The sequence below is a fragment of the Puccinia triticina genome, chromosome 12A (genome assembly GCF_026914185.1).
Source record: "Puccinia triticina chromosome 12A, complete sequence".
NCBI classification, from domain to species: Eukaryota; Fungi; Basidiomycota; class Pucciniomycetes; order Pucciniales; family Pucciniaceae; genus Puccinia; species Puccinia triticina.
This window is the reverse complement of record NC_070569.1, coordinates 204664-275586: the sequence shown is the minus strand read 5'-3', so window position 1 is coordinate 275586 and position 70923 is coordinate 204664. Positions and strand designations below refer to the sequence as shown.

The following is a 70923-nucleotide window of genomic DNA, read 5'->3' as shown; positions in this document are numbered from 1 at the left end:
GGTCTGTTCCGGTTCACCTAACGACCGGAGCAACCAGGTCACCAAGAGGAGTACGTACTCCTCTGAGAATGCCCGGCACGTTCCGGTCATCGAGAGGAGTACACCCTTGATGACCCAATTGCTCCGGTTGTCGAGAGGAGTGAACATTCCCCTCGATGACTGGAACGGGCTCGGTCATTGAGAGGATTACATACTCCCCTCAATGACCCAATTGCTCCGGTCATTGAGAGGAGTGAACACTTCCCTCAATGACCGGAACGGACCTGGTCATCAAGGGAAGTATGTACTCCTCTCGATGACCGGCACGGACCCGGTCATTGAGAGGAGTGAACACCCCCCTCGATGACCAGAACGGACTCGGTCATCAAGGGAAGGATTTATTCCTCTCGATGACCGGAATTTTCCGGTCATCGAGAGAGATGTACGTACTCCCCTTGACAGCCCAGTTGCTCCGGTTGTTGAGAGGAGTGAACACTCCCCTTGTGACCGGAACATCATCGAGGGAAGTTTGTACTCCTGTTGATGACCAAAACAGAGTGACCATCGAGAGGAGTACATGATCCCCTCAATGACCGGTAGTCTGTGCTGGCCGGTCATTGGGGAGCTTGTAACTCCGCTCAATGGCCTGTGCCGGCCATCGGCACGGCACGGCGGCTGGGAGTTAGCCAAAGCTGCTACCCCTCAAACTTTCTTTTTGAGGGGCTGCATACCCAACCGCTGAGTTTTGGTAGGTCAAAATTCCCCGGGGTGGGTTATCGGGGCAGGGGGAGCTTATTTTTTGGATTAATATTATAAAAAAAATTCCATGTTGGAGGAAACCTCCAAAAAATCCAAGATTTTTTGGAGGGGGCAAGCAAGACCCCCTCTTTTGATCCATCAAAAAAAATCCAGAAAAACTCCCTCCTTCTTTTGGGGGAAGTCGCTGTGCGCAAAGTATTTTTTGGCTTGCGCGCACAGCGGGGTTGATGTCGGGGGACGGTCCATTCTGTGCGCAAAGAATTTTTCGCTGCTGCGCAAAGTAGGTCTGTTTTAATAAGCAGCCAAAATTGGTACTCACATTCAAAACCGCCTTGTAGTTCTGCTGTATAGCCAAGTATAGCATTTGTATTTCCTTTGAGACTATCCACCTTGAAGGCAAAAGCTTATTGACCATTGGAGGAAGGATTGCCTTATGGCTGGACTCAACCAGGGCTGAAAACAGCACACCAGACAGCACAAAGTTGATTAACCTAGATGTGTAGCCAAAGGTTAGAAGGCTCTGTGCAGAATGTTAATTCAGTCAAAAACAATTCTTACCTCTTGGGTGCTGATTAGAGATGGCCAGTGGGTACCCGTTTGGCAGTACCCGGCACCCGTTGGCAGGTACCCGCCACTGCCCTTTGAGTACCCGTCTGCAGGTGCCATGTATGGGTCCAGGTATGCAATTTGGGCCGGAAAATCACCGGGTACCCGGGTACCAAACAGGTACCTGCCATTTTCAGCCGCAGTTGTGCACTCCAGTGGATGGCCGGCCATCTAGTGGGGTACACACCCCACTTGATGACTGGACATCAAGCGGAGTACACACCCTGCTTGATGACCGGACATCAAGCGGGATACACATCTCACTTGATGGCCGGTGCACTCCATGACCAGCCATCAAGTGGGATGCGCACTCAATGACAATTGACCGGTCACCAAGTACACACCCCGCTTGATGAACAGTCATTGAGTGGGGTACACACCCTCGATGACCGGCCATCGTTGAGCGGAGTACACACCCCCACATCCCACGTGATGACCGGACATTGAGTGGGGTGATCACAATACCCGGCCACTGAGCGGGGTGTGTACTCCGCTCAATGACCGGCCTACACCCCCACTCAATGGCCGGTCATCGGGTTGAGTGTGCATCCCACTTGATGGCCGTTCATTGAGTGGGATGTGTACCCCGCTCAATGTGCGGTCATTGAGAGGGGTGTGTACTGCGCTTAATGAACGGCCATTGAGAGGGGTGTGTACATACCCCACTCAATCAGTCACTTGCAAAACAGTGCAGTACCCGCCTCAAGTACCGCCCTTACACGTCGGCGGGTGCCCTTTCCGGGTGTCCAAAATTGGAGAAATTCATAGCAAGTACCCGCACCCGTCGCGGGTACCTGGATGTGAGCCCCCCTCCTAGGGTGTCACACAAATGTCACAAAGTACAGAGCGGGACCCATATAGTCCCGGCTCCCCCACCTCCTACCTAGCCTGGCAGAGATCATTTTCTCCACGCTAGGTAAGTCCCTTTCCTTTTCTCCTTCTCGCTCTTCTCTCTCTCTTCATCAACAGGTTGTAGATACTAAAGAGAGATCATTCTCTCCACGCTAGATTCTTCTTCCCCATCTGAAATACATGCAACTTGGGCCCTGAACCTCACGAGATGAGCTCTCCGCGCCCCATTTGAGTCCTTCAGTGAAGAGTCCCAGTTGGACTCTTACACTTTTTTTTTCTGGCCCACGAACAACACTCGAACACCCTTATCATTACCCTTAACCTTGCGAACAACCTCAAACACCCTTATCCTTACCCTTAACCTTCCAAACAACCTCAAACAACTTGACTTACTGTTCCGACCACTCCAATCACGCCCTCCCTGCAATCAGACTGTCATCAAACGCTCACTACCAAGATGGATGAATTTGCGATGTCGTATATTGATCAATATAGCGTATATTGATCAATTTATATTGATCAACTAGAGGCCAAGGCGGCTACGCAGCTGCAGGGCACCAATCCAGCCTCCTGTTCTGCCAAATAGCTATCCAAGCCACCTCATTAGCCCTCCAATAGGTATCACTAATATCCCCCCCCCCCACTTGCCTGTGACAGCAAAATCTCAACAGCAAGTTTTCCTGCAGCAGGGCAAGCATGGACTGGGTGTGTCACAATTCAGGAGAATTGAATGCAATCATGTAAATTGTGGTTCTTGAGATTTTCAAATTTGGCCCCACAGCAATAGAGAAAAAAATTTAATGCTTCACCTCTCAAATTTGGGATGTTTGACCTCCCTGGCTATCCAAGCCTTGTTGATCTCAATCATCTCATGTAATAGGAATCACATCAAAACACTTGTCATATGGTATTTAGATTTTACAAAGTAGCAAAATATAAAGTTATCCACAGATTCAATTTCACACAACAATGTAGCTCATCCTTAAGATTCAAATCAGCTTGTGGGTACACCCAACATTTACCTTGCGCAGAATTTTTTTTACCTTGCGCAGAATTTTTTTCCATTCTCCAAATGATTGGAATGTTGCCAATAAATGCACTGCCTAATCTATAATGGTACAATCTTTGAAGTTTTTCAAGTTTAAAATGGTAAATATTTCCACACAATACACAGGGCAACATTGTAAAAATACGGGAAGAAATTCATCTACTTATCATCAGATGTATCATGTATCAATAAAACATTTATGTCATGTTTTTTTGAGCTTCTGTTTTTTATTTCCTCAGAAATATAGTCAACGGGACATTAGTCTGCATTGGTGCAGAGTGATTTCCTGTGTGGTGTCTAGCCCAGCATATAGGAACGCGGCTATTAAATCAACCCCTATTCAAGAAACAAAAATAAGGAGCAAAACAAGTTAGATGTTGGGTAAATGAGAAGAGGATGTGGGGATGTACCATGTTAGGCCCAGCCCAGTGTAACTTATCTTTAAAAAAAGATTAAACATCATGCATCCTTATTGAGAGCTGTAACTTCTCAAAATGTAAGAGAGTCTTGTACATGCAATTACTAATGACAAAGGTAGCAGAGCCAGAGACGCCGCACTGGCAATGTACAAGGGTCTTGAGTCTGCATTTGCGGGCGCGTTCAACAAGTGTGAAGACCTCGGAGTCATCAAAGATCTCCGCCAGTCTGTCCTGGTTGTGCGACCAGGCAAGCTTGATTTAGTCCAGGGAGGGGCAGGAGGTCTTGCAGTGGGAGTTGAGCTGTTTCATCTGGAACAGACAGGCTGGTAGTGGTGGTGGTGGATTGAGAATTTTTGGGGAGACTGACACGGATCTTTCCCTTAAAAGAGTGCTTCAGATTTGGCGTCAAGGCCGTCGCCCGGACCATCAGGCCGCAGTTCCTGGGCTGCTGCTGCTGTTAGAGGGGCGTGGGCCAGAGGTGCTCAATGGGCACGGGGCAAGAGCTTGGCTCCCAGGGACACTCGACCTCCTTGGCCACATTGATGGTCAGTGCCCATGGACGAGAGCAGGTTCCTGTCCCTTGCGCTCTGTTTGGAGCCCAGCAGGGCGGCACCTCATTGGGCCCGTATTTAGAACGTCTCCATTAAATCGCTGGGAACTTCAATGTGTCCCTTCCCCCCTACTCCTGCCTGCAAGCTCATCAGTTTGTGGCGGATTTTGCCCGCAGCCACCGGGTGGAGGTACAGCTGGATCGGGGTGTTCATGATGCTCTCTTTGTTCTGGTTGATCAGGCAGACAGGGTTGTACATCCTTGAGGTGTCCGTTGAGCTGATCCCGTTCAGCAAGAGCCAAGGGATCAAGGTGTGTTGCTTCATGTACAGCCAGCCAGTGACGTTGGCCTTGATGCCCACGAACTGGGCCCGGGCTGGGCCAAGGTCTCTGCGCTGAGGCGAGGGGGGCAGGGAAACAAGAAGGGGAGGGGCTTGATACCGTTGGTCGGGCAACACTGGTGACACTGGCCAAGGAGGAGGAGGCGGCTGTTGTCAGATGAGGAGAAGGGGCAGAAGGACAGGTTGAGTGGGGTCCATTGGGAGGTTGGCAGGGAAACTCATGAGGTGCAAGGGGGGTTGACGGATGGCCAGGAAGCGTCGGGTATTGACTTCTGTTGGCTGGCCATCCAATCCGGCAAGGGCATAGAGTGTCAACGGTTTTTTTAGGGTGTACTGGGTGGCGTGGTGTTGGCGAGGATATGGGAGCCGTGGCGCAGGATGCGGCTAGAGTCTTTGGGAGAGTCACAACTCGCTGGCTATGGATGGGCTGAGCATGAGTATTTAAGGAGGGGGCTGCTGTCAATTGTCCCCCCAGGGGTTCCAGTTTTGTCCTGGCCCCTCCCTGCAGGCCCCCTACTTCGCTTGGATAGGCCCCTGCTTGAGAATAAAAAATGCTGGCCCTTTTTTGCTTGTTGCACTGTCACAAGCTGGAGGGTCTATCCATGGCACATGGTGCTTGGGGGTAATCTATTCAACAGTGGCCACCATGTGGCTGCACACCAAAACTTAGATCTTTTCTGCCATGTTTTTGTGAATTTAATAAACTTGGATTTTTTTTTGTTTTTTATTATTCCTGTTGATACCTTTGTCTGTGTTCCATGTCTCCTTAATACTCTTCTATAATCTCTCTCCTTCCCCCTGTGTTGGCTTCAAGCCACAGGAATTTTTTTTTTTTTTTTGCCTGATAAAATTCATGAATTTCTACATGCACCATTCAATTCTTCCTGAAAATGCAAGTTTTAGGATTAATCCAGGGTAGCTGAGGGGTCTCAATATTTTTTTCTTTTTTTTACATCAACAATTGATGTTATCAGAAGTCTCCAAATCTACTTTTTTTCAAAAAAGGAAAAACATTGACCCCTGACCTCTCTCATGATACCATCTTGCACTCATTCTTAACTTGGTTGGTTGAACTTCCTGAAGATATTGCATATCATACTTGGAGTACTACATGCATAGAAGGCTTTTTTGAAATTAGTTTACCATGGTTTAGCATATTTTTGTCAGGTTCTTTTTTTTGTCTACTTTTGTTATCAACCACGGATTGATGAGGAATATTTCCTCAGAAAATTTCATTGGGAAATTTTTCTGCATATAAAACCCAGAAATATTATATTTGGGGTCACATCCCTTATGCAGCAGCTATAATCTGATCAGTTGCCAAATGGCACTACTTTGGTTGTTTCTTGGTGTTTCTGCGACTATATCTCATCCCAGCCTGGTAAATCTTCCAAAATATTGGTACCAAAATGTTGACAAGCACACAAAGTTTCATAATTTACCTTTGCTGACCACAAAACCGCCAAATGTAGCACCTACAGTCTGATCAGTTTCCAAATATCACTACTTTGGTAGCTTCTTGGTTTTTCTGCCACTATATCGCATCCCAGCGTGGGAATTCTTCTGTCATATTGTAACAAAAATATTTACAAGCCTCCAAAGTTTCATTATGTACCTTTACTGACCACAAAACCCCCAAATTTGGCAGCTCAGTCTGATCAGTTTCCAAATATCACTACTTTGGTAGTTTCTGGGTGTTTCTGTTGCTATATCTCATCCCAGTGTGGGAAGTCTTCTGCCATATGGTTACCAAAATGTTTAAAAGCGGCCAAAGTTTCATTATGTACCTTTGCTCACCACAAAACCCCCAAATGTAGCAGCTAAAGTCTGATCAGTTTCCGAATATCACTACTTTGGTAGCTTCTTGGTTTTTCTGCCACTATGTCTCATGCCAGCGTGGGAATTCCTCTGCCATATGGTTACCAAAATGTTTAAAAGCCCCCAAAGTTTCATTATGTACCTTTTCTGACCACATAACCCCCAAATTTAGCAGCTAAAGTCTGATCAGTTTCCAAATATCACTACTTTGGTAGTTTCTGGGTGTTTCTGCCACTATATCTCATCCCAGCTTGAGAATTCTTCTGCCATATGGTTAACAAGATGTTTAAAAGCAGCCAAAATTTCATTATGTACCTTTTTTCACCACAAAACCCCCAAATGTAGCAGCGACAGTCTGATCAGTTTCCAAATATCACTACTTTGGCAGTTTCTGGGTGTTTCTGCCACTATATCTCATCCCAGCGTGGTAATTCTTCTGCCATATGGTTACCAAAAATTTTACAAGCCCCCAAAGTTCCATTATGTTCCTTTACTGAGCACAAAGCCCCCACATGTAGCAGGTACAGTCTGATCAGTTTCAAAATATCACTACTTTGGTAGTTTCTGGGTGTTTCTGCCACTATATCTCATCCCAGCGTGGGAATTCTTCTGCCATATGGTTACCAAAACTTTTACAAGCCCCCAAAGTTCCATTGTGTTCCTTTACTGACCACAAAACCCCCACATGTAGCAGGTACAGTCTAATCCGTTTCCAAATATCACTACTTTGGTAGTTTCTGGGTGTTTCTGCCACTATATATTATCCCAGAGTGAGAATTCTTCTGCCATATGTTTACCAAAATTTTAACAAGCCTCCAAAGTTCCATTATGTTCCTTTACTGACCACAAAACCCCCACATGTTGCAGGTACAGTCTGATCAGTTTCGAAATATCACTACTTTGGCAGTTTCTGGGTGTTTCTGCCACTATATCTCATCCCAGCGTGGGAATTCTTCTTCCAGAGTGTTACCAAAATTTGTAAAAGCCCCCAAAGTTTCATTATGTACCTTTGCTGACCACAAAAACGCCAAATGTAGCAGCTACAGTCTGATCAGCTTCCAAATATCACTACTTTGGTAGTTTCTGGGTGTTTCTGCCACTATATCTCATCCCAGTGTTGGAATTTGTCTGCCATATGGTCACCAAAATGTTCACAAGCCTCCAAAGTTCCATTATGTTCCTTTACTGACCACAAAACCCCCACATGTAGCAGGTACAGTCTGATCAGTGTCCAATTATCACTACTTTGGTAGTTTCTGAGTATTTCTGCCACTATATCTCATTCCAGCGTGGGTTGGAACACTCTTGCAGAGGAATTCCCACGCTGGGATGAGATATAGTGGCAGAAACACCCAGAAACTACCAAAGTAGTGATATTTGGAAACTGATCAGACTGTAGCTGCTACATTTGGGGGTTTTGTGGTGAACAAAGGTACGTAATAAAATTTTGGACGCTTGTTACCATTTTGGTAACCATATGGCCAAAGAATTCTCACGCTGGGATGAGATACAGTGGCAGAAACACCCAGAAACTACCAAAGTAGTGATATTTGGAAACTGATCAGACTGTACCTGCTACATGTGGGGGTTTTGTGGTCAGTAAAGGAACATAATGGAAATTTGAGGGCTTGTTGACATTTTGATAAACATATGGCAGAAGAATTCCCACGCTGGCATGAGATATAGTAGCAGAAACACCCAGAAACTACCAAAGTAGTGATATTTGGAAACTGATCAGACTGTAGCTGCTACATTTGGGGATTTTGTGGTCAGTAAAGGTACTAAATGAATCTTTGGGGGCTTGTCAACATTTTGCTAACCATATGGCAGAAGAATACCCACGCTGGGGTGAGATATAGTGGCAGAAACACCCAGAAACTGCCAAAGTAGTGATTTTTCGGAAACTGATCAGACTGTAGCTGCTACATTTGGGGGTTTTGTGGTGAGCAAAGGTACATAATGAAACTTTGGGGGCTTGTAAACATTTTGGTAACCATATGGCAGAAGAATTCCCAAGCTGGGATGAGATATAGTGGCAGAAACACCCAGAAACTGCCAAAGTAGTGATTTTTCGGAAACTGATCAGACTGTGGCTGCTACATTTGGGGGTTTTGTGGTCAGTAAAGGTGCATAATGAAAAATTGGCCGCCTGTAAACATTTTGGTAACCATATGGCGGAAGAATTCCCACGGTGGGATGAGATATAGTAGCAGAAACACCCAGAAACTACCAAAGTAGTGATATTTGGAAACTGATCAGACTGTAGCTGCTACATTTGGGGGTTTTGTGGTGAGCAAAGGTACATAATGAAACTTTGGCCGCTTTTAAACATTTTGGTAACCATATGGCAGAAGACTTCCCACACTGGGATGAGATATAGCAACAGAAACACCCAGAAACTACCAAAGTAGTGATATTTGGAAACTGATCAGACTGAGCTGCCAAATTTGGGGGTTTTGTGGTCAGCAAAGGTACATAATGAACCTTTGGCCGCTTTTTAACATTTTGGTAACACTCTGGCAGAAGAAATCCCACGCTGGGATGAGATATAGTGGCAGAAACACCCAGAAACTACCAAAGTAGTGATAATTGGACACTGATCAGACTGTACCTGCTACATGTGGGGGTTTTGTGGTCAGTAAAGGAACAAAATGGAACTTTGGGGGCTTGTAAACATTTTGGTAACCATATGGCAGACAAATTCCCACGCTGGGATGAGATATAGTTGCAGAAACACCAAGAAACGACCAAAGTAGTGCTATTTGGCAACTGATCAGATTATAGCTGCTGCATAATGGATGTGACCCCAAATATAATATTTCTGGGTTTTATATGCAGAAAAATTTCCCAATGAAATTTTCTGAGGAAATATTCCTCATCAATCCGTGGTTGATAACAAAAGTAGATAAAAAAAAGAACCTGACAAAAATATGCTAAACCATGCTAAACTAATTTCAAAAAGGCCTTCCATGCATGTAGTACTTCAAGTATGATATGCAATATCTTCAGGAAGTTCAACCAACCAAGTTAAGAATGATTGCAGGATGTTATCATGAGAGAGGTCAGGGGTCAATGTTTTTCCTTTTTTGAAAAAAAGTAGATTTGGAGACTTCTGATAACATCAATTTTTGATGTAAAAAAAAGAAAAAAATTGGAGACCCCTCAGCTACCCTGGATTAATCCTAAAACTTGCATTTTCAGGAAGAATTGAATGGTGCATGTAGAAATTCATGAATTTTATCAGGCAAAAAAAAAAATTCCTGTGGCTTGAAGCTAACACAGGGGGAAGTAGAGAGATTATAGAAGAGTATTAATGAGACATGGAACACAGACAAAGGTATCAACAGGAATAAAAAAAAAATTGATCAATATAAATTGATCAATATACGCTATATTGATCAATATACGACATCGCAAATTCATCCATCTTGGTAGTGGCTGCCGGTTGCATGTCCACTAGACGAACAACCAATACTAATCATCTTATCCTGCTCGGGGATCAGGAGGCAATTATCAGAGCCGCAAACGCAGCGCGCAGACAGCTTGAGACCGAGTCAAAGATCTCACAGCAGGAACAAATATCCCCATCAATCAAAACCCTTTCCAACACGTTCTCCCCCCCCCCCCCCCCCCTTAAACATCAACTCAATGGCTGATCCAATGGTTTTGGCTTCCGGCACCGGTTCTTCCAAGAAGGAAGAGTTGTCTAAGTCATGATCTTTGTCTTCGGACGACCTTTTTAAGAGAATGATTCAATTTTAAACAGACAGCGCAAAGCTGTACAACAACCAGCACCAAGCAGCAGCCGTACGGTTGGATCGGATGGAAAACTTGTTCCTCGTAAAAGCTGAGCAAGATGCGGCGCGAGCTCCGGCCCCAACACCAACTCTAGAACCCGGTTGGATCAATCTACAGAAGACAAGCACTTCAGACGCTCCGCGGTTCCAAGGACCACCGTAGGAGATCAAACCTTTCCTCAAGTGGATACACGGCATGCGGGTATGGTTCTCCACAAAGGCGGTCACCCACACGGATGACAAGATTCGCCTCATTGGCCGTGTCATCAACGACACAAACCTCTTATCAGTGTATGCAAACGAAGCGGACTCTTTCATTGGAAAGCCGTGGAAAGCTTTTCAAGACCGACTCTTTGAGGTAGCCCTGCCCCGCTTGTGGAAAGACTCCCTCCTACACTCACTCCATCACATGAAAATGAAACCCTTGGAAACTTTCATTACGTTCAGCACCCGAGGCCGAACGCTTCAACGACTTTATAATTTCGACTCAGAACTGCTGTCCAACCGCGAACTAGCAAGGTGCCTGACTTATGGTATGCCGGCTGAACTGCTTGGCATGGTAAACAATTTTCAGCTCATGGAAAGCCTGGAATTCAAATACGCCGAGTTCAAAAGCCGAGTTTCAACATTCTTTCAGAGCATTCGCCCGGCCACTTCGCTCCGACAACACTCCACAACATCTGCATCTTCTGCCATCAATTACAGAGGGGATTGTCCCTGGCGCCTCAAGGCGTACTTGGATTTGGTTGGTCTCTGCCACTTCTGCAACCAAAACTGCGGCAGCGATAACGGAGCCTGGCGAGGCCAACAAAACCAGTCGCGCGTTGAGATCCCTCCATCCTTCACCCCCCCTTCTAAACCTGCAGATTACACCCCACCCAAAGCGTGGGCTTCTTCTTCGAACAAATCTGCAGCCCCTCAACCAGGCCGTCCGACTGGCCGACCGGCGAGAGTCGCCTTGTTGGATGCAGACAATCAGTTCCCCGACTTACAGGTGTCCTCTATCAAGATGTACAAGGACATCAACGCCCACTTAGCATCCCAACCTCTTTCTATCGAAGCCGCCCACGCAGTGGCGGTGGGAGTATCAGTGGCGATCAAGGCGGAGCGTATTGAAGCCGACTTGATAAGCAAGCAATGTTCCCCTGATTCAATTGCTTTCGCCGAACCGACTTACTCCGAAGATACACTGCAGCACCTACTTGACAAGGTCATAGACAGAGAGGGGTATGTCCCCTATGCTCCCCCCAACAACCGCCCCTTCCACCAGTTCCACAGGGGCAGACGCTTACACGGAAACCCATTCGCAGCCTTCAGACAGAATCCAACTAGGCGCGTGTTGAGGCGCAGCGGCAGCCCCCCCTTTCCTTCTTGCACATCCCCTCCTTCCCCTTCTTCCCCTTCCACAACCTGGCCAATTCTAATTCCGTTTCACTCCTCAGTATCAACCAACCTCATCTGTTATGTCCCTGACCCCCCTCCCTTGACAATCCTGGCTCCCCAATCATCACCGTATATTGTCCCAGCTCGACAAAACCAACAGCGCCCTGCCAAACATCATTTCTGTCCTTCCTTGTTGGCTATCTTCCAATCTCCCACCTTCTCCTCTTACCCTTCTCTCACTTCCTTCTCCTCTCAAATTTCACATAGTAACAGTAAACCTCAAAAACATATCTCTTATCCTTCTCTCACTTCCTTCTCCTCTCACATTCCACTTCTTAACACTAAACCCCAAAAACATATGTCTCATTCTTCCTCCTTTTTTTCTCTTCTCTCTTTTATAGGAGGGGAGACTGTGAGTCCCCCTCTGTCAGCCACAGAGTACATGTCACAGTACCTTACACGTACCAAGTACCTGCAATTGTTCAAATTACATATAGTACATTCCTTTTTACACCTTTATTACATATGTATATCATTTGATACAAGCTTAAGAATGTACTCCTGTTATACATTACATTACAGATAACCATAGTTAAATACAGTTACCATAATGTGCTGTTGTTATGAGAGTTAAGTTACGTGCAACAGTAAGATTACAATACATTGTAATATTACTGTACACGTGAAATACCCCAAGACAGGTATCACTCATTTATCCCCTGTTACGCCTCAGTCCCCATTTACATAATATATTGGTTATGATATAATTACATGAACAATACATGATGTAATCCAATTCAAAGAGCACTGAATGGAATCAATGATTGGTTATGATCAGCTAGTGTGCACAGCTACTGATCCAGGATCAGTACTGATCATTACACTGCCCTGATCATTTCCAATGTTGATCCTCATGAGGATCTGCTTCCCTTGAGCGCTTCCAGTTCCCCCCTGGTCCTGAAGCGCCTCCAAGCGCCTCATATTCCCTCCTGCTCTTTCCCCTCTATATAAACACGCCCCTCAGGACTGTTTATCCCTCAGAATATTATTATAGCAAGGTTTAACACATACATAGTTAAACAGTGCCTTCATTCTCACCCATCTTTCAATTCAGGAATAACATCAACTCTTGATTACCCTTACCTTTCTGTAGGTAAACCCACGAACCCAAGTTGAGTTATTCCTTGGATGCCTATTAACACCCTGTGTTGATCTGGATGCGCCTTAATTGAGCAAGCCTCTCAGTCAAGATTACTGATAGAGTGAAACCTTTTACAGGTCTTACCACGAACCCATTGGCCCATCCTTGGCATCTTACACCATCATCTTGATAGTAACAACCCTCTCAGACATGGTTAGTTACATACAGGCTGACACCCTCCTAGGGTGTCACACAAATTTCACAAAGTACAGAGTGGGACCCATACAGTCCCGGCTCCCCCACCTTCTACTTAGCCTGGCAGAGATCATTCTCTCCACGCTAGGTAAGTCCCTTTCCTTTTCTCCTTCTTGCTCTTCTCTCTCTCTTCATCAACAGGTTGTAGATACTAAAGAGAGATCATTCTCTCCACGCTAGATTCTTCTTTCCCATCTGAAATACATGCAACTTGGGCCCTGAACCTCACGAGATGAGCTCTCCGCGCCCCATTTGAGTCCTTCAGTGAAGAGTCCCAGTTGGACTCTTACACTGGACCCGTTTGGCCATATCTAGTGCTAATGTCACCATTCCTCTTGACCCCCAATTCAGCCAGAGATTGATTCAATTTGGTTTCATTTAGTTTGCAGAAGCAAGTTGATGCGTCTTTATTGAGTTTGCTGCATGAGCTGTCTGATATCAGACGGTTTATACTAGTCCCACATCTGAATAAATTGTTGTAGTGGAAGAAAGTGGCACCATCACAAAAGTGCCTGCGCCACTCCTCTGCAAAATTATTATAGAGAAATTTGGGTGATTTGGATAACTCCGCTCCAAAGCTCCACCAACATTGTAGGGCTTCCAGCGGGGTGAATAAAGTAAAGCAGGTATAATAATAAAGCTCTGCAAAATTAAACCATAAAATAAAGCTCCACTGTATAAAGAAGATAACTCTGCAAAAAAAAAAATCCAAGAAAACAGCCACACAGCAAGCACAACCGTAACACATAAAGCAATTCTGCAATGTGAAATCTGCTTTGAAACCTACACCAAGTAAAAGAAGCACACACAACAGTCCACAAAAGAGAGTCTGTGGGGAGTATGAAGAAGAATCCTCCCTCCCCCACTGTGGTTTTATAGAGAAAAGAAAGAGAGCTAAAATATATTCTCCGCCTGCCTCTCACGCAAACCTTCCGGCAACTCCATTCACATGCGCACACTTGTCATCTGCCAAGTGCTATACACACACACGCACGTCATCCGCCAAGCTCCGCTCTCACGCTCACTCCTGTTGCCTCTGTTGCTTGCCTTTACCCACTGTCAAACTCCTCTCCCTAGCTTCCACACCCCTGTCTAGCCTATGATGTCAGGATCCCACACGCCGCCTCAGCCCCAGCTAAGCCTGCTGACGTAGCCCACTTTGGATGCCACTGCTTCCCCCAATTGCCGCCTCCGCTAGCCAGTCTGTGCTGGCCTGTTCAGTTTGAGCAATGCTGCAACAAATACAATACATGGAGTGTATTGGGTAAATGTTTTTCATTGAAGATGAATACCTACATGTCCAGTTTTTTGTTTTTAGGCGCTATCTGTATGATCACGGCTAAAAACAAAAAATTGGAAATTTAGGTATGCATCTTCAATGAAAAATGTTTACCCAATACGCTCAATGTATTTTATTTGTTGCAGCGTTGGTTTGAGTCCAGTTCTGCCGTTGAGTTCCGTGTGCCGCCGCCTTCAGTTTTGCAATCAGTGTGAAGTGCGGAGGGTGCGGAACGCAGACAAAGCAGAATGGAGTGGAGCGGAGTGCAAGACTGAAGGTGGCAGCGCTCCTGAAAAAAAACACGCAACACCTCTAATGTAACCTCTGGGGGGTGTGCATGTACATGCAGTACTACACATATTGTGAATTGTTGAGTTCTTTTCTAAAGTGATATGGCACGTGGAACAGTAAGATTTGTGACTTCTGACATTTTCAAATTGACTGGTAATCCCTATTGTGTCTAGCGGACTTGGAAAATTTAAATACATCAAATGGAATGGGTTGTTCATGCCTGCATCAAGTCATGTTTGAAGGGGGAGGTTCATTGAACTCAATGTAACCAACCCTGTCTTGGGTGCCACAGTTGACTGTTGCTCCCTGGACGTTAAGTGAATCAGCAATAGTCCTCTCAATTTATTCCAAAGCACAGCAACCCACACCAATGGTTGGGTGGGATCAGAGGGGGGGTTCTGGGTGGGTAGTGGGCTTTTGCCCTGCAGCGGTGTAGCGGTGTGGAACTACTCAAAGGGGAGAATAGAGCTTGGAAGGGAAATGGATAGCAACACTAGTACTAATGTAAGCTATGCAAGGGTGCTGATGAGGCTGCCTTCCTGACTAATGCTGAGGGGATGAGAGTAACACTAAGAAAAAGAAGAAAAGGTGTGGCTGATTTCTGCTTGATCTTAGGAGCTAGTACTATGAGCTTAACTACTGACTACTGAGGGTAAGAGAGTTGGAGCAATGGTTGAAAGGGGGGGGGGAAGCAATGGGCAATGGTTCAATGGCAATGGGTTGATGAGAATGGGCACTTATAATTTCTGTATCTAAAATTATCTATATATTCTGCATAAGGTACAAGTGAGGGGGGAAGGACAGTTCTTATATGAAGGAAGGATGAGCACAGACAATGAGGAGTTCTCTGGCTATGGGAATAAAGGAATGTACAAATGGGGAAAAGTGATGTGAACATAGTAACAGTATGTAATGATCAGCAATGCTGAAAGGGGAATGCTGGTTATGGGAATAAAAGAATGTACTAATGGGGAAGAGTGATGAGAACATAGTAACAACTTGTAATGATGAGCACTACTGAAAGAGGTAAGCACAGATCCAATGATGTAATGTGTACAATAGGTATAGTACATAATGAGAAATGTATGTAAAGGGTTTAGTATGTGAGAATAAATATGTGAAAGGAATGTACTGTAATGATTCAAGTAGGTTACTAATGAAATGAGTATTGTAACTAATGAAGACTGTAGGTTGTCTGTAAGTCTTATATCCTCTATAACTACTGAACCATTGAAGATAAGGGGGTACTATGTATGAGTGACCATAGGTGAAATTTGATGTAGAATCTGAATATGTAATAATAATGAGGTATTTGTGAAGGGTTATGGGGAAATGTTCAATGTAATGATGAATATATGTAAAAGAAAGCAATAAAGTACTACTTATGGTTTGGAATGGAGCACCACATCCTCCCCCAACTTATTGTCTGTCCCCAGGCAATGCACCAAAGAGAAGGTTGATCCAGAAAGAGTTGAAGAATGTTGAGTCCAAGAGTGCAAGGTCCAAAGTCCAGTGTTCTTCCTCCAAAAGTTGAAATCCAAAGTCCTGAGTAGTAGTCCAAATCCAGAGTCCAGTGTCCAAAGCCAAGGAGAAAGAGTCCAGTGTCCAAAGCCAAATAGAATCCAAGTATAATCCAAGTCCAGTATATCTGAGTCCAAGGTATCCAAGTCCAATCCAAAGTCCAATAGTCCTATGTATCCAGAATATCCATAGTCCAGTATCCAATCCAAAGAGTCCAGTTTCCAAAAGAAGGTCCAATTATCAATGAGGGGTGAATGTTTAAGAAGATCTAACTCTGCTGAAGGCAATATCCTTGAGACAGACACATATTAGACTAAATTCCACTTCTGAAGAATACAATAATTTTCCTGCCTGACAATGAGACCAAGGAGGAATGCAATGCAATGATGATTAATGATGGGGTTGATAATTGTAATTTCTGAAGGTTGTGAATGATTTGGGGTTGAATGACTGAATTTCTGAGTATCTGAATATATAATGTAAAGTTCTGTGAAGAGAATTTGAAGTCCAAGGAAGTTGATAAGCTGTCCAAAGAGTGTTATTGTTCCAATTGGGTGGTTTCTGAAAGTGTCCCAGCAGCTACTAGAAGTTCAACTAAGCTTTTCACAGACCCTTTATGTTTATCATAAGTAACTAGATGGCACCTGGTGATGGTGTGACCCTTCATGATGGTGGAGAAGAATGATTTAGGAGAATGAATGAATGATGATGATAATTGATGATGGAGAAGAATGATTTAGGAGAATGAATGATTGATCATGATAATTGATGATGGAGAAGAATGATTTAGGAGAATGAATGATTGATCATGATAATTGATGATGGAGAAGAATGATTTAGGAGAATGAATAAATGATGATGATAATTGATGATGGAGAAGAATTATTTAGGAGAATGAATGATTGATCATGATAATTGATGATGGAGAAGAATGATTTAGGAGAATGAATGATTCATGCTCCTCCTTCGTGATGGAGAAGAATGATTGATGTTTTAGAATGAATGGATCATGTGGCAGGAATCCAGAATTCATGATGGCAGGGAATGATTGATTCTTCATGTTCAGTGCTGGCCACCTTGGAGTTCACCATTTCGTCAAAAAAGCTTTGATTTTTGTCCAGATGGGGAATGGAACCTAGGTCCATACGCATGTGCTGTTGAAAGAGGGGTCCTGTTGTCTGAGCGGGGGCTCCATGCGGGAGGCGCGCATGCAGAACGTCGGAAAAAAGAAGGAAACGGCCGGCCTGTATCTTCGGAACGGCTTGATGAAAATCTTCGAGACCGAGTTCATTCGAAAGAGCCGATTCTGCAGATTAAAATCGTATATACTGGTTATTTTTAAGGGTTGAGTATCGATTGTGTAGGGCCAGTTAAAGATCCAAGCGAAATCCGCGGGCGCGCGTAGTAGGAATGCCGTGCAATTTAAGAGACCATCTTCCTTCGCCTATAACTCCAAAACCCGTCAATGAAATTCTCTAATTACGATCTTATTTGAAAGGCAGGGACGAGGAGATGAAAGTAGAATAGATTAATATTGAGATTCCTTTTGGCCGATAGGTCGCCGTAAACGTTTAATGAATGGCACCCGCGGGGCCGCGTAAATCCTTGGGAAACTTTGAGGGGTTATATCTTCTAAACAGCTCGATAGAATCGTCTAGAACCGAGTTCAGATGAAAGGCAAGATCGGAAAGATCAAACCTGAAACCGGGAATGTTAATTTTGTGGCCGGCCGAATGGTTGTTGGAGCCGTTCAAAGCATCATTATAATTTTCCGCGGTTTTCATTGTATAAGAGTTGAAAGAAGATGAATACATAATGAAATAACTTTAAGGTAGCGCCAAGGAGCTGTCCAATTAGACTCCTGACGCTGGCCAATCGATTGAAAAAGTTTGCAGGCGGAAAGAATGACGTGAAAGCGTTCCAAGAATTAATTAAACTGGGTCAAACACCAGAGTCAATATTAAGAAAATGAAAGAGAATCCGCGCAACAAGATTCTGAGCGGTGAAGGCGTCCCTAGTGACGTCATAATATGAGTAGGAAGTGGTATCTATAAGGTCCAGGTTGTCGGCCGAAGGGACATTCCCGTTATCTTCCTACATCATCCACAATGATTTCGTCCAGCGCTATGTCCACACCATCGTCGCCAAAAGATAACACCGAAAACTCAATTGATTATTCTTCCAACACGTCCATTTCCTCTTCGCAGCTCGACAAAGAAGCCGTAATTAGACCAGCGCACGAATTCCCGTTTTCTGTCCGACGAGCGCATTCGTTTGTCAACAACGTTCCCGCATACAATGCTTTCTCAAGAGATAGCTTTAAACCAAAAGAAGTGGATGCTTAGCCATTTTATCCAGCAGGGACTCCTCGCCTTTGCTCGTGAGGACTTCGACGACCCAGTAGCGGCTCGAAACACCCGTCTCAGGTTATACAGCCGGTTTCACGACGCCTTTGCACATGTATGTCGAGTGGATTCTGTATGTATATAACGGAAAAAAAAACTAGAAGAAAAAGATTGACTATAATACTAATACTTTAATCCCTGCTTCTATTTCAATTTGCTAGATGGATACTCATTCTATAATAGATGCCATGGTAGCGGAAACTGAAGAAAGGAATGCCCTGGAGTTGTTAAGGGTGAGGGACCAAGTGGAAGAGGAGGAAGATGGTTGGAGGGTAGAAGCAGAAATGGAGAGGATAAGAGCTGAGGGTAAGTTCTATTTTTTATTCTACTAAGGTTATGCTTAAATTTTCTTTGTTTGTCTTTTGATTTTTATTTTTAGATAAGGAGAAGGGAAAAGAGAAGGAGAAGGAGAAGGAGGAAAGTGAAATGGAAGAAGGTGATGTAGTGATAAAAGAAGAAGAGGTGAGCTTTTGATTTTTATATTTAGTTATTTTATTTGAGAGTGTTTGAAACTGATTTTTATTGATTTATTTCTGATTTTTTTATAGATTTGATTTTATTTTGTTTTTATGTTATTGTGTAAGAAGTTGAGAAAGAGAAAAGAGAAGAGAAATGAATTGATTATTCCTTATTTATTGTTTTTTTTACCTGGAGTGGTATTCCTTGACATGAGTTGCAGCAAACCTTCTGGCCAATTCTGTGCCATCCAATTCTTCCAAGATGTAAGATCCTCCTGGATTTTGAGCCTTGATTCTGTAAGGGCCATTCCATTTATTTTCAATGAGCTTGCCAAACTGAGAGTCCAAAGATTTGTTATACACTACTACTAATTGACCTTTCTTTAGTGGCTGCCTTGATGTTTTCTTCTTGTTCCAATAGTCCACAGAGTTCTTCCTGGAATCCATGAGCTGCTGGTGTGCTTGCTGCAAGATGGTATCCCTGTTTTCAAGCTGCTGAGTCCTAGCCAATAAAAGATCCTGAGTTGATTCTACCTTTGACCAATCCACTCCAAAGAAGGTTTCCAATTCTAAATCAATGGGTAAGATGGGGGGCTGTCCAAGAACTAGTTCATAAGGTGAGTACCCAGTTGATCTCTTGGTGGAAATTCTGTCTGCAAATAAAACTAAAGGTAAATAATTCCTCCACTTCTTGCCTTCTTTTCCACAGAGCTTGACCAAGGTATCCTTAATTGCCTGATGTCCTCTTTCTACCATACCATTTGCTTCAGGATAATAAGGAGTGGTGACTTTGATTTTGATTCCAGATTCCAGAAGGGATTTTTGAAATTGCTGTCCAAATTCAGAGCCTCCATCCACTGTGACTGACCAAGGGGCTCCATATCTGTAGATCCAGTTTTCCAAGAACCACTGAGAGATTTTCTTTGCCTGAATCTTTTCTAGTCCAACTGCCTCTACCCATCCAGAAAGGTCATCTCTTGCAATTACCAGGTACTTCCATTTGCCAGCTTTGATGTGAACTGTATCCAAACTGACTCTTCCAAAGATGGTTGCTGCTCCTGTAGGTTTCTTGGGTTCCATTGGCAATTTTGAACTCCTCTTCTGGCAAGTTTCACAAGACTGGACCCACTTGGTAACACCTCTCTTGAGACCTGGCCACCAAAATCTGAGTTCAATCCTTCTGTAGGTTTCAGCAATGCCTCTTTGGCCTAAGGATTCATGAAGGGAATTGAGGATGGATTTCTGAGCTGAAGGAGAGGTGACTACTATCTGGGAGAATGGTTTGTTGATCCTGTGCAAGACTCCATTGGAAAGGAAGAAGTTGGCTGATTTATGCAAAATTTGCTTGAATTCCAGGCTGCTGCATCCTGGAGGTTTGTTCATGGTTGAAAGGTATTCCTGGAGGTGCTTCCAAATTCCTTGCTGCAAGTTACTTACCCCCTCCCCCAACTTAGCTGATGTCCCCAGAAGCAGGCCAAAAGAAGAATGTTTAGTTCCAAATCCAGGGTGAGGTTTGATCCAGGTTTCATCTTCATCAAAGCTAGGAAAATCATCTTCATCAGAATCAGGGGGTCTTCTTGAAAGTCCATCAGGTAAGGTGAAAGTTTTTCCAGGAGTATGAACAAGGTCATAGGAGAATAACTGAATAAATCCAATCCATCTGTTCATAGGGGCATTGGGAAGTGAAGGGTTGTTGATCATTCCAATAAGGCACTGGGCATCCACTCTGAGTTGAAAATGTTGGCCCCACAGTTTGGTTTGAAGTTTCTTGAGGATATTGGCAACACCACAGAGTTCTAATTTGGATTGTGAGTACTTTGATTCCCTGGGTGAAAAGACTGATGACTCATATAACACAGGCCTATCCAATCCGTCAGAATCCTGTTGAGTAAGAACAGCACCTGCAGCAATAACACTGGAGTCCACTGAGAGTTTGATTAAGCCAGCATCAGGTCCATAGTCCAATTTCTTTAGGGTGATATCAGTTCCAACAATCCTTTTAAGGTCCTCAAAGGCATCCTGGCAATCTTCAGTCCAATCCCAAGAGGAGTCCTTCCTGGTGAGTCTTCTGAGTGGAGCAGTGAGGGTTGAGTAATTTTTAATGAACATTCTAACATATACACAGATACCTAGGAATCCTCTGACATCTGAAGGAGTGGTGGGAATTGGCCAGGTTTCAATTTTGTTGAGCTTCTTGATGGATATCCTTCTGCCTTCCTTACAAACCACATGGCCAACCAGATCCAGAACAGGTACACAGCAAGCAAATTTCTTCCCAGAGATGGTGATTCCAGCTTCTTCAATCCTGAAAAGAATCCTTTCCAGAGTAATGGCATATTCATAGATAAATCTTCTAATCTGGGGGTTGTCCTTTAGAGTTTCTTCATTGTAGTCAGAGGTTGGTCCTTTTATACCTCCATCATCCACAAAGATTCCCATATGTTGAGGTAGTTCATCCTGGAGTATCCACATCATTTGGGCCTGGTAAACTGCAACTGAATTGGTGGCTCCTTGGGGTAATCTGGTAAGTTGAAATCTTCCAAGGGGTGTTTCAAAGGTGGTCAAAGGTCTGGATTCTGGAGCTAATTCTCTTTCATCATATCCTCCCATAATATCACCTAGTCCATAGCAAGCCCTTCCAGTGAATGATTCAATGAGTTCCTCTGTCTTTGGTGGTAGTCCAGCGTCCTTAATGGTGACTTTGTTGAGTTTCTGAAGGTCATGTACAATTCTGAGCTTACCATCCTGCTTCTTTACACAAAATATAGGGCTGGAATAACTGGAAAAGGATTGTTCATAGAGGCCAGTGCTGAGTCTTTCCCTTACCAATTCTATAACCTGGTCCTTGATGGGTGCAGGAATTGGAATTGGTTTCTGTTGCCAAGGTTCATGGGGAATGACTGGAATAATATAAGGCTGTCCATAGGTGTGTTTAAGAAGGCCTCTTTCTGTTTCCACAAAAGCCAAAGCACCTTGTCTAATCACAATTACCCATACCAGCAGGAGATATTCTTGAGGAGAGAGCCATCCAGGAGGTCCAAAGTTGATGAGGTCCAGCCTTTCTTGAGTAATCTTAGAGGTAGGAGTGAATGGTGGAGGAAATGGGCTCAAAGGAGTGAGGTAAGGATCTCTGGAGAGTGGTGGCCTTGATAATGGGGGATTGAGAGATAATGGCATTGGTTGGTTTACTGGTTTTATTTTTTTTAGAGTTGATTTATATTTTGCTGAATGAGTGTCTACAGTTTGTTGCTTTTGGTTGTTTTCCAGGGTTGCAGTTGTAAGGGAAGGGAACTGAAAACCTGGTCTCAATCTAAAAAATTTAACAGTCCAGAATTGGAAGGTATGCTGGTTTCCCACTTCTGATTACTGGGGAGTATGATTGGAACCAAAAAAGTCTGACCAGCTGAATCCATGATTGAAGGTGATTCTCCTCTGGCTCCATTGTAGTTGATGTTAGCTGAGACATCCATCAAGAAAGGCTTTCCAATAATCATCTGAACTGGTCCTTTGGCTACCCAGAAATGAACTGTCCTGACTACTTTCCCAATGGTTACCTCCACATCTTCAGCAATCCCAGGTATATCCGTAAGGTGACCTCCAATTCCTTTGAGCTTCATAGATTTAGCAGTGAGTACTAATCCAAGTTTATGTGTCAGCTGGCTACTATGTCAGAGCCACCGTGACATAATATCACAGAAAAATAATAAAATTGTTACATATGTTAGAGACATTATTACTAATCTCCTACATATGTAACACTATAAAAAGTATAAATATTACCTATGAAAGAGACATTATTACGCACTCTTACATATGTAAATTGTAGAATATTACTTCAGATTCCTAATCTACGCCTAAAATAAACTAGGGTACCTCACTGCAACGTACCCTAAACTCTTACTCCTTCCCTGTGTAAATTACACATGAAAATATACCCAGTTACCACGGATAAGGTAGCGCTCATGCTTATATGCTCATGTACATATGCTTGTAAGCGCCACAGACACCCAAAAAGGCCATGATCACGCCATACTATGAAGACATGACAACTTCTGAGTCCCATGAGCGCCTAGAATGTTCCATTACATATGTAATGATGTAAATAAAACATTCTTGACGCACAAAGATAAGAAGTACCAACCAATTGGTACATGTGATGTCATTATGTAGACCAAAGCAGAAAAATTGGCCACACGTGACAGTCTGCATGTCCCAAACAGTAATTACTATTATGTAACCTGTAAATTAGCCTGAAACAATTACCATGTGTTTCAGACTAATTATGATACAGGAGCATCATAAGTGGCCCAATCTAGAAGATAGGACACACGTAACAACTCCTACTAGTTAGAAGTGTTTTAGACTAGTCCTGATACGGCCAAATATTACTTTTGCAGCCATTTGCACGCCCCAAAAAGGAATAGTCCTCCTGTAGCGTTGCCAAATTGGTCTAAAATCACGCCCACAAGTTGGCCAACCGCCAAATTGAGCCAGAATTACGCCCACAAGTTGGCCAGCAGCTATATGGCTCCCTGAGCGCTCCCTGAGGGCTTTCATGACCATTTAAAGGGCCCTCTGTGCGCTCCAAAGACCCTCCCTCATGCTATTACACCTACTCTGATCATTACCCGCTTCCAACACGTGCTCAACACCTGTTCTCTGCCTGGTAAGATCCTTAGTTGCTGACTTTAGCTCAATTCCTTCGTCTGAATCTGCTCAGATTCTCCCCTGAATAACCTCAAGACTTTAAGGGCTTAATTCTAGTAAGTTTAACCCCTTTCTCTTGAGATTCTCCGCTTCATTCTTGCTGGGATCTAAACCACCCCTGCTTGCAGGCCCCAGTACTAACAGGTACCTAAATCTTCTGCTTTTGCACGATACCTTAGAGGGATCTAAACCACCCCTGCTTGCAGGCCCCTCTTATTTTAATTATATTAATTTTATTAATATAATTAAACTACTATTTCTCTATTTTTTACGCCACACAACCTCTCCAAAGCCTTGGATATCATCCCCAGAGTCCTTAAAACTCTAGTATTTCACTTTGCAGCTCGTGTAGCTAGAAGGATTATTGTCCTTGGCATCACGCAGGCTGACATTATGTGCAAGAGTTTCAGGAATAATGTTGACCATAGAGCCAGTATCCAAGAGTGCTTGATGTTTCTCTCCTCCAATAGTGATGGTGATTTATCCAAGGGGGCAGGAGTAGTGAGTAGTGGGTTGCTCCTGTACTGGTTCTTCTCCATCCTCCATGTCTGTGAAGTTTGCTGATTTGACACCATCCAATGGGACCCTTCTGTTGGTTATCTTCTTCCTAATACAGTCAGTAACTCCTGGTGATATAGCAAAGATTTCTCCAAAGGCCAACTGTGAGCCTGAGTCTCTTATGTGACAACAGGACACAAAGAAAAGGGGGACACTGGTTGAATTTCTGGGGATAAAGAAATACAAGCAGTGAGGAGAAGAGAAATAGAAGAGAGAAACTGAGAAGAGAGAAACTTGATCTTTTGAGTTTTGATTTAATATGGGCCAAGCTCTACCTAGAAAAGTAGGCTGCCAACTGTGCTAGAGATGCAACAGTCTCCACTCACACCAAGGAAACGGTGGTGGGATTCAGAAGTAGGATGACTACTCTGCTCTGGTTTCAAAGGTCTTAACAAGAGATAACCTATAGATCTTTTGAAGCAGAAGAGAGAAACAGAAGCAGGGAGAGAGCAGTCAAGAGCAACAGAGTTTCCTCTGAGATAAAAAAGGTCAGTAGAAGAGGGTACTTACTGTCAATATCCTGTGGTGATACTGGGAGTGAAGTGGCCTCTGGTTAGTGATCCTGGGTGTCTCTGGGGTATGGTTCTGGTGTGCTGAAGTCTGTAGATCCTCCTCAGGCTGTGGGGGATCCTGACTTCGAAAATTTTCAGAGTTTGCTTACATAATTACATATGTACAAGTGGTTGGCACACCTGGTAGCGCTGCCACGTCACAACTGCGCATGCGCGCCATAACTCAAGAACTCAGGGAAGGAGTAGAGTTACAAAGAAGTGATAAGTTGTAACTAGGGTTAAAATTGCATGGGAAAACAGAATATGAAGTCAAAACAAAGTTATCTCTTAAGATGAAAAAGATATGAAGTAATTCATATGTAAAAAGGTAGAAAAGGCAGCTTTTAGGTCAGCTGTGTTGACTCTAAGGCTGACACCAACTCCATCTTTCCTGCAGTCAACATCCTACTAGCCACTTCCTCTTCAATTCCTGGGTACTCCTTGGCCAAAGTCTTTTCCAAATAGGTTTTCTTAACTGGTTTGTCCTTAGGTGCAGTGGTTGAATCCTTGTCCTTATCCTGGAATCTGACCTGAGGGGAGCCTTTTGAAGTAGGGGATTTGGAAGCACTAGGAGTGGGGGGCTGTGTCATGTGAAGTAAGTCCTCTGTATCCATGTCCATTAGGTCCTGTTTCTCCTTCCTGATCCTTTTGTCTGACTTGGCTGATTCCTCTTCATCCTGATCCTTAGAGTTGTTTCTGGTCCTCTTTCCAAGGTCTGCTTCATAACTATGGGTTTGATAATAGACTGGGTCCTCCTCTAGTTGGCCAAAAGAAGATGTGAGCTTAGTTTTAGAGTACTCTTCCACTGGGGTTCTGATTGGTCTGCTTGGAATCCAGGGAATAACTGATTTGTCTGCCATCCTTGATAACAGCACCACTAGACATGTCCTGGGCAAGTTGAGAGCAGCTGTTGGTTCCATGGGTTTCCTGATGAAAATAATAGCATTTGAATGGCCAGGTCCTAGCAGGTTTGTCCATGTGGGGAGGTAGTCCTTTGCCAGCAGTGAGAGATGCAAGTTGTTTGGTAAGGAGTTCCACTTGTTTGTCCAGAGAAGTAGAAGCAGTAGGGGCAGCTCCCTGAGTAGCAGGTGTGGGTTTGGAGGTCCTAGGTGAGTTGTCCAAAGTGAATTTCTCTTCTGCCCTCCATTTAGTCCTTCTGTTGACCACTGATCTTGAGTAAACTTCCTGGTGAATTTAGGTAAGAAGAGTTTCAGTGTCTGGCAAGATATCACCTCCATCCTTTGAGGCTAGCATTTGATTGTCCTTCATCAAGCTCCTAGTAACCCTTTGATCCAGATCCTTGTGAAGAGTTTCCAAAAGAAGGTGTCTGAATTCCTCCAGGCTGGTACTGTACCCCATTCTTACCAAGTAGTGAGTGATGGTTTCAAACTTGTTTCTGAATGTGTTGAAGGTTTCCAAGGTGCTGATTCCTCCATCCTGAGCTGATTTGTAGACTAGTTTCCTGAGATCCTCCCTGGTATATCTGACCAATGGCTGAGAGGTTCCAAATCTGGTGAGTAGCTGTTTCTTCAGGGTTTCCCAATCCAAGTTTTCATGGCCTGACATGTCTTCCACTTCATCCTTAAGGTCCAACCCTTTGATGAAAGCAATGATTTGTCCAGCCAGTTCCTTAGAGTTAGCACCATCATCTCTTCCAGCACTTTCATACCTTCTAATGAATTTCTCCACAGGCATGTTGGTTCCATCAAAGAAGAGCTCTTTGTCCATGGGTTTGATCTTTACTCCTCTGCTGACAGGATCCTGATACCTAGGCATAGCTGGTTCTTTATTTAAAAAGTGAGTGTTGGACCTGGTGGAGTGTGTTGAGTCGTCCCTTTGGCTCTGGAACCTGGGAAAACGGGGTGGAGGTGCCTCTAAATCTTCTGAATCTTCTGAAGGCTGATTGGTATCTCTACATCCTGTGTATCTAGGGATACCAGAAGTCTGAGGTCCAAATGGAGGTCTGTAAGAACTGGAGTTGACTTGTGGAGTAGAAGAAACCTGAGGATCTGGAGCATTGGAAGAAGCCTGTGGACCTGGACCAGTAGAAGAAGGTTGGTAACCTGGACCAGTAGGAGGAACCTGAGTCTGACCAGCATTGGAAGTGGTGGAGTCCTGAACTGCAGCATTACTGGAAGGATCCACTGGAGGGTAAAGACTGGGAGCAACATTGGTGTTGGGAGATCCTTGGGAAGACATGATTGAGGCAGGTAAGTTGAATCTAAACCTGAAGGGTGTTGAAGGTTGATAATGGAGATGCTGATAGTGTTATTGTTGGTTGAAGTTGATTCTAAAAGCAGGAGGTTGATTTATAAAGAAAGGAGTATGAGGATGTGTAGGTAAAAGTAGTATGTAGCTGATGGTAAGAGTGTTACTAGAGCTGAAGATATCTGAAGTATAGAAAGGCCACTGTTGGGACACCACTTGTGGAACTACTCAAAGGGGAGAATAGAGCTTGGAAGGGAAATGGATAGCAACACTAGTACTAATGTAAGCTATGCAAGGGTGCTGATGAGGCTGCCTTCCTGACTAATGCTGAGGGGATTAGAGTAACACTAAGAAAAAGAAGAAAAGGTGTGGCTGATTTCTGCTTGATCTTAGGAGCTAGTACTATGAGCTTAACTACTGACTACTGAGGGTAAGAGAGTTGGAGCAATGGTTGAAAGGGGGGGGGAAGCAATGGGCAATGGTTCAATGGCAATGGGTTGATGAGAATGGGCACTTATAATTTCTGTATCTAAAATTATCTATATATTCTGCATAAGGTACAAGTGAGGGGGGAAGGACAGTTCTTATATGAAGGAAGGATGAGCACAGACAATGAGGAGTTCTCTGGCTATGGGAATAAAGGAATATACAAATGGGGAAGAGTGATGTGAACATAGTAACAGTATGTAATGATGAGCAATGCTGAAAGGGGAATGCTGGTTATGGGAATAAAAGAATGTACTAATGGGGAAGAGTGATGAGAAAATAGTAACAACTTGTAATGATGAGCACTACTGAAAGAGGTAAGCACAGATCCAATGATGTAATGTGTACAATAGGTATAGTACATAATGAGAAATGTATGTAAAGGGTTTAGTATGTGAGAATAAATATGTGAAAGGAATGTACTGTAATGATTCAAGTAGGTTACTAATGAAATGAGCATTGTAACTAATGAAGACTGTAGGTTGTCTGTAAGTCTTATATCCTCTATAACTACTGAACCATTGAAGATAAGGGGGTACTATGTATGAGTGACCATAGGTGAAATTTGATGTAGAATCTGAATATGTAATAATAATGAGGTATTTGTGAAGGGTTATGGGGAAATGTTCAATGTAATGATGAATATATGTAAAAGAAAGCAATAAAGTACTACTTATGGTTTGGAATGGAGCACCACAGCGGTAAACTCTAGTGACAGCTAATTTGCCGCCTGCTAAGCTAAATTGGCTGTAATTTATAGCTCTTTGATTACCCATCCATCCATGAAGTCGTACACTGCTTGGTTTTTTCTCATTAGGAGAAACCTGTGAAAAGAAGGGGCAGACATGAAAAAAGTGGAGCAGTGCCAAGCTCAATTTATAATGGTTGTGGTGGTAATTTACAGTGATAAAAGTTAAAATTTTGGTAATAATAAACATTAAGATAACTAATGATTGCCTCCTCAATCCCAATGGTTGGTATTTGACTTGAGCTCAAATGGCTATTTGCTCAACTTCGAAGGACAAGATAACATCCATCAAATGATCACTAGCCGTATCCCAAGATTGTCTTAAGATCGGAAGGAAAGACTCCAATTGAGTTTTGGGTGAATCTTGATCTTTGATTTGGGCCAGGAAGGGAATCAGACATAAATGCAGAACAGTTAAGGTAGATTCCATTTCTTTTGGGATTTTTTCCACTGTGTCACAAATTTTGGCTTGATTTTCAACAGTTGGGTGATCATAATGAATGCATAAGAGGTTGGCCAGGGGCTTGAGGCCGAAGATCAACTGAGGGGTTTCGTATACCTGTGACATTGTCTCCGAGTTAAGTTCTAGTGTAGTACCCAATATTGATTGTTGTTTCTTGAAGATCTTTCCCAATGTTTTCTTGATTAAGATTCTTGCCAATTTGATGAGCGGTATGGCAAACTTGGCTACTTCGGGAATCAATGCTCTGTTGGTGTTTCTCTGGTTGTTATCGTCGGTAGTGGATGTTGATTGGATCATGGGTTTGGTTCGGCCAGTGAGCTGGTCTCTAATTGACGGGAGAAGGAGCGAATGTAGTTTCTCAAATGTTTCGACCTTCCCGGCCATGTGCTTGATGGTGAGATTTGGGTCTTTCTTGCCTGACGTGAGATGTTCGAGCTGGAAGCTGTACTTGTCGGTCAAGTGCTCCAGAACATCGAGCACGGATGCTGTATATGTACATCGAAGCTGTAGGAATACAGACCAATGACACCAGCAGGAACCATTATGGACACTGCTTGGTTAGACTCAGCTGCGTTGAAAGGCAAGCCCTTCCGCGGTCCCCAGAACCCAGACCCAGTCGCGTTGAATGGCGAAGCCCTTCCGCGGTCCCCAGAACCCAGACCCAGCCGTGTTGAATGGTAAGCCCTTCCGCGGTCCCCAGAACCCAGACCCAGCCATGTTGAATGGTAAGCCCTTCCGCGGTCCCAGAACCAAAACCTAACCCAGAGCATAGCTGAGAAAGTATTGCTTCTACGTATGCAGAAGCGAGAACTAAAACAGTCAATGCCAAGGAAGAAGGAAGACTAGAACCAGGACCAAGACAACCTCCTAAAGGAAATCAAAGACAGCTCAACAAGCAACCACGCAGCGACGTTATCGTACGCACAGGACAAATTGAGGAGATTAAGCTGATCAAGCTAATTACTCGTAAGTCCCAGAACAGAGACATAAGTAGGGAAGAACAGACACAAGATTGAAGGAGCTAACAAGCTCCACAATAGTTGACAGACAACAAGCTGAAGTAGCATTGGTCATATAGGCAACTGCTCAATACTACAAGATTCCACAGTCCTATCACTTAAGCTAGAACATCTTGTTCTGCTTTCAGGTAAATTTAGCCTACAAGTTTTAATCTCTTTACTTGTATCTATTTAGTTTCTCTCAGCATCTAACAAAGCAATCTATTTCAGTTGCTCCAATTTTTTCAGAAGCAAGTTAACCATTGATCAGGTATGTGCTGGATTGGAGGATGGAAACATATTGGAAGTACTGACAAATCTCCCTTGCCTTTTCGGCTCGCTCGACTGTTACCGTATAGCCCTGCAACTGCTTCGCCGGTTCCATTGTGGTTTGCGCCTGGAGTTGGGAGCACTAAAGATCCACTTAACTGGGCTTGGGATAAGTCAGGATATGTAAACCTCAACGAGGAAGTACCCAACAACTCTCCCACCACGAATCATTTGGTGGAGGCTATAAGGGCCAACAATCAATCCTTTGGCTCTCCTATAATTGCATCCTGCATCCGGCTTCGGACTATCATTCCTAATGCGGCGCTCGAAGAATCCGGTGGGTATAAAAAGCACCATAACCTGCCGATGTCCGCCTGTCGGACGATCCTACAAGATCCTCAAGAACTCAAGAACATCAGGAAACCAACTACACCATGGGTGAAGCGCATCGAAATTATTTTGATCGCCCACCAAAATGCTTTTGGTTGGCCCGCCTGCAAGGGCGGACCGTCCATTGACGGTCGGCGATTCTCCAGAAAGGAAACCAGCGGTTTACTGGATGGGATTCCAAATTTATTTCGGATTGCCAACCCCATTCCGAATTGCTTTTGATGGCTATTCGGAATGGTGACGGGTTGGCGCGGTCTGCTGAAGGCTCGAAAATGAGAGTGGGCAACTGGTCAAACAAAAGGGGAATCAAACCAGCACCATCTGGCTGATCCACCCCACAGGAGCTGCTTGACCACTATGCTAGACACACCATGCAGTCAGGTGTGTGATTAGTGGATATAACGCTGCGTTTGTGGGGCTTGCCCGGTCGTATACAAAACTATTCCGGGGAAAATCCAGGAAAGAAACTGGAATGAGATTCCGGTCTGTTTCCTGGAATGAAGTCGAATGAATTCCGACTTCATTCCGGCGCGGACCCATCTTTTCAGGTTTGGGTTTAACCCGAATTGCGATCGGAATGATTCCGGTCCTTCGACCACACCGGAAGCATTCCGATTGCTTTTCGGTTTTTCTTGCCCTCCAGTATTTTTACTGGATTCAAACTCTAAAACTTCACCTGTGGTGTATTGAAGAGCGATATGATCGATGGCAACCTGCCCTGCAGTCTTAGTTGGAAGACCGGAAGCGAAATTTGGACGGCTTATCCGTAAAAAACAGAATAGGAGTCTTCCCAGCATCCTTTGAGCCGGAGTAAGCCTGTTTTTAAATCATGGGTTGTACAAAACTGGACAGCCTTCAATACTCATCAAGTTTTGTCCAAAAAAGTTAAATTACATCAGCTAATCCCGGGGATCCACTCCGGGCGTCCACCAGTCCCTTCACTCTCCTGTTTAGTCAACACGCGAACGCAAAATGCTGAAACGGTGACCAACTGGGTCAGATGACCCAGAGGAACTCTGGGGAACTCAAGATGAAGGGCTGAGGGACTTGGGTCAAGTTCAGACATGTCGGAATTGTCATGTTGTATCAGCTGAAATGAAACTGAAATGAAAGTTCGAGGCTACATGGGAGCTTATGGAAATCATCCATGCGCGGTATAAGCCTTGCAGATGAGCATAAAAGCCCCTGCCCTCATCCGTCTCACCCTCATCACCCGCCCCAATCATCACACTTTTCCGCACTTTTTAGCCTTACAAGATGTGATTCACCGCGTCTAACCTATGCCTGTCAATTTTTATCTGCCAGCTGGCAGATCATACCAAAGGAGTGTTTACCCCCAGTACCATTCTCGAAGCAGCTCCCAGTTTTTCCGAGTCACCAAGGGCTTCCTCCACAGCGGCGTCGGTGGAGTTTTGGATCTTCCCCGCACAATTTCACGAAGTCGGGCAAGATCTTGAAGTGTCTGAGGCTCCATCCTATTGGTCCCGTGCGGCCAAAAAAACTATTGTCTCACCAGAACCACTCCCGTGCCTCTCTCGTACTTTTTGAGAGTAGTGAAACAATTGCTGAGGTTTTTTTGTTTTCTCATCGCATTTTTCTTGTTGGCCCCGTTTGGCTCGTGTTCCCCGACAGTCGAGCGCAGGCATGCCAAATATAGTAGGTGAACTCCCTCCAGTATACGCACCAGAGCTACTGAATTTGGTCCGAGTTCCTACTATGCTTCAAGCTAATAATTACACTTGATAATTAACAACAGTGAAAGACCAGGATAATGCAATGAACGATCCGAAATATGCAGCGGAATACCATAAAAATGCAGTGGAAGACCCGCAAGAAGTCTTGGAAGACAGCCCAGGCGTGGGCGCAGAGAAGTGGCAGAAGATGCAAGCTGAACATGAAGCTCGCAAAATCCCGCTTGAATTCAAACACATGATGGAGAGACCTGGTACCACGGTTGCGCAAGTCGAGCAATGGATTAGAACTCTCTACTCTGCTATCTCCCTAGCTGAGCAAAGAAACCAACTCAAGACCCCACACATGGCCGCATCTGCCTTATATGGCCTCTACAGCCTCATCTTGAGGTATCCAGAGGATGAAGAGCTCCTACATAAATTCGGTCAAGATATTGTGTTTTTTGAAGGAATAATCAAGCGAAGGCCTATTCAGCCAAAAAATTATTCGAGATGGGAAACGGGTTTGTTTGACCATCAGATATATATTGCTGGTACATCATCACACTGTCACTCATGATGCTTTTTTGAATCACCCATCTTTTCCAAATTAGAGCTCCTCAATCCGTCAGCTGGATTCTCACCAGAGATAGGTTTGTAGAATGAGTTTTCTTTAACACTCACTCAAACCCGAACCCTCTGATATTGACATCCGGCCATTGTTGAACTCTTCACAGCCAATCTGGATGAATTTCGGGCGATCTTCGAAAAAGATCCCCAGATTAGTAAGGCAGTGTCCATCCATAGGGAAGAAAGGGAAGAACCCCTCAAGGCCCTCGCCGCAAACTTCTCCTCTTCATCTTCTCACAAGAGGGTGGTGACCCTGGCTGTCTTTAATAATGTGCTCACACAATATCCAACGGATCAGCTGTACAGAACCCAGTTTCAAAGAATTTTCAGCCAGCCAACTCTTTTTCCACATGAGCAAGAACTCATAAAACATGTACCTTACCACACCTAGATAACCTCCCCCCAAGCCCATGATGCCACACATTGTCATCATGGACACGGTATCACACAGATCATGTTTCTTTTAAAAAAGATAAATAAATGAGATACTTGTTCCTTTTTGTCAGAAAAGAAATGGCTCCACCAGGACTTGAACACGGGTTGGGCTAACTCTAAGTGCCTGCTTTACCACTAAGCTACAAAGCCTGAGTTGCCAGATTCATAATCTAACATCCTCCCGGAATCTGGATGCTCTAAGGCTCTCCTAGACCCGCTGGTGTGCTCTCTCCTCTGCAGGTACACTTGGCTCTTTGAGCTCGAGACTGTAAATCTGTCAGAAAAGAAATGGCTCCACCAGGACTTGAACACGGGTTGGGCTAACTCTAAGTGCCTGCTTTACCACTAAGCTACAAAGCCTGAGTTGCCAGATTCATAATCTAACATCCTCCCGGAATCTGGATGCTCTAAGGCTCTCCTAGACCCGCTGGTGTGCTCTCTCCTCTGCAGGTACACTTGGCTCTTTGAGCTCGAGACTGTAAATCTGTCAGAAAAGAAATGGCTCCACCAGGACTTGAACACGGGTTGGGCTAACTCTAAGTGCCTGCTTTACCACTAAGCTACAAAGCCTGAGTTGCCAGATTCATAATCTAACACTTTTCACTTGCAATCCGGCCTCCACTGTTCACCAAACCATCTCAACTGGTGATTTTGATAAAATGCGTCGTTTTCCTAGAGCTCAATCAAAGCGTGCATGTATGAGAGAAACCACATGTCGGCCAACAATGCCACCTGTCCGGGCATCGCCTTACTCAGAATCAACACCTGTCAATTTCTACCTTTAAAGGTGTCAGGTAATCCTTATCGCGCGGAAATAGATAATTGAGAGGAAGGGCCGGGGGAGGGCGAGCAAAATTCCTGGAGGGGGTGCAACCCTCCCTCTCACCGCTGCTGCGGCAGCTGCCCATTTTCTTCTCTGCTTCATGAGGAGAGGCTTCTTCTTTCACCGGCACCGCACAAGCACTGACCCAGGTGGAAACCTATGGAAACCTACCCTAGTAGGGAATACAAGGGCCCACGGGTTGATCCTCAACTGCGCGTACTGCGGCAAAGGTCAGCCCGGAACCGTGTGCAGAACTACACACACAGACATTAAAGAGTGAAAATGGCTTGGACATCCATTCACTAATCAATTTTTGTATAACACGGGCAAAATGAATCATGTGAAGCGTTGCATCCACTCCCGGAAGATTGTTTTGCCATCGAGGGCAAATCCACTCTGGAATCAAGTCCGGACATATCGGCATTGTCGTGTTTTCCGGTTGACGCCGATGTACTTCGAAACAAGTTGGACCCACTGCGCATGGGCGCTTAAAGAAATCATCCATACGCGGCCGGTCGGCTTGCTCTGAAACGGAAAACATGATAGCCGTGCAGATGAGCAATATAAAATCCGCTGCCCCCACCCGTCCCAACATAGGTACATAGAATAGGCATTCGCCCCTATCATCACGCTTTCCTGACTCTCTAGCATAGCAAGATGCGATTCACCGCGTCCAGCCTCTGTCTGTCAATTTTTATCTGTCAACTGGCAGATAGCACCAGAGGAGTGCTCATCCCCAGAATTCCCGATGGAGCCCGCGCTACCGAGGCGGCTGCCAGTTCCTCTCAGCCAACAAGGGTTTCCTACCCAGCCGCGTCGATGCAGTATTGGATCTTCCCCGCACAATTTCACGACGTCGAGAAGCATTTAGCATTTCTTGAGGTTTCTCCCCATTTGACGCGTGTGTAAAATAAACCTATTCTCACACCAGAACCCCTCCCATATACATCGTTCTGTCCTGTTTCTCATCGCATTGCATGCGGGCAATGCCGAGTAGGAAGATGATTGCTGAGGTTTTTGTTTATTTGGCACTCTTTCCGTCACCCTGTTCTGACTCATTCGCTATTTACGCATTTTTCTCGTTGGTCCATTTGGCTCATGTTCCTCACAAGTCGAGGAGAGGCGTACCATATATGGTAAGTGAACTCCTTAGATTATATGCATCACAGCTACTGAATTCTACCATAGCCCCCATTAAGCTGGAAGCTAATAATTCACAATTGGTTTAGAGAAAGACCAGAACGATATTATCTGGCGAAGACACCCGGGTAAGATCCCATTCGCAGAGCCGGGGCAATCAGCCGAATATGAATCTCTCAAAATACAACTTGAATTCAAATACCTTGTGGAGAGGCAGGGTACCTCGGTTTCCCAAATCCTGAAATGGCTTGCAACTCTTTCCAATGCTATCTACTTGCTTGGCATGACTGGCGATTTGAACACACCACACATGGCCGTATCTGCCTCGTACGGCCTCTACAGCCTTATGCGGATGTATCCCCTAGATGATGAAGGGCTTCTAGAAGAAGTTAATAAAGCAATTCTGTATTTTCAAAAAATCTTCAAGCAAGGACGTAATGCGCCAGGAAATTATTTGAGATGGGAAACGGGTTTGTTTTACCATCAGATATATCTTGCCCATATATCATCACACTGATGATGCTTTTTTCAATCACCCATCTTTCCCAAATTAGAGCTCCTCAATCCGTCAGCTGGATTCTCACCAGAGATAGGTTTGTAGAACGAGTTTTCTTTAACACTCACTCAAACCCGAACCCTCTGATATTGACATCCGGCCATTGTTGAACTCTTCACAGCCAATCTGGATGAATTTCGGGCGATCTTCGAAAAAGATCCCCAGATTAGCAAGGCAGTGTCCATCCATAGGGAAGAAAGGGAAGAACCCCTCAAGGCCCTCGCCGCAAACTTCTCCTCTTCATCTTCTCACAAGAGGGTGACGACCCTGGCTGTCTTTTATCATGTGCTCACACAAGATCCAATGGATCAGCTGTACACAACCCAGTTTCAAAGAATTCGCAGCCAGCCGACTCTTTTTTTACATGAGCAAGAACTCATAGAACATGTACCTTACCACACCTAGATAACCTCCCATCAAGCCCACGATACCACTAATTGTCCATGGACACGGTATTACAAAGATTTTGTTGATTTCAATACAAAATACTTGTTTGCTCGCATCCTGATCAACTGTTTCTTCACACTCATAGCTCACCACATTCCTTTTGACTTTCAATTCCCCCTTCAGTGTGCAACACACCGTTTCAACTGGAGATCCTGATAAAATGCACTCTTTTTCTAGATCTCAATGAAAGCTGTTAGATATGTTCATGAGACAAACCACATGAAGCTTAACAAAGCCTCTCACCCAGGCATTCCCGCGGCACGCTCTCCATGGGGGCATGATGTTCATCATTCTTCTTGATGAGAGGCACGGCTGGCTAAAATTCAATCCAGCTTGGCGATGTAAACTGCAGACCATGGGAGTGAGAAAAGGATTGGTAAAATAGGTCAAAGCAAGGAAAATTGTATTAAAGGTCGGAGCAAGATTTTAGGTGGTCTCCGAAGGATAGGAGGAGACAGCGGTCATCTCGTTAGACGCAAGCGTTTTGAGGCACATGATCGCGTAAGCAGACAACCCCAAAGAAGACGGGTCGATGTCAGGCCGTGCGATGCTCTCGACGAGCGCCCGAGATCTGGCCTTGAGTAAGGCAAAGAGCTCGGCGAGAGAACATTGGACTGCTTGCTCGATCTCCCCCTCCAGTTCGTCCACTAGCCCGTCTATATGATCTTGCCATTCTGAAATCTTCTCCTCTGAACTGTGCAATAACCTCAAAGCTACTAGGATCCGATGGGAGCTTTCGAGCGGGTTACATTGGATCGTATAGTCTCTGGTAGCAATGTGATTTCCAAAAAATTATGTTGTGTTTGGCAGTAAAGAAGGCGCAAATTTGGAACAAGGGACACTCACTCCCAGTAACCAGTATTTTTGAGTAACTCAATCTTTGTGATATGAGTGGGGTTAGAGTGATCAAAAAGAGCGACTATTTCGTCGGTGACGTCAATAGAGTCCCATGGATTAGGCTCGGAGGCAACGAAGCCGTATTCGGTGAGGAGGGTGGAATTGGAATGGGGGCCATAAGAGAAAGTAATTTCTTGGCCTTTCATGAAACGGGGCTGACATGGCGCGGCCAGGGACTGGTAGCTCGGAGGCGGCCCTGCCCTCGCGTTCAAATTCACCTGCGGCGTCGATGAGTACATCGTGAGTGTTTGTGGAGTGGCTACCGCCGTGACCTTGCTGACCGGTGAATGATTGGCCTGCGTATGGTCAGTTCAACTTGGTGTCAGATGGTAGGCTGAAGTCACTTGGTGGGGGTTCTTACCATGTCAAACGCAGGGGCTAGTGCGATATTATCTGCAGAATTCTTGGCTCCAATGGGGAAAGATACACATCTAGTGTTAACTTGTTATGGGGGTTGAAAAAGAAACATTTCATCAGGCTTCATCTTCACTATTGCTTGGATATAAGACTGTGATTGAAACGGGGTTTTCACCGGTTTCCCCACTCAACAGAGGGGTGCAGCAAAATGGGAGTGATTCAACAGACCAATCAACCAAGACCAAAGCAGTTCCCCAAGACGAGCATCTGGATAACAGTCTCGCAAGGTAGGGAGCAAGTTGGCCCAATCATTGATGAAGCGGGAAAGAACATCATTAGATTGTTTGATAGTAGTCGTGGTCATGAGCTGGTAAAACGTGAAGGAATTGGTGGTGGTTAGAGCTGTTCGGAGCCGATCGAGCTGGGCGAGATCGCCTGGATCGATCTCCTCCAAACTTCCAAAGACCGCTCGGAGTTGCCACACTAAGGGTATCTGCGAAATATCGGCCGGTAGAGTGGATAAATAGCAGCTGAATGGGTATTCGAATTTCTCCAAGTCTTTACTCGTCCGTCGATTCAACCGATAGACCGTCAGGAATAACGTTAAGGCTTGGGTCGACGTGAGCTCCGAACAATGATTTTTGATAAACTGCTTAGGTATCGTCTTCGTATCCAGAAGCGCGGATCTTGGCAACGATAAAATCTTCGTTGCTTCCTTGTAGGAATTGGTGAGCGACAGTCGAGATACTTTGATACCAAGGACCACCTCTACTTACTTCTATATCCTCGATGGCCACCAAGCTACGACCCCCTAGTAGAACGGTTGAATATATACGGATCAAACTCCTGGAGGCCGACTACATATCTTGAGTGGATGGACCTGATGGGAGTATTTGGGAGAGATGGCCACTTACCGTCGGTTGATGAGTGCATCGCTATCTTGAATTCTCCCGTAGAGGCATCTTCGCTCTCCAGCCAGCCTAGCAGCTCACTCCATTGCTTGCTCGTCCGATCAGTCCCTTCAGTCATCCTTCCCTGCTTGGTTGATGGACCGATGGTGCCGACTATTAACCGACCTCGCCGACAACTTGACAAGTGCCGGTCTCTCATAGTATAAGCATCTGCACTATGTGTGCTTGTATGCGCAAATGCTTGTACTGGAAACAGCTCCACCAATACAGTGATCATAAACAGGTTGAGGTGCGATACAAACACCCCATCATCAATGCGCGACACAAGCTGGCATGGATCATAACCTGAACTTGATTCATTTTCCTGGCAGATCAGCTCTGGTGGGTATCATCAACACTCGAAAGTCTGGTGACTGGGATTTCACTACTCCTTTGCCGAGGATCCAGCTTTTGCTGTTCTCGGTCGTTGGAGGCAAAACGCACCAGACTCTTCAAACTTGGACCACCAGGGATAGCCCGAGGGAACAGTCTAGCCTTGCAATCAAACAGAGCCCCGGAGGGTATCCAGGAATCTGAGCTTACCCCGGGCTCGGCGACCCTACTTCGGCTGATGGGCTTATACATAGCAACTACATCGGAAGTGCATCCGGAGCAAAACCAGTTGTGCGTCTTGACGAGCGTCATATAGACCTCTCCCCTTAGCTGGCCCAGTGAAAATCAGAGCGGAATCTGCTAGTCTCAAGCCGGCCACCGATCGTCCATCAAATCCTCATGGCAACCCAGAGCAGACCGAGGCCATGGTAGTAGTCATCCCCCCCTGGGCCTCATCGTATGCTGAAGCTGCCAATCCCATCCCCTGAAATATCTCTACCATGATTCAGTAAAGATTATATGATAAATTTCCGTGCTTCACCCAGGCGTCAATCGTCTGCTGGTCGTTGTCAGTGGGCTCACTCGACTCATCGCTCACTGTAAATAATGTTTATAAATAAGCGGGTTCTTCACAGCTCGGTCAACTCGCTCCACCCTTCGGAACTAGTTCGCTATTAAAGTATATTTGTTCTTTGTATTCTTCTTGTCAATCGACCCAGGAATTTGCATCCTCTCTTGATCACATCCCAGAACTCTTCTAGCGTTCCCGTTTTTTGCCGATCAGCCATCGAGACCAATCGAATTAAGAGTTAGGAACATCCACTCATAGTTTACTAACATGAAGCAAGCGTACTTCTTTCGATTTACTGCCTCCCTACTTGCCCTAGTGTCAGTGGATGGTCTCCCAGCAGACCCATCTGGAACAGATCAAAGCAAGCCTGGTCATGATGCGGTGAAGACAATGGGAAAACTTCAAGAATCTAACTGCAAAGGAAACAAAATTACATGGAACAAAGGCCAATCTCCTTGGCAAAAAGTAGCGCTGGCTGAAAGACTCACGCTTTATCAGAACGTCTGGCAAAGTAAACCCCACTTATTCTTTTTCTTCGATGCACTCCAAATTTTCCATTATCCTTGAATTTATATCCAAATACACCATCCATTCATCCAGTGCTCATTTCTGATTCTTAATTCTTACATTCTGCAGGTCAGAAAGTGAAGGATGGAGGCAAGAGTGAAATAACCTGTCAGACCTTCACACAAGGTAACTTGGCTTGGCAGGTGGTGTTTGACCTTCCATCTGCTGATCAAGACAAGGACCAGGTAAAGGCATGTAAGTAACTCCAGTCCAGTTACACGAAAGATACCAGAAACGCCTGTAAAATATTTATCACCCACCAAACCAAACCATCTAACGACCTCTTGAATTTCTGTTTCCTCCTCCTAACCTATTTCAGACACCAACGTGGCTTGGGGTGTACCTCAGATCGATCAAGGTAGTCAAGCTCAGCCGCTTCATCTTCAAGTCAAAAACGCCAAAAAATTCAGTACTACTTGGGACTGGAAACTTACCGACCAATCGACCGATCTCGTTGCAGATGTGGTGAGTATTTATAAACCGTCTTCATGACACGAAGAACGGAGAGATACTGATTTCTTGCTCTTTTTTCTTCTTTCTTTTTAATAGTCCTATGATATATTTTTGTCCACGCAGCCTGACTGTGTCAAGCAAGAGTGTGCCTCAAGAGAGATTATGGTTTGCATAGCATTTTCTGCAATTTACAAACACGACAAAAAACTGTTCCAATCTTTTGGCTCATCATGATTACCTCGGCTGGAGCAGATCTGGTTAAGCGCAATTGGTAAAGCACGGCCCGCGGGCCAACGCCAGGCGATAAATGGAAACCCGGCTGGCACCATCAAAATCAATGAAAAGTATGAATTCCAAGTCTGGCAAGGCAACACCCAAGTTCCGGTGATTTCAATTTTCCCTGCTGAAGATAGCGGCAAATACACTTCTTTCAGCGGAGACTTGAAAGAACTGCTCAGTAAGCTCTAAGAATCATATTCCATCAATCCTCAGACTTTTCTGACTTTCTGCAAATTTTTTTACCATTTTTATATTTACCTGCAGAAAACCTGGGAAGCTTTGGGGTCAGTCAAGACGAGTACTTCGTGAGCGTTGGAGCTGGAATAGAAATATTCAAGGTGTGCATTTGTTTTAACTTTCAACCCTTGATCATCCTCTTTGTACTCTGAATTCTTTCAGCAACTAATACCTCAGTGTTTACAAATTTCTTTAGGGGCAAGGCAAACTTACCACTTCCAAGTACAGCTTAGAATTATTCTAAAATGGATTCTTGGGAAAACCAACATGGTTTATGTTGTACTGCACTTGCCCAACCAACCAGGTTTTCCGTATTTTTTCTCTCTACCTCCCTCTTTGTGTTTGTATTTTTCAAGATGCTTTTATCTCTTGAATGAGTGTACATAGAAGTAAATGCCAAAATTGTTACAATTTCAGCTCAAAATAAATTGTGGAATAAATACCAAAATGTTTATCCAATAGGGAGTTTCAAACCACCTCCAGGAAGTCTTTGTGGTGATGTAAGGTGCCCACCGGTGTCAAAGTGACCGTGGCCAACGTTGTAAACGCTGCGCTGCGCTAAAAAAAGCGGTCATTTAGCGCAGCGCAGCGGTCACATGGCTACGTCCCAGAGGCAAGTAGCAGAAGCTGTTGAAAAAACCGCTGCGCTACTCGCTACGCGCAGCGGTTGACCGCTACCCACCCAGGGCAATTAGCGATAGCGCAGCGGAAGTGGGAATATGCTGCGCTATCCGCTAATTTAGCGGATAGCGGAATTTAACTGCATGTTAAACCTCTTTTAACATGATTTAGACCATTTTCTTTCTTCTTTTTCAAACCGCTGCGCTACTGCTGAAGCGCAGCGGTTCAGCGCTATGTGACCGCTTTTTTTAGCGCGCTAAAATTATCTTTTTTTTCCCAGGAAAACAAAAAGCGGTTAGCGCAGCGGTCTGGCCGCTGCGCGCAGCGTTTAGCGCAGCGGCACAAAAAACCGCTGCGCTAAAAGCAGCGCAGCTGTTACAACGTTGCCGTGGCGCAAGGAGTCCCGGAGTTCGGGGACTACGGGGTTGCAGACTGCGGTTCCGCAAGGCTGGCGCGGAGGACATTCTTTGTGGCGGAGTGTGGAGCAATTTTACACAGCGCGGCGGCGGCGTGGCTGGACTTGACTTAAGCAGGCTGGCGCAGACTGGCTAGTAGTGGCGGTGACCGGGGGAAGCTGTGGCAGCCAAAGAGGGCTACGTTAGCGGGCATAGCTGGGGTGGAGGCGGTGTGTGGGATCCCGGCATTGTAGGCTAGACAGGGGCGGGGAAGCTATGGCGAGAGGAGTCCAACAGTGGGCAATGACGTGCAGCAAATTTGACAGGAGATCCATGTGAGAGCGGAATAGACAGATGATGTGCATGGTTGTGGGAGCGTGGCTTGGTAGAGGAGGATGGGTTTCTTTCTCTCATGTTTTCCTTTTCTACAGTGTCGAACTCCTACGGTGCCAGGCCAAAGGCAGTGCTTGGAAGGGATAGTGGTGATGAGCCTGCCTTCCTGTGAGGTCCTAGGATAAATGAGATCTGAGCAAAACCAAAGAAAGGGGTTTGAACAACAATGTCAGTGAGACTTGTTGGCCGGTTTGGGGGTTGAGGATATGGAAAGGGATGCTGATGAGGATCTTGAGGGTTAATAAGGATCTGATGATGTGATGAGGATAAGGGATAAGGATCTGAGAATCTTGATGGTGTATTTTATGGATCAGAAGACTGCCATGGTGTCAGCTGGCTACTATGGCAGAGCCACCGTGACAAATAAAAATATAAAAAATAGTTTTACATATGAAAGAGATATTATTACTCTTACACATGTAAAACTACGCAAAAACATTAAATACATATATAATTAATTAATTACTCAGCTTTATGTAATTAATATGTAAAATATTATAGAAGATTCTTATTCTACGGGTAAAATAACCTAGGGTACCTCACTTACAAGTACCCTTAATTATTATCCCTTCCTTGTGTAAACTAACTTCAAAGTTTGCGCAAGTACATCACGCCCCGCGTAGATGCACTTGTATGCACATATATATATAAGTACATATATTTACACCCATTTTTAGTGACGTAACTGAGGTGTTGTGTATAGTTTAAAAGATGGCTTTATTTGTTGCGTGGCGCACCCAAGCCTGCGTGCTCTGTTGCCTAGAGCTCAAGCCCGCGCTCCTAGTGTACATATATGCATAATGCATAAACTAGCCTGCAACCAAAGCGCTCAGGTTACCAGTAAGTAAGAATGGGCCAGAATACGCCCCAATAGCAATATTACATGTGTTATATGTCTTGTACACATGTAATTAATCACCAAACAAGATGTAATAACCACGTCATCCAATATCAAAACATTCTAGATGGAAAAAGGCTCTTGCAACGTGCACAGGAGACACTAGAAAGCGCCCCAGCTTCTCCCAAGCCTCACTACGTGTAAATTACAACTGTAGTAAATATGTAGAAAGGGCCAAATAAAATGGAGCACTTAATAAGCGCCTCCAGAACATGTATGTAGCACTGCTTACACGTGTACAATTGCACAGAAGCCAGTTCTAGTACCTTCTGTGGCACATTTCCACGGAAATGAGCGTCACAGAACCCCCAAACCAGCCCCCATGACGTGTAAGGCATGTGTAAAAACACACAGAACCTCTGTAAAAGGCTCTTGGCAACCCTTGTATCCAAGCCCCAAGGTTCCACGACCCACAGCGCCTTCTAGCGCAACCAAATTGCCTCAGAATGCGCTCACAAGTGTCCCCATGTCCCCTGGGCGCCCCTGGAGGCCTGCCTAGGCTATATAAAGGGCCCTTTCTCCGCCCAAAAGGAGATTCCCCAGCTTTACATTACCTATTAGAATTTTACCCGCCTTCAACAGCCTCATTAGCCTGTGATTTGCCAGGTAAAATACCTACTTTCGTGATTTTTAGCCCCAATTTCCGCCCTGAAGCTGTCCAGTAACCACCCTGCCCTCAAGATTACCACTTCTGAGCGCCTCCAACTGCCCAACTTCACGCCTGAAGAACCTCAAGTGCCCCTAGGGTCTTATACTAGTAAGTTTAAGCCCCTTCTCTTGAGATTCTCCGCTATTTCTTTCTGGGATTTGAAACAACCCTGTTTACAGGCCCCAGTTCTTCATTCTAGAGGGATTAAACACCCCTGATTTATCAGGACCCTCTTTAAAATTAATTATATTCATTTTATTACGTCAAATTGGCCCAAATTGGCCCAAATTGCCTTATTCTTACGCCATAATTCCCAACAATTACGTTGGAATTAACCCTTATAACCTTGTCTTAGAGTTTTATAACTCTAATCTTTTGCTTTGCACCACGTGTAGCTAGAAGGATAATATCCTTGGCATCACGTAGGCTGACACATGGCTCCCCCATCATCTGAGTTTGAAGTTTGAACTCAGACTCCAGGAAGTGAACATTTCACAGATATTTTCATCACATCCCTAACTACAAACAAGCTCTGCACAACACATTAAACAAAGCAAAACACACACAAAGATCAACCACATACATAGAAAAATGAGGAGAGTAACATAAGAGAATGGGTGCAATGGAAAGAGGAGTTGTACCTGAACTGAAGACGCATCAAAAAGAACAGAGAGAAAAATCAACAACAATAATCAATATCAATCCTAAAATCTTGAATCTTGAGCTTGAGATTTGAGATGGATAATCTTGAGGGCTAGATCTTGATAACTGGTTACTTGAATCTTGAGTCTTCATCTGGATCTTGAACCGTAGACCGTTGTGGTGATTTATATAGGCGAGCGGTGTAGAATGTCTGCTCACCGCAGCACATGCGGAAATATATGCAGTGGGGCGGCTGAGCAAATGCTCAGTCTACATATCCAAAAAAGACAATAGACATGCGTGCTTATGCATCTCATCTGTAGGCCAATGGAAAACCTTGGTTGTACAGCTACAAAAGCACATGCAAAGTTGGCAAAAGGGCAAGCTGCGGGACCGGTGTAAAGCTCAAAAGTGTTCCCCTAGAACCTTTTGCTGAGTGCGGAAAGGGATGTATGAGGGAACCTCTGACTTTCCTGGGTCACTAGACACTAAAACAAGCCCCCAATCTATGATTGGAAGGTTTATGTAGTGATAGTGGAGGTGTATCAAAAGATAGCATACATCTAACAGGTGGCTTAGGAAATATGGGTGATTTAACTGGTGCTGAGTGAGTTGTAAGTTGATATGGTCCGTGTGTTGCCGCAAAGGTGGTTGTGGAACACCCTGACAGAGGAGCTAACAATGAGTGAGTGATGTAATAGAGTTGTGATTTGTATGTAATTGTTATGTAATAATGGTAAAACCACAATATAGTGGGGGCTAATACTGTAGAGTGAGCAAGTGTTGTACTGTTATGGGGTAAGTTGAGTGCAAGTAGTTTGCTGAGAGAAATTACAATGGGGGGGGGAGGAGAGCCTCCTTAAATAGAAAAGAGTGAGGGATTTTAGCTCCAGGGCAACCAAGGAATGAGGGATTTTAGCTGCCCTGAGCTGTCAAATGAGGGGTTTTGGCCAGGGCATAGCACATCAAATCAAATTGATTCGAGTATTCATATCTAAATTATTCAAGTCGAATAATGCCTGGGCAAATTTAAGCTTGAATATTGGAAAAAATTCAAATAATGCCTCAAAGGCGCGCATAGAGGGCCAATGGAAGCCTCTCTGGGGCCCAAAGGCCCCAGATGAGTTTGCACAGGTCCTCTACCAACCCCTTGCCTCTGGCACTTTGAAAAGTGCGTCCGCCACTACAAAAAGTGCGTCTGCCACTATGAAAAGTGCGTCCGCCACTGCAAAAAGTGCGTCTGCCACTATGAAAAGTGCGTCCGCCACTTTGAAAAGTGCATCTGCCACTATCAAAAGTGTGTCCGCAACTATGAAAAGTGCGTCTGGCACTATCAAAAGTGTGTCTGGCACTCTGAATAGTGCATCTGCCATTATGAGATATTCCTCTGGAAATATTATAAGCGCCTTTGGCACCATGATATTTTTGATGGATGACCCCCTCAAAATTATATGGCCCAGAAATGGGCCAAAATAAGTCCAAAACACAAAAAACGTAATTTTTTGGTGTTTTTAATGTATTTTGGAAGTTTTTCCGTTGAATATCTCCAAATACTCAAATATTCGACAAATCAGTATTTGAGGGGCCCAAAAAATGTGTTGAATACCACTGTGCTATGCCCTGGTTTTGGCTGGTGCTACAGCTCAGATGAGGGAATTTAGCCCGATTGACAGGTCACATGATGTAATGATGAGGGAATTTAGCTGGTGAGAGGTTTGAGTTTGGCCTATGATGTCATTGACGTATGATTTCATTGGGTCATCTGATCATCTGTACTGCCCTGTCTGTCACCTGCTGTCAAATTATGTCATGCAAAGGAATTTAGCTAGCTTGAAATGTCAAATGATGTCATGTGCAAGCTGCATGAGGTGTTTTTGCTAGCTTGACACCTGCATGATGTCATCTATCATCTGTCAGACTGCAGCCCATGTTACACTAGTCTGCATGCGCCTGCATAAGACTGCATAAGACTGCATAAGCCTGCATAAGACTGCATAAGCCTGCACCTAGTGTGCATGACACTGCATGATGTAATGAGTGCAGCTGATGATGCAATGTATATGTAAAGGGTAGACAAGTTGTCAGAGTGGTCCATGTAACAGATTACATGGTCCTGGTTAAGTGTGGTTCATGTAATGGATTACATGACCTGAGTGCAGTGTTTTGTGTGTATGAAACTAACTGATGGTATCTTGAAGGGGTTGTATCTTTTGATCCAGAGGGGTGTAAGAGCATTCACATTTGTTGGGTTAAGTTGACAATTTTGGGCAACTTAACCCAAGTGGCAATCACATTGGTCCGGGCTAACCAAGGGTCAACAAGCCTCAGGTTTGATTTCAGGCTAAGTTCAGCTAAATTTAGCAAGCCTTAACCTGAAATCTAGCCTCAGGCTAGCGCGGTCTGCAACTCATTTCAGCGCACTTTAGCATGAATCTGACCAAACAAATGTGTTTGCCCACTTGAAGGCAACCTCGTCAGCTAACCTGCCCACAAACCCAGGCTTGTTTAACCCAAAAACTTAGCAAACAAATGTGAATGCTTTAAGGTGTGTTGTCCATGGTGTCATGTGTAGTTTTAGCCGTAGAATCCGGTGGTGCCGCCGTAATGGGTGATTTGTGAGTGTACATATGAGAAAATGGAAAATTTTGAAATGGGCTAGATGGGTAACCATAAATCATACCACATCGGGGACAAGGGAACCTGGGTTTGAGACACAATCTGGACGCGTGGACTTAGCGGAAGGGTTGGAGTAGGACTTTGGCGGGAATTTTTGGATGGACTGAATAATGTGGACCGGCACCAAGGGAAGCGGATGCCATTGGGGCGGACGGGCCAGGTAGAGACTGGGATCAAAGGCTAGTAAGAGGTTGTGGAAGAACAGATTTTGGAAAGGTACTAGGCTGGGAAGTGATGCATGCGGAGTTTGGCAAGTGCGGGAAAGGAATTACGTGGGCAATGTGGTGATTTATATAGGCAGGTGTGGTAGAATGTCCACTTGGAGATAGCCCAGGCAGGAATGCACAGAGCAGCTGAGTGCAGAGTGCATTCCGGTGACATAAGGACTGAGGATGATGTCAGAAAGCACGCTAAGAAATCTTATGGAATGCACAGATTGCAGATTGGATAGTTGGACCGGAGAAGAAAGACAGGGCTGGACTGCGGCGGACTACACTTGTGGACTTGTAGCCGTGGCGCTTCAGCAGGTGAGCCAAGGCAGCCAAAGCGGGTGGAACTGGGGCGGAGGCGGTGGCAAGAGACTGACTGACGGGGACAGAGGGCCTGGGAGGTCAAGCGTCAGAGAGGAGCAGAGTCTGGAAAAATCATGTGCGGGAAAGCGGGTGGAGCTGACGGACTAGTGCGGGAAAGTGTTGGATCTGAGGGGTCGGGTGGGAACGGTGAATTGTGTGGAGGGAAGGAAGCTGGGGGGTGGAGGTTCACCATTTCTCTTCTCTTTTTCTTTTCCATCATCTTACTTACTACTCATCATTGTACTTACACTTACGGACGTACTAGAGTATTAGAAGAGTTTTACATGACCTTATCTTTTTTGCTTACGGAGATTACTTGCGGAGTGCGAAAATTTATTCACTTGCGGATTATTACGCTATAGATCAGGCTGGTTGAGGAGCGCTGAAGGCTAGCGGAAAGTAGCAGTGCAGAGCCAAGACACCAATAATCATTCAGCCCAGACACATATATTCTTGAAGAAGGCGGCTAGTGGACTTTTCTACCCACCAACCAACCTTTATTCTCACAGCAATTTTGGCTGGGAGCAGAGTTGTGCGGGTGGAGGGAGTGGAGGAATAGGGACTTTTTCTCTCACTATTTCATCTTATGAATTTCTACGGACTATACACATTACGGATTACTGTAAGGAGGGAGTCCCCCCCCCACCCCCCGCCAAGCTCATTGTAGTTTCCCAAGTTACTCGTTGTTTGGTGACTGGAGGGTTAGATTATGACGCTGGTAGACAAATGCCAGCGTCATGAAGGTGTAGTAATCTTTGCAGTGTAATAATTGCACCTTTGCATACACTTTGCATAGGTTATTATGCGCTTCATATAGTGCTGCCAAATGCGGCCATATGTACACTCATGTAAACTTTAGTGTTTATCTATGTACATACTTACACATCGTGTATAGTACTTGTTAGCCTCCGTCAGTGACAGGTCAGAACCCTAACCCTGTCACTGCCTGGCACATACATTCTATCTCTTGCACGCCTGGGATCCTCTCAGATCCTCTCTCTTTCCTCACCGAGATTGGACACCCGGGATCAACAGGGATCAACACGTGGAGAGCTGACCACTGCCGGACTGTACCGTGCCGGTGCAGGTTAGTCAACCTTATTTAGCAATGCAACCAAGATTGGACACCCGGGATCAACACATGGAGAGCTGACCGCCGCCGGACTGTATTGTGCCGAACTTATCAAAGTCCCTCCAAGGGGGCCCAAAGGGCTCTCCTTCGTGCGACCTCCTTGGAGGGACTGTGTTAAGTTCGGTATCGTGCAGTTTCCGTGGCCTTTATATGTATTGTCTTTCCTGTTAATCTTGGAAGCATCGCGAGCTCAAGTATGGATTTAACTGACATGAGCCACCAGGGTTTTGTCCTGTCCAAGTGTTTCTGCCCGCCAAGTATCCCAGCCTAGTTGTCTCCCACACTACCAGAAGATCGCACGATGTGACCACATGAGCCAATATCTCCCACCTCTCCCACCCCCTTGGACTCCGATTCCTTTCCCACTATCGGCGGCAGAACCGTTTCCTCAGGAACCTGGCAAGCGCGGCCAGAGGGTACTCATGAAAATCAATTCAAAAATCGTGGGATTCATACATTTTTAAAAGATATTTTTGGCTTTTCTTGCCAACATTTACCACATTTTGAGGAGAAATTAACAGTACATTATTCTCCCTTTAAGCGTACATGTGCCCATCTTTTCAGAATACATTTATCATGTTTGGTTGTGAGCCAAAGTGGCTTGAAGCATTCATACATTTTCATGAGTACCCTCTGGCTGCGCTTGCCAGGGTCCTGTTCCCTCCCCACCGGTGTAAGACTCAAAAGTGGTTGTGAAACCCTTTTGCTGAATGGAGAAGGGGATGAAGGAGTTGCAAGCTCTGCCCTTCTATACTACCAGCTACAAGACCCACCAAGCTCAGCTTGGCAAGCTTTAATTAGGTGATAGGAGTGAATGCTCAAGATGCGTCTGTTCGAGACACCGTATAAAGAGTTGTTATTGATATGTAAGGTTGTTATGAGTGTAGTCGTAAGTTGTACAAGGTGGTGAGTGAATCACTTGTCCGTAATAAACTGAGGAGCTACAAATGAGGGGGAGAGAGCTCCTTATATAGACAAATGTGAGGGATTTTAGCTCCAGGGCAGCCCCAGTGAGGGATTTTAGCTGGCCTGGGCTGTGTACAATTTATGCAAGGAGTGCATGCATGATGCAGGGAACAATGGCATGTGCTGCAATAAAACCAAACAAAAGTGGAGGTGAAAGTTCTAGAATGCGGAGAACAATGGCACAGACTGCAGTGGCAGTGCTGGATGATTTCATGCAGATAGAAAACAAAGGCAAAATAATATATGCAGTGGAGATACCATGGAGTAGGGAAAGGTGGCTTGAGGTGCGTGACAGGGGTCAACAGGGTGCTACAGGTTGTCCGGAGGGTCTAACTTCCAGTGCAGTGGGGCTACAGTTACACTTTCAGTGGAGACTAGGGGGTAATTTGGCCGTAGGTTCCATTTCTGGGGTCCATATGGTCGTACCATGAGGCATTCTATGACTAATTACGCAAATGAGAGAAATTTTTTTGATTTTTTCCCATTTTGTATACCACACCGGCCCCCTCCAGTTTTTGATTACCCCAATTTATTGCCTAGCCCTCATCATGGTGTTCCGAAGATACGAGCCTTCAATCTGCGAAATTTTGATGGATAGCAACCATGGAGAATGTGCCTGCCGAGTTTCTTGTCTTTACTGGTCAGTGTTGCTCAACTACAATAACCTTTTGCAGTTGTTCTGACTGGACTGCTTTTTCTTTGAGATGAGTCAGCAATTTTTTCTCGCGACTTGCTCCAAAGCTTTTCCTGGTCCGGAAAAGGTACTCAAGCTTCTTGTTACCAGCTCGACACAAATCCATCACACTACAGCTTGATTCCGGCAATCAGCTAGGACGGAGTTTTGGCGTTGAGCGTGGCAGAACACACCTTTAAAGCCTGTGATTTTGAACACTTTTTGAAGTGGAAATTGGCAAGCTTGGCTTTGAACCACTGTCACTAGCATTTGAAGTCAATTAATATCTAGTTTTTCTCGTAGTTACCTCGCATGAACCCTTACCCCACTGTCAAGTCCATTTTTGTCATGGACAATGCCAAGATTCATCAACGACCAAGGGTTGCCAGACTCTGCCTTCAGGCAGGTGTCAAACTTGTTTATCTCCCCCTGTTGTGGTAGACGGAAAGGTTCCACTACATCAAAAATAAAAAAATTCTTTGTTTTCTTTTCTTTACATAACATTCATTAGAAATCACGGACTATGGCGCAAGGACGGGACTCTACAGGACTAAGAGTTACATTCCAAGCTACATATACACCTCACCTCCTATTACAACCTCACGTTTACATACACAACCCACCTGCTGGACAGCTACACATACTCATTTATACTGCATAGTATGTACATACATTCTAAATTAGTGAATTTTCACAACTGACAGCTGCAGGTGACATCATAGAAGTACCACATTAAATCCCTCATGTTCTGACCAATCATAGTCACTCATTCAGTTTCCCTGCAGCTAAAATCCCTCATACAGGGCTTCCTTGTAGCTAAATTACCTCACATTTGTCTATATAAGGAGCTCTCTTCCCCCCCAGTCGTCTTTCCCTCAGTTCACTACTTACCAATTACAGTCACCCCAAAATTTACATAAACAACCTTATATATACTTAACAACCTACATACATAAACAACCCTTACAATAACAATATCAACAAATTATTCAGTGTCATCAACAAGCTCATCTTGAACCAACCAATCCTATCATTTCATTAAAACTTGCCAAGCTTACATTGGTGGGTCTTGTTATCTGATAGTATAGAAGGGCAGAGTTTGCACCTCCATCATCCCCTTCTCCAGTCAGCAAAAGGTTCTCAGGAACACTTTTGAGTCTTACACTGTACTGTCTGGAATTGAATCCGATTGAAGTCTGTTTCTCTCAAGTCAAGAGTAACCTTTGCCGCACTCAAGCCCTTGTCAATGCCACCGATCCGACTTGGGTGATTTGTCAAACCACTCATACTGTTATTCCGCCTTGTGCTGAGAGCTCTACCGCCACACTGGCTATGACTGCCCAATCCCCAGCAATCAAAAAAACTAGCATTGAGTAGCTCATCAAATTTTTTGTTTTGATCTGACTATGTGCCCTGTCTGTGTCTCCTGAACCAATCTATTTCCGTACATGAACCACCAAAAACCCCTCTTGTTATCTCTCTGATTCTTGTGCTTGAATGATATACACATTGAACTTGCTATGTACACGGATTGAATTGAGCTTGTCTCTTGAGCTTAGACTGTTTCAATTGACTGAAATGATCATTTGTGTTGTCTCTTTTGCTTAGAGACCGTCGGAATTAATCAAACCTTGATCTGGTCATCTGCCTTGTTTGATTTCTTGTACTCAGAGGCCTTCCGGCTCCATGAAAGACATGGGAATCGGCCATCTGCCTTGTTTCTCAAACTCGGAGCCTGTCCGGCTTGAGTTTCACGACTTTGGCACTCAGATAGAGTATCAGGACCTCTGAGGTCAGAGTAAATGACTTCTTGTGTATTGTTACTTCACATTCAGGCACAAGTATTGATTCCGGGGACTTTTAGGGCACATAAGGAAAAATTGACAAAGGAGAAGCAGTGGGCTGCTTGGTTCAGCACAGCCAAGAATGAAAGGGAAAGCTTGGTTCTGCACAGCCGAGAATAAAAGGGAAAGCAGGGAAAAAGACAGCAGACCAACAAAAAAGATGAAGAGATGGAAATCAGCCCGAGTATTAATACAAGGTCAAGAGACACAGACCAACAACACACTAAACAGCAGACCAATAACTGAGAGACCAATAACAGAGACAGAGAAAAATAACAGACCAAACAATAACAGAGACTGAGACTGACAACAGAAAGACCCTTAACAGAGACAGAGACCGATAACAGAGCAAAAAAAGACTGATAACAGAGAAGACAGCAGACCAATAACAGAGGAAACACCAGACCAATAACAGAAAAAACAGCCGACCAGCAGAAGAGAGGACAGTGACCAGCGAGTATGGATTCGAGGTTGGCTTTGTCTGGAGAGATCGGACAGTGACCAGTTGGACTAATAAAGGATGGGTTGAAGGGATGCCATCGGTTCCGGTAGGTTGGGTATATGATGGGGGGGCTGGGGAGGGGAGGCAATATGGTTGACAGTGCTTGGGAGGAAAAAAGAATAAGGTTCAGAGGATAGGCTCTGGCAAGCTTGGAGCAGCTTGGAGCTATGCATTGAGAGTCACACACATAGAAAAAGTGGCATGAAAAAAAGGAATGCATAAATTAATGTTGCACGGCACTCTGCAGACAAAACCCAGGGGGAAAAAAAATATGGGATCCCAGAGAGGAATAGATGAGTGGAATGTCCAAGAATTTCGGGAAAGACAATACATACATTTTTCCACTACCAAGTTGAATATTTCCACTAGCTGGCATGTCAGTCTGCAGTTGCGTTACATACACCACAGGAGTGCGCCGACGTTGGTTTGCTGATTGTTTTTGCCGGCAACCTGACCCTCCCCGATTCCTGCTGGCCGCCATTGTGGTGTCGCGTTTTGCAGCCACAGTGTTGGGCCAACCACAAGCGCTGCCACATATCTGACGGCAGCAGGGGCGGGTTGTCAACAGGCTGCCCTTGTTCAAACAAATCTCTCAGCAACTCTCCAGTTTGTGAGATTATGTTTTTGGGAAGCCCCATCGGCAATCAGCCGTCGAGCTACCCGCCATGTGATGGGTGCGTGGGATCATGTACTTGCACCTCTGCCGTGAGAGGCCGTGAGAGTCCAGGCATGAGACGCTTGGCACGCCGCAAAAAAATCCTCGTAGCAAGGCTTGAACCCATGTTCCATCAGCAGCCCATGCTCAGAGGCACCGCATCTTCCAACTCGGCCAAAGGCCAATGGTGACACTGCGGGCATCTTGATGTTGCTGCGGACCGCAGCGACATCTGTCGATTCAGTGGGGATTCGAACCCCGCGGAACAAGTATTGCAGCAACACTTGGCCGGCTGTCCATCAGCCGGCCACCGGGGTATGTACACACAACGCACCTCTCGATGGCCGGCACAACAATTGGTCACCAAGAGGAGTACGCAGTCCTCTCGATGGCTTGCCCAAGGACCGGCCATCAGGAGGAGTCCTTGTGCCGGCCGTTGAGAGTTGTCCACACTCCTCTCGATGACCAGCATAGCAACTGGTCATTGGGAGGAGTCCACACTCCTCTTGATGACCAGCACAAGGACCGTTCATTGGGAGGAGGAATCCATACTCCTCTCAATGCCAACACAGGCTGGCGTTGAGAGGAGTACATGCACCTCAATGCCCGGTCTGTGCCGTCCATTGAGGGAAGTGTGTATGTACTCCTCCCGATGACCGGGCCTCCGGCCAGCCATTGAGAGGAGTGTGTACTCCTCTCGGTGACCTGTCGTTGTGCCGGCCATCGAGAGGTGTCTGTACTCCTCTTGACGCCGGTGTGTGCTGGCATCAAGAGGAGTGTGGACTCCTCCCGATGACCGGTCCATGAGCTGGTCACCAAGAGGAGTGAGAAGAGTGTGTAATCCTCTCGATGGCCGGCACAAGGACCGGTCATTGAGAGGTTGTTATGTATGTACTGTGGTGGCCGGCTGTCCAAAGGCAAATCAGCCGGCCAGATGTCGCTGCATTCTGATATGCAGCATCATGATGTCACTGCGGCCCGCAGCGAAAGCAAGATGCCTGCAGTGTGATTGGTTGATAGGGGAAATTTGAGAATACAGCCTAGCATCCTCAAGATGGGCTGATCCAAATTTTTGCAAAGTCATTTTTTGTCAAAAAAAAAAAAAACTCTTCAATTTTTTTTCGGACTTACTTCGCGCACTGCGAGAAACTCTTGGCGCACTGTGGGGGTCGTCGTCTCGACGTCCCGCCCCCAGTGCGCGCTTTCGCCACGGCTCTTCGCGCACTGTGAATTCCCCCCAAAAAACGGCTTGCATTTCTTGAGATATTTTTTGATGAATCAATAGAATGACTTTTTATGATCCCCCTAAAAAATAATCAAGTCATTTAGGGGTCTCCTTGAGCCTAGAGAAAATTGACATGAAAAAATCATATTTTAACGCGGCAGGGACCTGTAATACCGCTTCCTGTGCCCCAGTAGCCCCAAAAATTTCACAGTATCATGGTACATGTGCAAATTCATGACCTGATAATTTTCAGAATTTTCACCAGCTTTCCTTTAGCCCAAATAGGTATTGTGTTTATTATTTTGCGTATATGTATAACTTTTTTGTTACACACAACAAAGGTACAAAATTTTGAGAGCACAGAGAAATATGCTTCAAATTAATTCCCTGAAATTCCTAGCAATAGTGTGTCATTATAAAATGAGATATAAGGGGTGCGCAGCAGGCTTAGTAGGAAACTTACTGCTAACTGTATAGCTTTTTTGTTACACACCCAAACAGTCGCAAAATTTCAGAAATGTTTTCATTGTGGATATTCTCCGCGCCATAAATTTCTTGGCAATAGTGTGTCATGATAACATGAGATATAAGGGGTGCGCGGCGGGCTTAGTAGGAAAATGGCGGCTACATGTATAGATTTTTTGTTACACGCTGAAACAGTCTGAAATCTTCAGGAATGTTTCAATTTTGCATATTCTCCGCGCCATAAAGCTCTTAGCAATATTGTGTCATTAAAACATGAGATAAGTTAGCAGTCATTTTCCAACTAAGCCCGCCGCACTACATCTCATGTTATCATGACACACTATTGCCAAGAAATTTATGGCGCGGAGAATATCCACAATGAAAACATTTCTGAAATTTTGGGACTGTTTGGGTGTGTAACAAAAAAGCTATACAGTTAGCAGTAAATTTCCTACTAAGCCTGCCGCGCACCCCTTATATCTCTGGGAAAAATTCTGAAAATTATCAGGTCATGAATTTGCACATGTGCCATGATACTGTGAAATTTTTGGGGCTACTGGGGCACAGGAAGCGGTATTACAGGTCCCTGCCGCGTTAAAATATGATTTTTTCATGTCAATTTTCTCTAGGCTCAAGGAGACCCCTAAATGACTTGATTATTTTTTAGGGGGATCATAAAAAGCCATTCTATTGATTAATCAAAAAATATCTCAAGAAATGCAAGCCGTTTTTTTGGCGGAAAATGCAGTGCGCGAAGAGCCGTGGCAGAAGCGCGCACTGGGGGCTGGACGTCGAGACAACGACCCCCACAGTGCGCAAAGAGTTTTCCGCAGTGCGCGAAGTAAGTCCGTTTTTTTTTCTCAAGCTCTTGCATGAAAGAATAACCTCTGAGATGAGCAGGAAATGCTACGCTGAGGGAGGCCTCGACGGCAAGCCGGCGGCAAAACGCGGTCATCCTGACCCGGGTGAGCCTCGGCGAGACAGCTTCCGGGTTGGTTTGACAGCCCTGTGAGCTCAAGTCTGCAGTATCAGATGTGTCAGAAAAAAGACTGACCTTCGCGAGACGCCGACGACGTGCTGCCCTGCATTCGCACGGCAGCCCGACAGTGTGTCCTATGTCGTCGGGTTGTCGCTCCGAGGGAGCCCAGGACGAGGACGGCTGCCGGGCGGCTGACAGGCAGCGCGAGTTGGGTCGAGCCACCGGGTCGCCGCCAGGCAACTGACCGGCAGGCTTGCGGCGGAATGACCGCTAATGACCGAGGTGGTCGCCTGTCGTCAAGAGGGACGGCATCCTGACCGTCGCAGACGCCGACGACGTGCTGCCCTGCATTCACACGGCAGCCTGACAGGAGGGACACCCCGACGCCGTGCTGCCGTACATTCACACGGTAGCCCGACGTGTGTCCCTTTGTCGTTGGGTTGTCGGTCCGAGGGAGCCGAAATCGCTCTTGTGGTGTACATAAATAGCAGGAGCTATCTCAGGAGTCTGGACAATTTAGAAAGTTATCACCATGCCAGATGGAACTTGGCTTCGGTTGTTGCATTCCCAGGCGAAACGCCGAAGCCGACACACGCACACCGCGGATGGCGACGGAGTCTAACTCCCGGCTCCAGCGTTACATTCAGACTGAGGCTGTAGACACGGTACCATCGCCCCAGGTTCGCGCTGAGCACTAGAACAAAATATGCCTATTACCTAATTAAGGCGATGTGAAGCGGAGGCCCATCTGCAGAGAGGCCTTTCAGCCGGCCTCGATGGCCCCCGGCTTTTGTGAGTCCGAAGCCGTCGGCAGAATGGATACTATATTGCCCCCGAGTCCATCGATGTTCTCATTATTCATAGAAACCTCAAATATCTCGAGACCATAGATTGGTACCATATGATGTCAGAAAACCATCTCATTGCACCGATTGCTCTGCCAACCCAAATTCCGTCGGGGTTCAGCGAAGACGGCGTGACAACACCGTGCGCTGTCCATGGGCTCCTCTCGTTAGACCGCTACTCCCTTGCTGACCGACGCATGTAGGCTCGCTCTCCTCGTTCTCTAAAAAAAGGGCTGGCTCATATAAATATATGGCTCCCCGCCAGCTGACCAACTTTATTTTGACTGACCGTGCTCGTTGGACGTGGCTTTCTTGGCTCATCGAAAGTACACTTGCCATTTTGTTAATTTCTTAACGACTGCAACGCTACACTTTACATTCTCTCTTATGGACAAATAGACAATCACTTACCACAAAACATCGAAGCTTTTCCATCCTTGTTCCTCTTTTTCTTTTGATTTTTTGTTTCTTGTTTACATACCCATCAAATTACATCTTAACGTCAATTACTCCTCCAAAGGAAGAAAAAGTATTCTTATCATGGTTTATCAAAGTACCATTGCCTTTTTCTTGGGGGCTATTCTAACATGTATGTTCTTCAAGATTACTTGCGGCATGGACTTACGTGCGTCCAGAGTATTATCTTATACAAAGACGGAGTCACGGATGGAAACCACTTCTCAGTCGTGGAGTTACTCATCAGAAATATCATACACCCCAACAAGCCCTTATGTTGATGGATCAGTTCAAGTTAATACACCATCTCTTGTCCTCAAAAAAGACCATGTTGTGACTAATGTACCTCAAGTTAGGCGGTATGATTGGGTGGTAGCGTATGTTGTTCAAACAAAATCTAATGCCATGATGGAATTTGACATTTTTTTCTTCATCATCCAGAAATAAGACCGCAAAATTTGATGGTTTTGTTAGGTGAATTTATTTTCCATAAAGAAACATTTCTTGGATGGTGTTTATTGATAAATAAGAGTACTAAAATAATGTTACATCTGGAAAAAATCTAGGCAAGTTTTTGTAATAAACAATCAATTCCCAGGGCCACTGATTGAAGTAAGTGGAATTGGGGACAATTTTACAAAAAGAGAGTTTTCAGATTTTATGCCTGACTTGAGCATTTGTCTCAAATGCAATTTTTAGGCCAATGAGGTATATTTCATCCTGACTTTTGTACATTCTGGACTTATGTAATAATACTAAACTGAAGAGTTGAATGGCATATTTTCAGGGAGACACTATTGTTGTTAACGTCAAAAATGAGCTCAATGTTCCTCTCAGTATTCATTGGCACGGTATGTGATTGCCAGCACTAAAACTCAGTAACGTACATGAGAGGGGGGAGGGGAAACTGACTAGATTTTTTTTCCAGGTATTTATCAAAATGGTACTCAGTGGGTGAGTAAAGAACTAGCACCAATGGCTTTTGAAATTTGAACGCATATCCTAAATGAGAGGGTTTTCACTTCTTTGTGGGTTCAAGATGGACGGTGTCTCCGGGGTAACCCAGTGCCCGCAACAACCTGGCACTACATTCACCTATCAATTTTCTGTCACTGGCCAGTTTGGGACTTTTTGTGAGCTAAACTTCAACAGATTTTCAACAACATTTCTCACTGGGTTGAAGTATGTAAAATTAATGCCACACCTCTGATTTTTTGGTTTTTAAATGTGCGCTTTTGGAAGGGTATCACGTGAGCTTACATTGAACATTTGGATCATATCACAATTTTTCCACGGAACCCTGGTGTCCTTTTAAGAGATGAATACTGAAAATTGAAATATTTGATTGGTAATGATGAAGGCGCACTATGGTGCCTTATTGGCTGATGGTATTTCTGGCCCACTAATCATTCACAGTCCACGAGACCCTCTTGTTCGAGGTCGAGATTTCGATACCGACCAAATCATCTTCATGAAGTAAGTTGTATCTTATTTGATTCCCTAAGGAGCTCAATTCCTCCTTACTTTGCTTGATCTTCTTGTCATAGCGATTGGTACCACGAGTGAGTAAAAGTGCTATGTTGATAGCAAAGAGAAAAAGGGTTCTAATGGTCAACCATTTTTGGTTGTATAAAGTCCAAGCACCACCATCGCGCGTAAACTTTTATCAACTGAGGGTTATAATGGAACTCTAGCAGCTCCATCTCCGAATAGTGGTATGTGGATAAAAAGCACTGGAAAACTCAGCACCAGCAGCTAAAACATAGACCTATTTCCGTATCTTGATTATATGAATTTTTCTCAAAGCCTTGTTGAATGGAATTGGGTTTTTCAACTGCGAGAAGCACGCCAATGGAGATCCATGTCAAACCAACTTCAACCCACTAGAGATCCAAGTACCTCCAAATCAAAGGTCTAGGCTCCGATTGATTCAAGCTGGCTCTCACGCTTTGTTCAAGGTTTCTGTTGATGGGCACCCATTGGAAGTTATTGAAGCAGACGCTACTCCTGTCCAAAGTTCTGAACTTTTTCATAGAATTCCTTTGCACAATGCGGAAAGGTACAGAAGAACTCTCTAACAGCTAACTGGTTGAATCACCGCTGAAAAAGATTTTTTTAACAAAAATCAGGTATAGTGTGATATTGGACACTCGGTCAGACGTGGAAGGAGACTCTTTCTATCTTAGGGCCGCAATGGACACCGATTGTTGTAAGTAAAGGCACTTTTATCTCCCCGGCAGATTGCGTTTAAATAACCAAAGAATTCTCAAATCACCTTCCAGGGGCTTGGCGTGAGCATTTTTGTATTAGATTTGTACGCACCACATGATTCTGACCATCTCACAGTTGCTCCCGGCATGGACACCGCCGAAGGAAACACGGCGTTGGCCGTGGTCCGTGTTTCTTCCAACCCTCTAGCAAATGGAAACATTCGGGCCAGAATACCAGTTCCAAACACCCAGGATTGGCAAGATGACGTGGATGGCCCATGTATAGACTTGGACCAAACCAAACTTGCTCCAAGAATCAATCCTAACTTGAATTCCAATTCACTAGGAAGAGTAAGCCTTATCACCACTCTATCACCACCTCAATTAAAGAATTAAGACTGACCAAGTGTATCTTGAATCATCTTATCTCCATCAATTGGGCACAGGTCTACTTTAACACAAGCTTTGGTACCATTATTGATCCATCAAAGAAAGGACCAAAGAAAGTACTGGGAAGATTTTTTGTTGACAACACAACATGGATTCGTGAGTTGAAATTGGAAGGTGGAAAACGTTCTATGATTGATGTATTGCCCCTTTAATGAATTTCAGCCCGAGAATCAGAGCCTCTTCTTCCTCAACTTCTCAGTGGTGGAAGTGGGGCTTTGAACTTCTCTGAGGTCGCAACACAGAATATTTCGCAGCCTGGTATTTGGGATGTTGTAGTAAACAACTTGGACCAGGCAGTTGACCATCCTATTCATCTCCGTAAGAGTTCTTAGTCCATTGCTGCCAGATTCAAAAACATGTTAACCTTTTGGTCTCTGCCAATCTCAAATCTTTGCTAGACGGTGTTGATGTACGTGGAATTATTTAAAGTTGCTTTAAATTCAAACTAATTTTTTTATATCTATTTTACGGTAAGACATGTGTTGTTGCCTCCGGAAACGGGACCTTGACTGAAGCGAATGCACAAACTGCTCAATACCAACTTAACAATCCACTTTGTCGCGATGTGTGAGTTGCATCTTCATCTCTGAAAATTCAAACTTTCTGTCTGTAATTCGAATGCTTTGCATCTAGACACGTAGTACCTGGGGGAAGCTATATCGTCAGTGAGTGTAGAAAAGTCCTATAATCATAAAAGCAGACATATCTTGAATAAGTACTCTCGTGGATTGGCTGCTAAATCTGACTGCATCCTTATCCTGAAACAGTGCGAATAAAGGCTGAAAACCCCGGGGTATGGATCATTCATTGCCATATTGACTGGCATTTGGCTGCCGGCTTCGCAGGAATGCTAGTGATGCAGCCTGACGTCTTGAAGCAAACAGTCTTACCACAAGCAAACCAAGGTCTCTGTCCAAAACTTGGGAGTAATTGAAATCCTCAGATTTGCATGAATATGGCTTACCAAATACAAAAACTTGTGATCAACATGTACAGATCAAATCAAGGACTGCTCAATTTGAACACATTGTATATTTCACAGCCATCTATGTACCAAAATTTGTGAATTTGGATCTTCTCAACATGAATATTTCATCCCTTTCAATGAATGAAGAGACACTCACACCCTCTATAAATTCAAAATTTTCCTCAAAGAAAACCTAAGATTTTAATCCGCAATTATTTGCTAATTAAGATAGAAAATCCGCAATCATTTGCTAATTAAGATAGAAAACAATCACTCAAGTTGGAAAGTAATTGCGTAAAAGGTTGCCATGGGACCTTTTCCTGCAGTTATCTTGGCTTTAAATTGCAATTCAGAAAGTGTTATTGTGGTTTATTACTGGTTTATTATAGAAGGAAATAAATTATGTCTGGGAATAATTCCACATGGAGAATGATCTCTCTTCAGACCAATTTGACTGAACACACTTGGAAATGACAGGTGCATGGGATACACACATGATAATGGAGGGGCTGAACTTGAAGCGGCTGTATTCAAATCTAAAGAGTAAAAAAATGGGCTGGTGAGCAAAACTAAACATACATTCAACAGGGGTTTTTTGAACAGTTTGAATGTGCCTAACTTGAAATTTGAGGCTTGGCTTTGCATTTAAAACACAATAATTTCTGTCATGATCCTGAATCCAGGATCAACATAAGTGGTTTTAGATGCTTGCAGATACCATTTGGCACGTTCCACTGCCAGGTAGAAGATTTCCTCCTAAACTGGGATCCATTTGCTAAGAGATAAAACTAGTGAGACTGACATGGTAGAATTGAAACCCCATAGTGTAGTTCTTCCTCCCCTGCCCCCTATTCTTCATAAAACTCTCCAGTTTTGGATTTCGTACACCCACAAAAAATCCCTGAAAATAGAACAGGGGGCTGGTTTGAGTTGATTCCTGTAGGGCGGTACCCGGTACCGCCCGCCCCCGCCCCGCACCCACCAGGCGGTACCGGATGCGGTGCCCGGTGCCGGTTTTTCTGGCAAAAAGCGGTGTGGTACTCGGGCACCTCTCCCAAGTGCCGGGTGTTTGTATACTCCTCTCGACGGCCTGTTAAGATTAAGTAGCCCGTATGTACTCCTTGTATGCTTATAGTTAGTTATGCTTCTACTAAGTAGCCCAGATGTACTCCTTTACCGGCCTCTCACTCTCTAGCTTTTCCCTACTGAAATCTATCCTTATATTTCACGGTCAAGCCCCTCGTGATCCTGGTAGCCCTCTGAGTTTCAGTCCACCTGGTCCCCCTCAACAGGTTATGAGACCCTCCTAGTCTCGCTCGATAACATTGCTTCGACCGCTTGTCTTCATCCTCTCGGAATCAGAACATCAACTCGCCGCTGGCCTTCAATCGAATTTCTAATCATCCGATTACATCTTTGATTGTCTCAACCAGCATGTCCAACCTCCGCCAAGTTCACAATGTTTCCTCCATCCTTGCATCGATTGCAACCTTGGACGGCACGGAGTCCGTTTTTCCTCGATGGCGCGATCGACTCGAAGGCGTCCTGGGTATGCAGAACACGCTCGACATTGTCAAAGGCACTCTACCTCGTCCTAAAGAAGATACTAAACAGGACACCTCGGCAATCCGTTCGGCCGACTTCGCCAAAGGCTACAACCCAAAAGAGATAGCCTCCAATTGGGATTCACTCTCGGATCTAGCCTGTCATACAATCCGGCTAACCCTGTCCGACCCGCTTTCCCAACGATATCGCAAGGTTAAACCGGCCTCTTGGCTTTTCTCAACCATTGTCAACGCCTACGAGAAAAACACTAGGGCCCGGCGTATGCGTCTCCACGAAGCGTTTTGGAACGCTCGTCACGACCCGAATGAGCCTATTGCTCTGTGGATTGGTCATGTTTGGGTAGCTGCCGACGATCTCTTGACGGTTGAAGAACTCCCAACCGATCGCCAAATTGCCGATTGTCTCGTTGGAGGACTCGACTCTTCTTGGTCGAACGTTCGGGATGCCATTGTCTACACAGCAACAGAAATGTCCCTCGACGACGTCATCGGAGCTATGGAAGCCCACGAAGTCAGCTTAAACGGCAACAGGACCACCGATCTAGCCTCTGCCTCTGCCGCCTATAACAAACGTGTCGCCTGCTCAAACTGCGGCAAACGTGGACATCGATCCAACGAGTGTCCGAAACCGAAGAACTTTGGAAAAACAAAAGCTGGCGCCGCCACCGCCGTCAAGCTGGGCGGTTATGAATCAGGTTCTTACGACGACGAAAACGAAGTCGACGTAATCTACGAGTAACTGATCCTCAATTAACTATCACCCTATTTTTTTCTTAGTACGCTTATCATCAGCCTACTGAACGGGAATTCTATCTTTACTAGTCTATTCAAACTTGTAGAGAAACAATTTCCAAATTTTTATTACTGTTATGATACTGAAAATATAACTTAGTTATCAGCAAGGGGGGATGTTAAGATTAAGTAGCCCGTATGTACTCCTTGTATGCTTATAGTTAGTTATGCTTCTACTAAGTAGCCCAGATGTACTCCTTTACCGGCCTCTCACTCTCTAGCTTTTCCCTACTGAAATCTATCCTTATATTTCACGGTCAAGCCCCTCGTGATCCCGGTAGCCCTCTGAGTTTCAGTCCACCTGGTCCCCCTCAACACGGCCAGCTGTGACCGTTCATGGAGAGGAGTACATGTATACTCAGCTCTATGTAGCTGGTTATCAAGAGTACATGTACTCCTCTCTAGCTGGTCATCAAGAGGACACACTCCCTCAATGGTCCTCTCAATGAAAGGTCACACCAGTCATTGAGAGGATTAGACCTGATCATCAACAAGGCATAGATCAGGAAGGGAGACCGGGCGGGTAGCTTTGAAATCCGTGAAAGAATGAGAGCAACTGAAATAGATTGCTTTGTCTTAACTTCTTCTGTATTTACAATGTGTCTGACTATGAATAAAGAAAAGCTGAATCTGAAGAAAAGGTTTACCTGAAAGCAGCACGCAAAGATGCTGGGATCTGGGTAAACCTTTTAGGGAACTTGAGTGCGAGCTTGGCTAGTGTAGAATGGGTGGGGCGAGTCTAATGCGACGAGCAGCACATTCGTCAGAGCTGTCTTTGACTCGGTGCTCGCACCGCTGATTCTGATTCTTGGACTCACCGGTGCAGGGACTAGTTATCTGAGTAACTTAGTCTTATCCTGTCTGTACGGTTGGGATTGGTCTGAGTCTGGCAAACAAAGTTTGCTAGGTTTTAGTTCTACGATAGCAATCGCTACTATGCAGTGTCTGCTCACCTGATTCGGTGCTGGCCGTAATCCTGGCTAGGAGTGAGTCTTGGGCCTTGTTCCGAATACGGTGAGCAAGGGTTCTGTGAGGTGTAAGGTTGGTCAGTATGATCTGACTATCAACCTTGTCTCTGCTCGGCTACGTACCCGGGGGCTTGTGCTAATCTTCCTGATACCTTTGCGGTTGCCGTTGCGGATGCCGTGTCTACAGGAGACCGTGCATTGCTTGGGTTAGGGCTTGGCTGGACTGCTAGAGGGGCTTACCTCTTTGTGCAGCTGGGGCTTGGGTTGGGTCTATCCGCGCGAGCTCTCTTATAGATTGCTGCGGGTGGTTCTGGTCTATTCGCGCTAGCTTCCTAGGAGGTTGCTGCGGGTCTGGGTCTGTAATCTCACAGCCTGCCATGCTTTGAGTCGTTAGATTCAAAGCAGAATCCGAGATTTGGACGACGCCTATTTGTTTTAGCGACCGACGAATAGTTGCCCGACCGAGAGCCTTCGTGAGAAAATCCGCCGCGTTGGCGCCCGTCTTGACGTAGCGCAGTTGAATAAGGTGCAGGTGAATAAGCTCTCTGACGAAGTGTAAGCGAATGTCCATATGCTTCGTCCAAAAGCTGTTTTGCAAGGTCTCGCTATTGGCCAGGTCAATAGCTCCCTTGTTGTCGACGGCTACTTGAATGTTGCTGACTGACTCCTTGATGTCAATCTCCTTGATGAGACTGGCGAACCAGGCCAGGTCTCTGCCCAAGTCGGATAGAGCCTTGTACTCCGCCTCAGCAGTGGAAAGCAAGACGGTGGGCTGTTTGCATGCCTTCCAGTTGAGCAGGTGGGTGTCAAACGTGACCAGAAATCCCGTGGTGGACCGCCTAGTGTCTGGGCAGTTCCCCCAGTCAGCATCCGAGAAGGCCTTCAAATACGACGAGTCCGACCGCTTGAAGGTAAGGCCGACATTACAAGTACCGGAGAGGTACCTAAATACTTGCACGGCTGCCTCGTAATGTTTTATGCCCGGACTCTCCAGGTGTTGAGATAGCTGGCTCACGGCGAACGAAATGTTGGGCCGTGTTAGTATGCTGAGATAGTTGAGTGAGCCTACTAGTCCGCAGTAGTTGACGCCCAGCTTGTTGAAAGTTTCTATTTCACGTGGTGTTGCTTTCTTCAGCCGTTCTTTAGGATTGAGAGGGCACGATGCCGGATGCTCCTTGTCAAGCCCAAATTCAACCAGCTTTCTTTCCACGTATTGTGTTTGGTTTATTTGAAGACCGCCCGCGAAGCGCTCGATATTCATGCCTAGAAGGAACTCAGCTTCACCAGGATACTTGATATCAAATTCACGCTCCATCTCTTTCTTGAATACTAGTGGGTCGCGGCTGATAATGACGATGTCATCTACATGGGCGAAGAGCCAGGTTGACGGCTTACCCTTCTCCTCGCGTCTCCAAAACACACAGGGGTCAGAGAGCAAGATGTGAAAGCCGAGAGTCTTCAGGTATGTTGTAAGGCGTTTGTACCAAGCAAGAGGCGCTTGCCTTAAGCCATATATGGCCTTCTTCAAGTCGAGGACTGAGTTTGGTGGGCAGTCGTAGCCCTGCGGTGGCAGAAGAGTGACTGTCTCTTCAAGTGGACATGTCAAGAAAGCACTTCGAACGTCCAGTTGGTGTATAAGCATGCCGTTGTTCACCGCGAAGGAGATCAGAAGACGCAACGAGGCCGCTTTGCCTGTTGGGGCGTAGATTGCGTTGAAGTTTCGCCCGTAGACTTGACGAAATCCCTGGGCGCATATGCAAGCCTTGAATTCAATAACTTCATTGCCGGCCCCCAGCTTGCGTCGGTAAGCCCACGTGGCCGGAATGGGCTCATCTGCGTCCTTCTGTTGGCGGACCGTCCAGACTTCATGCTTCAGCATGTTTGCTATCTCCTTCAGTTCAGCCTGAATCCAGTTGTCTCGGTCCTTGCCTTTCATCGCTTGGTTGTGGGTTTTCGGGTCAATTTCGATTTCAATCAGGAAGGCTTGCCGGACTCTCTTTCCTGAGACAATATTGCTGGGGTCGATCGCGCTGGTGATTTCCTTGGATGGAGGGGCAGTGGTCCAGGTGTAGCGGCTTGCTGTCGGTGGGATTGGGTCCTGCTCGATAGTCGGCGTGCTTTGAGCCGGGGATTGGCTAGCGCGAAGCTGCCTGACTATGTCTTCCATTTGGCTCTCTTCTTCACTCAGTTCTTTTTTGTTGTCCTGAGAGATTTTGGGCAAGTCGTCCTCGCTGAATGGCATGGGATCGTCGTGCTTGAAGGAGGGTAGCTTGTTGTTGCCAAGTGGTGTGTAGCTCTTGTTGAGCGCTGGAAACTCGGGGAAAGTGGTTTCGTCGAAGTGAAGGTGTTTGACCTTGACAATCGATCGATCTTCCATCCGGTAGACTCTGTACAAGGAGTAATTGTTATCGTACCCCAGGAGAATCCCTTCCCAAGAGATTGAGGCAAATTTGGATTCTCTTTTCTGCTTGGTTTTGAATATCCAGACTCGGCAGCCGAACGGCCGGAAGAAGGTGACGTTTGGCCTTATGTTGAACATGAGCTCGATTGGCGACGATTTGTCGCAGGAAAGGGAGGGTAAGCAATTAGTTGTTGCAGTTGCCGTTTGCACGGCTTCCGCCAACCATTCAGGGGCCATGTTGGCCTGCATCAGGAGGCATCTCGTCATGTCGATGATCTTCCGATTCGCTCTCTCAGCCACGCCGTTATTTTGCGGGGTGTATGCTGGGGCGACGTTATGCTGGATGCCCTCGGCCTTGAGGTAGTCGCCTAGAGTCCCATTGACAAATCCTCCGCCCCCGTCCCAAATTGATTTCTTCAATTTGAAGCCGGTTTGCTGTTCGAAGAACACTCAGAAGTCGAGAATGGTTTGTGTCGCTTGGCGTTTCTCTTTGAGGATGGCTGTGTGGATGTAGCCTGTGCATTGGTCTACTAGCGTTAGAAAGTACCGGTGTGGAACTACTCTGAGGGAAGAATAGAGCTTGAGAGGGATTTGGTGCTTGAAGGGCTGCCTCTCAGGGGAACAAGAAAAAGAATATAAGAGTATGGACTCTTAAGGAAAGGTGTGGCTATGGAGATTCTTGAGGTATGTCTAAGGGTTTACTTTCTACTAATCTAATAGCAAGGTAAAGGTAATGTAAAGTCTGTCCAACCTGATATATTTGGCATAGACTTATCAAGCTTGTCCACTCTGATTTAATGGCATAAGCTAGGCTAGTGAATGGTGACCAGTGATCTGGATTGCTGGGACAGGATCTGATGGGGGACAAAAAGGTAGGGCCAAAGAGGGCAGACTATATACAAAATATTATGGGGCTGAGTTGTGGTTGGAAGAAAAGATGAAACAGTGAAAATTCTCAATCAAGGGGCTGAGGCTGAAACTACTATGGAGATGGGAAGTTCTGAGAAGAGGCTGAAATGTGGAGAGACAATGAAACATCACAACAAGGGTTTACATATCACATGAGAGTCTGAAAAGGGAAGGGCTGAAACCAAAGGGGACAAGGGGTAACCAAGATGGGATCTCTATGGTTATTACATGTGTGGCTAATCCTAATTGGGGTTGTTATGCTGGTTTGGGAAGGGAAGAAAAGATGGTCAATGTCCAGGGTCTTTCCTAATAGTCTGGCTCTGTCTGATGGGTGACTTTCTCCCACTTGTGCCTAGCTGGGAGCCTGAGAAATACTGAGTTGGTGTAGGTGGGTATCCAGAAGGTGGGGAAAAAGGGTGAAGAGAGAAAGGGGGGCCTGTTGATGGGTATGAGTTGTCCTGGCCTTGATCCTTAAGGGAGGTGGGTGCTTGAGTATTCCAGAGAGGGTTATATTGAGGGGAAAAGACTTTGATTTTGGTGCCATATTCAGGATTGGCTTACCACACCGGGCGCCTCCGTTAGTTGGAGGTGAGATGGGCCCAACAATATCCGCGTGAACTACACTGAGGGGATCGTCGGCTGCCTTGAAGTGGCCGCTACAGGCAAGCCGAGTTAACTTCCCCTGCATACATGCAGTGCAGGAGTGAGTCTTGGTGAGGCTGATCTTGTCGGGTATGACTTGCTTTATCCTGCCGGAGCTCGCGTGACCCAGTCGGTTATGCCATTTTTGGAAATCTGTGAGCTGCGGCGAGACTGTAGTGTTTAGATTAACAACTGTGTTTTGCGGAGGGTTGACACCCACGATCTCGAGCAAGTCGTTACCGACAAACACTTTGAAGGGTTTCTCGTTGTCTATTCTGACTTCAAACGCGCCGTTGGATTTGTAGATGGCGGCCTTGCGGTCGAGAAGCTGCATCATGGATACTAAGTTGCGCGTGAGCTTCGGAACGAATAACGCGTCTCGTAGTGTTATCACTTGACCCAAGATAAGGCGCAAGTTCGCCGTGCCTCGAGCAACCGCTGTCAGGTCTGACTTGCCGCTTCCTGTGGCGATGTTGATGTGAACCGGAGTTGTGTCCACAAAGTAGGCGAGGGAGTTCAGCATATGGTTGCTGGCCCCCGAGTCCAGGATCGTCAATAGCACCTCAGCTGACGGGGTTGTCGCATTGTAAGTGAATGTCGGACGAGCTATTGCATGGTGGGCCTGTTCCTCATCGTCGTCATCAGCTGTGGTGTGATAGGAGGTCCGGTGGCGCTTTTCTGGTCTTTCCCGCTCAAGGAGCGGCTTCTCTGGTGGACGAGTGGTTGGGTGAATTGTCCAGCAAGTGTCCTCAGTGTGGGTAGTTGCGCGAGGATTGTGCTTGCCACCGCTGCATCGAATAATGGATTTGGTGGGTTTCTTGGTTCGATGACTGGGGCCGGTGGCCAGGGCTGTTAAGGTCTGATCAGAATCTTCTACAAACTTCATCTTGGTCGAAGTTTTGTGGCGTCCAATGTCTCGGAGTTTAGCGATGATCTCCTTCGGTTTGGCGAGAGCTTTGAGGTCGGCAAATAACGCCTGCATCAGCATTGGCCGCCGTTTAGTGATTTTTCCGACTATTCCGCAGCCTACCAGCACGTCAGGGACTTTGAGGCCGAGTGAGCTGAATTCGGCGAGGCTTTCTTCCATCTCTGTAATGTAGGAATTCATATCCTTGTTGAATTGGAGATCAAGCCACTTATTCCATACTTGGAAAACCAATAGTAAGGAGTCGGAGGCGTAGATGTTCTTGATGTCGGTCCAGATTTTGCATGGAGCTTGCTTGTTATCATCATTGATGACGCTGGTGAATATGGCGTTCGACATCGCCTCGCTCAATATGCTACAAGTTCTTAGGGCTCCTTGCCGTTCGTCGTCGTCAGGCTCTTTCGACAAGGGTTCATCGAGGTATGTTTCTAGGTGTCGAGGACGCAGGTGCATTTTGATCTTGCACTCCCACAGCGGAAAATTGGAACCATTGAATTTAGGAACGTTGACGTGGTCCTTGTCCGGACTGTAAGCGTCACTCTTGGCTGGGGCCGGGGTTTTGTCCAAGCTTGTGGAGCCTTGCGTTCTAGTGTTGGCCATCACATACTGCTTTCAGTTGCTGAGAAGAGTGAATCGAGCGTGTTCGAGACTGTAAATCTGAAAGAATGAGAGCAACTGAAATAGATTGCTTTGTCTTAACTTCTTCTGTATTTACAATGTGTCTGACTATGAATAAAGAAAAGCTGAATCTGAAGAAAAGGTTTACCTGAAAGCAGCACGCAAAGATGCTGGGATCTGGGTAAACCTTTTAGGGAACTTGAGTGCGAGCTTGGCTAGTGTAGAATGGGTGGGGCGAGTCTAATGCGACGAGCAGCACATTCGTCAGAGCTGTCTTTGACTCGGTGCTCGCACCGCTGATTCTGATTCTTGGACTCACCGGTGCAGGGACTAGTTATCTGAGTAACTTAGTCTTATCCTGTCTGTACGGTTGGGATTGGTCTGAGTCTGGCAAACAAAGTTTGCTAGGTTTTAGTTCTACGATAGCAATCGCTACTATGCAGTGTCTGCTCACCTGATTCGGTGCTGGCCGTAATCCTGGCTAGGAGTGAGTCTTGGGCCTTGTTCCGAATACGGTGAGCAAGGGTTCTGTGAGGTGTAAGGTTGGTCAGTATGATCTGACTATCAACCTTGTCTCTGCTCGGCTACGTACCCGGGGGCTTGTGCTAATCTTCCTGATACCTTTGCGGTTGCCGTTGCGGATGCCGTGTCTACAGGAGACCGTGCATTGCTTGTTAGCTATTGCTTGGGTTATGGCTTGGCTGGACTGCTAGAGGGGCTTACCTCTTTGTGCAGCTGGGGCTTGGGTTGGGTCTATCCGCGCGAGCTCTCTTATAGATTGCTGCGGGTGGTTCTGGTCTAGTCGCGCTAGCTTCCTAGGAGGTTGCTGCGGGTCTGGGTCTGTAATCTCACAATCCGGACGGTGGAGCGGCAAGTAAAGCATCATTGTCCATCTGCTCGACTCCCGCGAATTGCCCGCCCGGTTCAAGAACACTACCTTTGATAGGATTGTCTCCAATGAGATGATCAAAAGCATTGGCATCAAGTTCCTCAACCCCTAATTTGCCGTCCTCCATCAATGCTTGAACCCCCGCCGCGGCATAGCGATTAATAATTAACTCCCTTTGTACCCGGGTCCATTTTGAAATTCTCTAACCCAACCATGGGTAGTTACTTTACTTTACGATGTATGTGGGATTTTTGTCAAGTAACTACCCGCCGTTATTGTTAGCAACGGTGAAACCACTGCGCTGCGCTGTTGCGAAGCGGTCAGCGCAGTGTTTTTTCGGAGCGCTGCGCTGAAAATCAGCGGGACAAGCGCTG

The 70923-nt window shown here is 45.4% G+C and overlaps 8 protein-coding genes across 8 annotated transcripts; 5 read left to right on the top strand and 3 right to left on the bottom strand.

Annotated features, from left to right (window-relative positions):
• Positions 1-28403: 28403 nt before the first annotated feature.
• Positions 28404-30005, bottom strand: PtA15_12A29 (uncharacterized protein; the record flags this gene model as incomplete). The annotated part of the gene is made up of 2 exons (XM_053161893.1): positions 28404-29107; positions 29936-30005. The coding sequence occupies 2 exons, from the start codon at positions 30003-30005 to the stop codon at positions 28404-28406; spliced, it is 774 nt and encodes a 257-aa protein (XP_053025599.1).
• Positions 30006-32056: 2051 nt separating this feature from the next.
• PtA15_12A28 (uncharacterized protein) lies at positions 32057-32971 on the top strand (the record flags this gene model as incomplete). Its single annotated transcript, XM_053161883.1, has 3 exons — positions 32057-32396; positions 32565-32603; positions 32688-32971. 3 exons carry the CDS (start codon positions 32057-32059, stop codon positions 32969-32971), a joined length of 663 nt encoding a protein of 220 aa, XP_053025598.1.
• A 1524-nt stretch (positions 32972-34495) lies between these two features.
• PtA15_12A27 (uncharacterized protein) lies at positions 34496-35939 on the top strand (the record flags this gene model as incomplete). Its single annotated transcript, XM_053161872.1, has 5 exons — positions 34496-34739; positions 34951-34974; positions 35068-35448; positions 35533-35571; positions 35656-35939. 5 exons carry the CDS (start codon positions 34496-34498, stop codon positions 35937-35939), a joined length of 972 nt encoding a protein of 323 aa, XP_053025597.1.
• A 468-nt stretch (positions 35940-36407) lies between these two features.
• On the bottom strand, positions 36408-38264 carry PtA15_12A26 (uncharacterized protein; the record flags this gene model as incomplete). The annotated part of the gene is made up of 6 exons (XM_053161861.1): positions 36408-36747; positions 36828-37174; positions 37240-37319; positions 37464-37950; positions 38012-38046; positions 38150-38264. 6 exons carry the CDS (start codon positions 38262-38264, stop codon positions 36408-36410), a joined length of 1404 nt encoding a protein of 467 aa, XP_053025596.1.
• A 1092-nt stretch (positions 38265-39356) lies between these two features.
• On the top strand, positions 39357-40869 carry PtA15_12A25 (uncharacterized protein; the record flags this gene model as incomplete). Its single annotated transcript, XM_053161850.1, has 7 exons — positions 39357-39600; positions 39726-39851; positions 39976-40121; positions 40206-40274; positions 40362-40566; positions 40653-40726; positions 40822-40869. 7 exons carry the CDS (start codon positions 39357-39359, stop codon positions 40867-40869), a joined length of 912 nt encoding a protein of 303 aa, XP_053025595.1.
• Positions 40870-50172: 9303 nt separating this feature from the next.
• Positions 50173-51990, top strand: PtA15_12A24 (uncharacterized protein; the record flags this gene model as incomplete). Its single annotated transcript, XM_053161839.1, has 2 exons — positions 50173-50209; positions 51851-51990. 2 exons carry the CDS (start codon positions 50173-50175, stop codon positions 51988-51990), a joined length of 177 nt encoding a protein of 58 aa, XP_053025594.1.
• Positions 51991-58219: 6229 nt separating this feature from the next.
• On the top strand, positions 58220-60807 carry PtA15_12A23 (uncharacterized protein; the record flags this gene model as incomplete). Its single annotated transcript, XM_053161828.1, has 14 exons — positions 58220-58346; positions 58456-58463; positions 58574-58689; positions 58761-58775; positions 58849-58928; positions 59020-59272; positions 59343-59422; positions 59524-59774; positions 59870-59969; positions 60036-60191; positions 60272-60282; positions 60349-60440; positions 60507-60538; positions 60641-60807. The coding sequence occupies 14 exons, from the start codon at positions 58220-58222 to the stop codon at positions 60805-60807; spliced, it is 1488 nt and encodes a 495-aa protein (XP_053025593.1).
• Positions 60808-69875: 9068 nt separating this feature from the next.
• On the bottom strand, positions 69876-70676 carry PtA15_12A22 (uncharacterized protein; the record flags this gene model as incomplete). Its single annotated transcript, XM_053161818.1, has 2 exons — positions 69876-69900; positions 70522-70676. 2 exons carry the CDS (start codon positions 70674-70676, stop codon positions 69876-69878), a joined length of 180 nt encoding a protein of 59 aa, XP_053025592.1.
• Between the last annotated feature and the right edge of the window lie 247 nt (positions 70677-70923).